The sequence below is a fragment of the Xenopus laevis genome, chromosome 5S (assembly GCF_017654675.1).
Source record: "Xenopus laevis strain J_2021 chromosome 5S, Xenopus_laevis_v10.1, whole genome shotgun sequence".
NCBI lineage: Eukaryota > Metazoa > Chordata > Amphibia > Anura > Pipidae > Xenopus > Xenopus laevis.
In genome coordinates this window covers 138,889,300-138,961,388 of record NC_054380.1, presented here as the reverse complement: position 1 = coordinate 138,961,388, position 72,089 = coordinate 138,889,300, and the positions used below count along the sequence as shown (strand labels likewise).

Below are 72,089 nucleotides of genomic sequence, written 5' to 3'. Positions count from 1 at the left end.
CTGCTGTACTGCAAGTTGAAGTGATATCATCCCCCTCCCTTTTCCCCCCCAGCAGCCAAACAAAAGAACAAAGGGAAGGTAACCAGATAGCAGCTCCCTAACACAAGATAACAGCTGCCTGGCAGATCTAAGAACAACACTCAATAGTAAAATCCAGGTCCCACTGAGACACATTCAGTTACATTGAGAAGGAAAAACAGCAGCCTGCCAGAAAGCATTTCTCTTCTAAAGTGCAGGCACAAGTCACATGACCAGGGGCAGCTGGGAAATTGACAAAATGTCTAACCCCATGTCAGATTTCAAAATTGAATATAAAAAAATCTGTTTGCTCTTTTGAGAAATGGATTTCAGTGCAGAATTCTGCTGGAGTAGCACTATTAACTGATGCATTTTGAAAAAACAATTTTTTCCCATGACAGTATCCCTTTAATCTGTTTTTCTGAATATTTCATCTTTTTTCCTATACGTAAACTAAGTTATAGATGACCAATACCATGGCATAATATGCTGCAATTACAGATGAATATATTCATTATAGTAGAGTCGGATGCATCTATGTCCCCCTCCCCTGGAACTTAACAAGGAGAGAGTCGGACTCCAGACACCACTTGACTGTCCAGAGAGACGACACAGAGAGACCCAGTGCCCAACAAACGCAGAGTGAACGGGTTCAGAGCTTTTAATATTTTATATCAGCGATCTGATGCCGCACTCACCCACTTCCATTTGGCTCTTTTCATTACAGAGAATCAAAATTATATTTATTAAAAATAACACTAATAACCCTGATAGGTCTCAACTGCTTCAGCAGTAAAAGTCCATTACCAGGAAATATATCGCTTACACAGTTATTTTAGCTTTCAGGAAAGTTCCTTATAAATCAGCAGTTGCCATACATAGGTCACTGGGTGTGGGGGACCCGTTATCCAGAATGCTCGGGACCTGGGGTTTTCTGGATAAGGAAACTTTCAGTAATTTGGATCTTCATACCTTAAGTCTACTAGAAAATCATGTAAGTATTAAATAAAGCCAATAGGCTGGTTTTGTTTCCAATAAGGATTAATTATATCTTAGTTGGGATCAAGTACAAGCGACTGTTTTATTATTACACAGAAAAATAATTTTTAATTATTTGGATAAAATGGAGTTCCCGCAATTCAGAGATTTCTGGAAAATGGGTTTCAGGATTAGCCATACCTGTAATACATTTTTGATCAACCTTTATCATTCTGAATCTAAAGGGTAAAGCTGCATCCCAGATGCAAGAACACTAAGGGGAGCAAAACGCGGGCACATTAAGGGTTAAACTGTCTTCCATGAGATGATTTATTGGATTGGGTTTCCCTGAGCCCAAACATGTTGTGTTTTATTAAATTCAGCCGCTGTCTAACGAGAAGGAGAACTGGGATTTGATTTCCCGTCTGCAGAGCTAACACTGTCCATTTCTCTGTGTTGTTGGTAATGTAAATATTATGTAACGAGCGGATTGCACAATGTATTTGTGTCTCATGCCTTGCTATGCACTGACCTTTGTCTCCATTGCTTTATACTTATCCTGAATACATTTCATTTATGTTACATGTAACTGATTCCAGTCATACTCTCCCTCATGGCCAAACATTACCACATAAAGCTCAGATATCTGCACTGGATAAATGCTTTATATAATCTTCTTCTTTGCTTTGTCTTCAACTAAACACTCCACCAGCTGCGAAAACAGGGGCGTAACTACAGAGGAAGCAGACCCTGCGGCTGCAGGGGGGCCCAGGAGGTACAGGGGGCCCCATGAGGCTCTCATTGATGACCAATTTGAACATATATTGGTAAAACAGGACAAAAACTGGATATGTTGGGGGCCCTAAAATGAATTTGCTGTGGGGCCCAGCAACATCTAGTTACGCCACTGTGCGAAAATACACGTAAACACGATCAAGCCCTTAAAGTACCCTTTTATTTCAATTTATATACAGGTATTGGACCTATAATCCAGAATGCTCGGAACCTGGGGTTTTCGAGATAAGGGATCTTTAAGTAATTTGGATCTCTATACCTTAAGGGGCAGATTTACATAGGGTCGAATATTGAGGGTTAATTAACCCTTGATATTCGACTGCCGAAGGTAAATCCTTCCACTTCGAATATCGAAGTCGAAGGATTTACCGCAATTAGGGGCACATTTACCTAGGGTCGAATATCGAGGGTTAATTAACTCTCGATATTCGACCGTCGAAGTAAAATCCTTCGACTTCGAATATCGAAGTCGAAGGATTTACCGCTATTCCTACGATCGAATGAATAATTGTTCGATCGAACGATTAAATCCTTCGAATCGAACAATTCAAAGGTTTTTAATCCTTCGATCAAAGGATATTCCTTCGATCAGAAAATTGTTAGGAAGCCTATGGGGACCTTCCAGAAACCACTTGACTTTCCAGAGAGACGACACAGAGAGACCCAGTGCCCAACAAACGCAGAGTGAACGGGTTCAGAACTTTTTATATTTTATATCAGCGATCTGATACCGCACTCACCCACTTCCATTTGGCTCTTTTCATTACAGAGAATCAAAATTCTATTTATAAAAATAACACTAATAACCCTGATAGGTCTCAACTGCTTCAGCAGTAAAAGTCCATTACCAGGAAATATATCGCTTACACAGTTATTTTAGCTTTCAGGAAAGTTCCTTATACCTTATACCGTCGAAGTAAAATCCTTCGACTTCGAATATCGAAGTCAAAGGATTTATCGCTATTCCTACGATCGAATGAATAATCGTTTGATCGAACGATTAAATCCTTCGAATCGAACAATTCAAAGGTTTTTAATCCTTCGATCGAAGGATATTCCTTCGATCAGAAAATTGTTAGGAAGCCTATGGGGACCTTTGCAACAGTAGTGTCCCCTTTACAGAACCTGTGGGAGGGTGTCAGGTGGGTGAAGAACAGGTGATAAACCTCACACCCTTCCAATATGGATCAATTAAAGAGCCGGTCTCATTGCTGTTGGCTGTTGCTCAGCTGAGAATTCCAAAGCCTTGGAATGTGGTTACATATGGAGGTTCTTATTTCTCAGATCTCAGCACGGATTCAGGAAATAAGTACAAGACAAACTTAGCAGAACAGTAGGGCTGGGAGTCCTGTTGATAAAACTTCAGGGCTTGATGGGATTATCAGATTGACTTAAATGCCAAAAAAATGTAAATTGCACCCACTCTTAATGTATATGAAGGCTCAGCCCCCGGCCATGGCTCTCACTCAATGTTCTTTTGTGCTCACTTGGAATTTCTGCCGTATATACTTATATTGATTGAACATGAGAATGAAAAGGTACCGGCATTCTCTCCGGGTTCAGCTCGCTCAGATTACATCTTGTGCCTCGGAGTTATTGGCTGAAGACTTCCAGTTATTCAACGTTGGTGGTAAGAAACTGGTTTGATGGGCCGGTGAGGACATTTGTGTTGAACTAACCAGAAGACTTGTCATGGAACCCACTCAGGGGTTGTTCTTCTAACCCAACACCCTCCACTCACCCTCGTCCCTGGATTCTGTCCTTGCCCCGTATACAAGAAACACATGTTCCTCACGCTCTTTCAGATCACATCGAACATTTGACATGTTGATTGGGATCCAGGAGTTGAGTCTCTGGCTGATTCATTGGAATTATGTTCTCATTTTGGGGGAAAGAGAAGGGAACTGCTTTTGTCACAGTAATAATGATGTGCAGCTTGACAAAAAGTCACCAGACTATCTCTTGCCCACTCCCAACCCAAACCCAACCCTAGGGCTATTTATCAACCCACATCCGACCTGCCCATCTCTGATGTTGTAAAAGTGGTCAGGAGCTCACTAGTGATGTGTGGATCGGGCTTTTCACGACCCACCCGCCCTCCCACCACCTGAGCCCGACTTCCGGGTCTCTTTTTTAGACCCACGCTGCCCCGCCGATGATGTCACAAGAGGGGCGGGCGAGAGGCGTGCGTCTATAAAAACTCAACCCGGGAGTTGGAAGCCGGAATTCGGAAGATCGTCTGGGTACACCTGGGTATCGGGCCGGCCCACACATCACTAGAGCTCACCTATAAGTAGAGGCTGCAGGGGGAGCAGAAAAAAGAGCCCAAACAGTTGGACAAGAGACGGTTCACGTCCAGCTGGGTAACTATAAGACGAGGACACCCCACATGTGTCATGTGACTCGAGGTGGGTGAGGGGGAACTGTTGGAGCATTGCATTTACATTAGGGATGCACTGAATCCAGGATTTGGTTTGGGATGTGGCCAGAATTTGACCTTTTTCAGCAGTATTCAGATATGGCCAAATCCTTCTGCCCGGCCGAACCGAATCTGAATCCAAATCCAGGGAGGAAAATTGCGTGACTTTTTGTCACAAGTAAGTAAAAAATGTTTTCCCCTTCCCATCCCTAATTTGCATATGGAAATTAGGTTTTTGGATTCGGTTCGGTATTCCGCTGAATCTTTCGTAAAGGATTCAGGGGTTCGGAACACAGTGTGGGCTCTATAAGCCAGCATCTTTGGTTGGGAATAATAAATCTTGGCAACAGGTGCCCTTTAAGACAGGTGGGGAGAAAGGGCTGGATCAGGGGGAGGGGATAGTGAGAGGTAAGTGGAAAGTGGGAAAAATTTGTATTCATTATTTAACAAATACTATCGCTGGCACTCGCACCAATTCCCTTTCATAAAATCCTTTGCTTTTGCCCAAAAGACTCAATATTTCTCAGGTTGGCTTTTTCTTTTGAACTCAGATTTTTTTGGGGAATCTAGTTGTAAACAAATACACTGAGAATGGGAGAGATGGGGGAGAGCAGTGAGAATTATTTGGAATCAAAGACAATTTTACAAACAGGATCAATCAGTCAATAAATCTATAAAACCGCACTTATGAGCAACAACAGGGAAGCCACAAAATCATAGGAGTCATTTATGATATGGGGTCAGTGTAGGAATGGGGTATCTGGCATCTCGGGCCCCCCATCCCAACTCCACAACCCTCCTTGCTGCTGCCAGTGGTGTAACTAGATATTACTGGGCCCACAGCAAACCTTTTTTTTGGCCCCCAAAATGTCCAGAGTTGTCTGTTTTATCAATATTTATTGAAATTTTATATGAATTAAGGCCTCACGGGGCCCCGCCCCCTATATCTCTTGGGTCCCCTGCAGCCATAGGGTCTGCTTCCTCTGTAGTTATGCCCCTTGCCACGGCATACCACGTACCTTACTCTGTATTCAACTTCTTGCAGACCCAATGTATGAAGGGCTGGGGAGTGCAGCAATAAGCGCCTGTAATTCACAGCCAAGGAAGACGTGGGCGTGGGTCGGCAGGAGGGCCGGGGAGCACTGGGTTTTCTCCTGGTGTCCCGTTGATCCAATCCAACCTATGGAAGGGTACAAAGTGGAAGAAAAAACAGGTGCAATCTAACATGTCATTACACTTTACCAGTGTTGGGCCAAGTTGGCCGGGCGCCCTAGGCAACCATGGGAACTACGTCGCCTCTCCTTGTGCTCACACGTAAACAAGCGCACACACACACACATGCACAGAAGAGCACGCTGGCGCATGGGCAGAAGAGAGCACATTCCATCTATACTGCAAGTCTAAGGGAAGGCAGCAGAAGAGGTATGTGCCTGGAGCCAGGCCCGGATTTGTGGAGAGGCCACCAAGGCCCGGTCCAAGGACATTGGTTCAGAAACACTGGGGATGCGCAGGAGATATGACAGTTTTTAACATTTCGTGTGCACCAATCCACATTTCTCTGGTCCCAATGAAAATTTGAGCAAATAAAAGGGAGGGGACGGGGGGCAGCGAGAGGCAGCTGGCCTAGGGGTGTCTGCTATGTAAATCTGGCCCTGCCTGGAGCTTCTCTATCTTTGCACCCTAGACATGTGCCTCTTCTGCCTACCCCAAGTTGTGACCCTGAACTTTACACCCTGCCTTCCTTCCTAGATGAATCAGTGCAAACTTCTGCCCTCTGTTATGGACCTGCAGCTGCCCCCATGAATCCAGTGCTGCATATATTTGATATCCTTGTATTAATTGTGGGGTGTCCCCCTTCTGCCCCCTACCCTTATTTGTGCATCATTCAAACACTGATGTTAGGGAGCAGCAGTGGCCACACGCTATAATTGGGAGATGTACCACCTGCCATATGCCTGACAGGTAAGTGGTGTCAAGTACCTCGCTCTGGATTTTTTATCAGGCACAAGGTTCAGGCTCTCTCCATGGAACTATAGGAAGCACTCTAGCACTCCTTTAGTTCTCTTACACTTCTTTATAAATGACCTCTAAGGGTTAATTTAGAAATGCAGTGTGTAAGTGTAAGTGCAATTCAGTCTGCAGTTTGCAATTTACCCAAAATGCAATGGGTTCCCCACAATACCAGGGTAATTGTGGCCTTGGGCAGATTTGTACTTGGTTCAATTACAGACATTGACTTGTGCTTGTGCCGTTTTTCACATTGAACCCAATTGCACACACAGTTGTTGGGGTGGGGATTGAATGATATATGTGCGTGTTATTTAGGGACCTATTCTGGGGCCCACAGTGGAATTAATCTCACTCAATTGCTTGTGATTCATCAGCACAGGCTGGAGGGACACAACTGGACATGGCACTAAACCTTGGAAGTGTGAAGAGCACGTTTAGTGAATGGAGTCAATACCTGCAACGACTGCACCTATATTTTTAAGCTCCCATAACGTTGGCTGCATTCCTAAACGATCCCTATAATATCTGAAAAAAAGCAAGCGTTGGGTAATAACAAGAATAAGAAAAGCAAAAGTAGAATGTTTAAGCCGAGCCAAATGCAGTGGGTTTCTAATCTAAGATAAATATTCCAATATGCCTGGGAGTAGAATATACATTACACTGTCGTTCCCCCAGGATCCATTAGCAAAATTATATCACATTTAAATCTTGGTTTCTCCATATTCCGCCGGCATCTTTTTATTACAAGGAGAAGGATATTGCTGGGGTCTGTTGCATGAAAGTGTTTCTGTTCCAAGGAAAGTGGATCTCCATGGTGTTTGGAGGTGGATAACTAGTTTTTAATTAAAGCAGCTCCCGTCAGGCTTGATTTATGGCGAGAGGTATTTTTGGATGAGTGTTGCGCAGTAATAACTGACGGAGAAGAGAAAAGGTGTTGATTGTCAGAAGGAGGAGAAGCAGATTTTTTTTGTCATTGTTGAAACATTTCTGCCAAACACAAGTTGCTTTATTGGATCTGTTGGGGGGTCCGAAGCTAATGCCTCTTTTTCCCTATCTAGAAAGTCTGGTTTATAGCACATAGAGGCCACTAAGAGAAAGTGACTGTGAGACATGTCCTGCTTGTTCCGCCATATTTTCCGCTGATTTTTAATCCCCCTGCCCCAGATGGTATGGATCAGTTTGATGGGTTTATGGAATTTTTTGGCTGCCGCACTTAAAACAAGTCGGGTCCAATTAGGGTCCCACGTGTGGATCTAACAGTAACGGCAGAGAATCGCCAGGTTTGTTACAGCCCTGGTGCTTTGCGGCTTGCTTATACATAGATCATGTTTCCGATGCAGAAATCAGTATTGGACCTTCCTGGAAAGTCTGTACCAGAGCCAACAACACAATTACAGAGATTACCTATGTGGAGAGAGATATATATTTTAGACCAGCATTCGCAGGTTTATAAACCATGCTAGGTAGTATCTAGTCAATAACAAGGGCCTTTTTTCTGGGGCAAACTCACTTTGCAGAGACAAGGTGAGAACCAACAAAAGGGCCTTACCTATAGAGGCACATGTTTCAGCTTCAGTTGGTGTGTGGGGGGCTCAATTGGAGAGGGAGGAACTGAGCTGTGGAAGATTTGGTTTGTGGATTGAGTTTGCCTTGGGCATCAATACTGCTTGGCTGAGCCTTATATAGCCATGAAGTCCCAGTCAGAGCACAGGGCCACATCAGGTTGACATCAGTTTCAGAAATTCCCCTGATCGTTTCACAAGAAAAAAAAAACACACGCCACAGCCCTGATCCATTTAGGCCGAGATACCTACCCAACCATGTCTGTCAAAAGCCTCCGCTTCTTTTTGTAAATACCCCTCAATTATTGTTTCTTTATGCTTCTTGCCTCTTCTAACTATGAATACGATGCACTGCTGGTTATTACTGTATAGCGGGTGGTGTCAGCAGTGGGATAGAGAATATCCCCAGCACAATAGAGCAGTTTCCACAATGTGTTTCCAACAATCTAGCAGTCCAACTACTAGAGTTCCTAGTATCGTTGGACCATGATTCTTGTATCCTTATCTTAGAGATGCAACTGAACCCAGACATTTTTTGGTACCTGTGGCAAGAATGGAAATTTAACTGTGCCCATAAGATGGATTTGCCCCTTAGAAAGTGATAGCCACATCCGGTTTAAATAATGACTTCTGCCAGCCAAGAGCTTTACGAATTGTGTCCATGCTTTCAGCTAAAGGAGAAGCTCACTCCTTGAAGAGCTTATTCCATTCCAAGTCAGTAAAATATATGTCTGTTCAGACCTAGTGGGGAGACTACCAGCTGTCTGGCCCCTTCTGCAAGGTTAGACAGTTCCATGGGTATTGGTTTTTACCTACAGTCTTTTGGGTACCCCAGGCAGCACTCAGATATCCTACACCCACTAGGGGACACTAGGCAACAAAGCAGAAGCAGCAGATAAAACCAAAGATCCCTGTCTCCTGTAATAGATGGCGTGCGAAACAAAGACCCCCCCCCAGTGTTAGTCAGAGGGAGAGGATAAAAGGGGGTGAACCATTGTCCCAAGTTTCTTTGCATGATGTTCATAGACAATCAATCAAGCAAAGGGCCTGAGTATACAAACATTCCAACCCATTCCAACATGATCTTTATAGTTAGACCAAGTTCTGTGGAACTCATCACAGGAATAGGCCAGCTAACCTAGTGGGTTGGGCTCCAATGAGTAAAAGAGGGATCAGCAGCCCAGTGAGCACCCTGAAAGGGCCAGGGTTAGCACATTTAAAGTTAATAAAGGTCCTTGTTGGCAGGACCCCATTGTCTGTGCCACCTTGGGCCAGGAGCCTATTAGACCAAGAGGTCCATTACATAAGCTGAATATGTGGGGGTGCTGCACCAATGAGCCGAGTTAAAAAACTCCTGATACCTTTACCACTTTTTAAACTGGAACTGTGACTTTATTAGTGCCAGAGAGCGCAATTGCGCAGTGAGTTCATTTTATTCCTGTTAATTCCATGGGATATTCGAAATGAATATGACAGTTTTTCAAATGAATGCGAATTTTGATCTGACTGATGTCAGTAGGTGGCACTATAATGTTACTTAAATCCTGTGCATTAGAGACACACACACCGCCACCAAAATTAAAGTTTGGATCTTGCTGTGATTAAGGACAAAACATTTTGGAACCTATGGGTGTACCCTAATATAACACAGGAATGCCCACACTTTACTAATGCAAGCTCTACTTTTAGTGATGTTTTCCCATTATGATCTACATCCATAAAAGCATTGTTAGCATTCTGTTCCATGGAAAATATTACTTAAATATTATATTGATTTTTGAGAATGTAAATTGCAATATTTAACAAACAGCTATTTCTTATGTAAACTTGCAGGTAAGGTTGCTGTACCGTGTTAGCCAATAAATGTATCACCTTTATATCACTTTTGTTATTTTTTATTTCAAAAGGGTTTCCCTATAACATTTTTACTGGCTAACTAATATAAGCAGATCTGCTTGAAAAAGGAACTAAAATGTTCTGAAACTTGCTATGATTATATTAGTTAGCCAATAAAGGGATCACCTTAATATCTCTTTTGTTATTTTTTATTTCAAAAGGGTTTCCCTATAACATTATGTAAACTTAGAATACATATTTGAATGAAACAGGAGGGTGATATGGACAAGCTGTTTGTTGACAGTGTTTTGAGATCTACTGATCACCAGCTAAAGGTCTACTGGTAGATCATGATCTTCATTTTGGACACCCCTGCTATAGTTTCATTTATAAATGCAGAGCAAGTGCAAAATGACAGTTGGACACAAAATGTAAAGTGCATTGCCGCAATTGACAGAGGTACTTGGGTCCATACCTTCTCCCTGGCTCAGACTGGTCATTGGGCTGTTCAGGCAAATGCCTAGTGGCCTGCTCCATTTATGGGTCAATGAAATGAAGTTGCCAAATGGGACCCAAATCCAAAAGGGAGCTGAATGTGGCCTAAAGCTGAATTGGAGTCAAAGCCAAATGGTACTGAAGCCGAATGGGAGGCGAAGCCGAAAGGGAGCCGAAGCTGAATGGTCCCCAAAGACTAATGGGAGCCAAAGCGAAGCTGCCAAATGTGAGCCGAAGCGAAAGCCACCAAAAAAAGCTGAAGGAGAGAAGAGTTGCCACCTATGGGAGCAGCTTAGTCCGGGCAGGGAGGTGAGATGATGCCATCATGGGGCGGGGCTATGACGTGGTGATTAGTGATTGGCCAATAGCCATGTCAATCTAGAAGAATCCTGTCCATTTCTCCTAATTTAGAAAACTGAGCAGTTACTTTTGACCCAGGCAGTCCTTCTAAAAACCAGACTGTCCGGGTCAAAACTGGGCAGGTGGCAACCGTAGCCGAAGGTAAGTTTCCACACCAATGTTTTTTTTTTTTTTACTTTAATGGGGGACCCTGGCCACCAATATTTTTTTTAACTTTTATGGGAAATAGCTCTGACCCACAATGTTTTTTTTTATAACTTTAGTGGAGGACCATGGGCACCAATTGTTTTTTATTTATGAGGGAGAGCTCTGACCACAAATGTTTTTCTTCAGTTTATTGGGGGGACCTATTTTTTAACTTATGTGTGACATATTACAGATGTAAAGTGGGTGCTGCTTGGCACTTGTATTGACACCCGTAAGAGGGCAAGTTGGGGATTAGGCTGAAATTCTAGAACATAACTCAGAGGTTGCGCTTGGGACTTTGCACTTGCTTGGTAAATGTTTCCCAGGTTTATGTACAAATTACAGCAGATTTACTGGAGCTACAGGTGATCATGGAGAATAAGTGGGGTACAGTGATTGGACAGATCGCTCTTATAAACGTTGATAGTATTATTGGTGCACTGTGAGATTATTTCCCTAACAGAATTACAATGGAGGGGCTTCACACACAAAAGCTGCAGCAAGACATTCTTTAGGTTTAACCATAAAACAAAAATTCTGTCTAACTTGAGAAGGGATTATGATTTCAGCAACACGGACCTTCAGGATATACAGGTGTGGGGGTCTATTTTCTGAAAACCTAATACCCAGAAAGCACCAAGATATTTCCCATAGAGGCCCAGACAAACAACTCACTCTTGACAGATTTGGCTTATACAGGGTTGGACTGGGAGGCCAGGGGCCCACCATGTCTGCTGTCTCAGGGGTCCCCTGCTGCAACTGCAGCCAACCAGGAAGGTCCAGGCAGGGAGTGGGTCTGGGCCGGCAGGGCCCATCCTTATCAGTGGGAAATCAATCCTATTGGGTTTATTTAATGTTTGATTGATTTTTAGCAGATAAATAATGGAGATCCAAAATAGGGAAAGACCCCTTTATATGGAAAGTCCCAGGTGCCAAGCATTCTGGTCCCATACCTGTACCATGTACTAGATGGTCATCCTATTGAGTTTTTTTAACAGAAAACTATACCCATCAAACAATGTAGGTCTCTATAAAAAGATATTGCATAAAACAGCTCATATGTAAAACCCTGCTTCATGTAAATAAACCATTTTCATAATAATATACTTTTCTAGTAGTATGTGCCATTGGGTAATCATAAATAGAAAATTGCCATTTTAAAAAAATAAGGGCCGCCCCCTGAGATCGTACGATTCACTGTGCACACAAACAAACCAACAAACCATACTTGTTAGGTCACATGAGCCAATTAACAGGCAGAGTTCTGTCTTTTTCTTCCTCACTTCTTCCTGTTACAGTTAGAGCTGTAGTATTTCTGGTCAGGTGATATCTTCCTGTTACAGTTAGAGCTGCAGTATTTCTGGTCAGGTGATCTCTTCCTGTTACAGTTAGAGCTGCAGTATTTCTGGTCAGGTGATCTCTTCCTGTTACAGTTAGAGCTGCAGTATTTCTGGTCAGGTGATCTCTTCCTGTTACAGTCAGAGCTGCAGTATTTCTGGTCAGGTGATCTCTTCTTGTTACAGTTAGAGCTGCAGTATTTCTGGTCAGGTGATCTCTTCCTGTTACAGTTAGAGCTGCAGTATTTCTGGTCAGGTGATCTCTTCCTGTTACAGTTAGAGCTGCAGTATTTCTGGTCAGATGATCTCTTCCTGTTACAGTTAGAGCTGCAGTATTTCTGGTCAGGTGATCTCTTCCTGTTACAGTTAGAGCTGCAGTATTTCTGGTCAGGTGATATCTTCCTGTTACAGTTAGAGCTGCAGTATTTCTGGTCAGGTGATCTCTTCCTGTTATAGTTAGAGCTGCAGTATTTCTGGTCAGGTGATCTCTTCCTGTTACAGTTAGAGCTGCAGTATTTCTGGTCAGGTGATCTCTTCCTGTTACAGTCAGAGCTGCAGTATTTCTGGTCAGGTGATCTCTTCTTGTTACAGTTAGAGCTGCAGTATTTCTGGTCAGGTGATCTCTTCCTGTTACAGTTAGAGCTGCAGTATTTCTGGTCAGGTGATCTCTTCCTGTTACAGTTAGAGCTGCAGTATTTCTGGTCAGATGATCTCTTCCTGTTACAGTTAGAGCTGCAGTATTTCTGGTCAGGTGATCTCTTCCTGTTACAGTTAGAGCTGCAGTATTTCTGGTCAGGTGATCTCTTCCTGTTACAGTTAGAGCTGCAGTATTTCTGGTCAGGTGATCTCTTCCTGTTACAGTTAGAGCTGCAGTATTTCTGGTCAGGTGATCTCTTCCTGTTACAGTCAGAGCTGCAGTATTTCTGGTCAGGTGATCTCTTCTTGTTACAGTTAGAGCTGCAGTATTTCTGGTCAGGTGATCTCTTCCTGTTACAGTTAGAGCTGCAGTATTTCTGGTCAGGTGATCTCTTCCTGTTACAGTTAGAGCTGCAGTATTTCTGGTCAGATGATCTCTTCCTGTTACAGTTAGAGCTGCAGTATTTCTGGTCAGGTGATCTCTTCCTGTTACAGTCAGAGCTGCAGTATTTCTGGTCAGGTGATCTCTTCCTGTTACAGTTAGAGCTGCAGTATTTCTGGTCAGGTGATCTCTTCCTGTTACAGTTAGAGCTGCAGTATTTCTGGTCAGGTGATCTCTTCCTGTTACAGTCAGAGCTGCAGTATTTCTGGTCAGGTGATCTCTTCTTGTTACAGTTAGAGCTGCAGTATTTCTGGTCAGGTGATCTCTTCCTGTTACAGTTAGAGCTGCAGTATTTCTGGTCAGGTGATCTCTTCCTGTTACAGTTAGAGCTGCAGTATTTCTGGTCAGATGATCTCTTCCTGTTACAGTCAGAGCTGCATATTTCTGGTCAGGTGATCTCTTCTTGTTACAGTTAGAGCTGCAGTATTTCTGGTCAGGTGACCTCTTCCTGTTACAGTTAGAGCTGCAGTTTTTCTGGTCAGGTGATCTCTTCCTGTTACAGTTAGAGCTGCAGTATTTCTGGTCAGGTGATCTCTTCTTGTTACAGTTAGAGCTGCAGTATTTCTGCTCAGGTGATCTCTTCCTGTTACAGTTAGAGCTGCAGTATTTCTGGGCAGGTGATCTCTTCTTGTTACAGTTAGAGCTGCAGTATTTCTGGTCAGGTGATCTCTTCCTGTTACAGTTAGAGCTGCAGTATTTCTGGTCAGATGATCTCTTCCTGTTACAGTTAGAGCTGCAGTATTTCTGGTCAGGTGATCTCTGAGGCAGCACACAGACCATCGCTAAATGGGGGTTCAAGGCAAGAGATGTAAAGGACAATATTTACTTAAATATATAGACCAGTTTGGTAAGATTCTTTAGCATGCCACTTAATTTGATATAAACTGTCTGTTGCTGTAGTATTCATTTTGGGGGTATAGTTTCCTTTAAGGTTTAAATGTTGACCTAAGGGTTTCCACATTACAGATGCCTTTTCTGGGAAAGTCCATGTCTTAGACATTCTGGATAGTAGATCCCACACACATTGCAAAAGGGCTAAATGTGGTTTCTATTCTTAAACACCTCAATCCCTTTCCCTAATTCTGCAGTGTTTCCAGCCTTGCAGACATTTGGGGCAAGCATGTTGGCAAGTCAAGGGCCACTATGTAAATGTTGGGCATGGGGTGGGGGGGGAATTGACATTATTGGTCCATGTAGCTTTACATGCACATAGGGAATGAGCTCCTGATACATGTATCATCCAGCTTCAGTTCCAGCAGCTCCGCTGCACCCTGTGAGTAGCTGAGAATAGTAAGCAGGTAAATTTGGGGTCACACATGCATGGAGCCAAGGAATGTCACCTTTCTGCATTACTCTCAGGACTTAATGTGTTAACCTTTTACCATCCTTTACGTGCATATTGTAATGAGAGATTGCCCGGCTGATTGGAAATATTTGGCCTTGTCACCCATTTGGCACAAGCCTTGCCCTGCAATGGCCAAACATGTCCCTCTCCCTTATATCCACCAACCTCAGGTGACGTGGGAAGCCTGGTGCCCCATCAATGTACATTCATTATTTATTTTCTTTTAATTCCAAGATATTAAGGGATACATGTACTGTTAATATGAATGAATTTTGTTCCAACAGCGCCACCTGCTGGTCATTTTCCCACCAGTCTGACCAGCAAGTAGTCAAGGAAGTTGTCAGGAGAAAGAAAGAGGCTGATGTTCTTCTGCTTAGGAAAGATGTGAGAAAAGTTATCTGAGGTTTTTGATTTTATTCCTAAGCAGAAGAACATCAGAGCAGCCTCTTTCTTTCTCCTGACAACTTCCTTGACTACTTGCTGGTCAGACTGGTGGGAAAATGACCAGCAGGTGGTGCTGTTGGAACAAAATTCATTCATATTAACAGTACATGTATCCCTTAATATCTTGGAATTAAAAGAAAATAAATAATGAATGTACATTGCAGAAGTTCTTAGAATAGCCCCCCTTATCAATTTTATATTCACTTATTTTTAAGGTTTACTTATCCTTTAAAAAGACTCACAAAAAAAGTGTTGTTTTTTTTTTTTAAAAAAACCCCCCCACAGAAAATGAAAATAATTCAAGTGTTAAAATAAGAAGCCATGGTGCGTTACACAGGAATGTATGAATTGTAGGCGACCCACCCAGCGGGCTTTGTTGTGCACTTCCACTGTTGTTTCTTTCACTACATGTTACAAATAGACCAAGAATAAAGTCCAATGAATTCACTGCGGTTTCCTAAGCCACAACTAAATTCCTCTTAAAAACAGTGCAGTGATTCTTTTAATTTAAAGGGGAAACAGTCTCACCATGTAACTAAACATTATAAAATGTAGAAAACCCACAAGGTCTAACTGGAGGAAGTAATTGTATCACAGATATTAAACATTCCCATTCCATAGGTGAAAGCGTCATCACAATTAAGCCACAGGGCTGCCACTGATTACACCAATTGTAGATCAAAGGTGGGGCCTCCTTCCCTGGGACCTGATTGTTTTAAGGCTAGTGCCAGTCATTGAGAGCCACTACGATCAGTGGCGGAACTACTGGGGGTGCAGGATTGTGACTGCACCAGGGTTCACAGCCCTTGGGGCCGACCAGTAGTTCACACACATGTGAATCCACCACAATGTCCACTTCTGGAGGGGGGGTTCCAGCTGCATGGTCTGCCGGGTAGTTACATTACTGCCAGTGGCGTAACTAGAGTGTGCCAGGCCCCCCTGCAAAAAAATCTTCATAGGGGCCCAGTCCTCCCACATACTTCCTGCCTCCACCCAGTTCCCACCCGGACTCCACCCAGTTCCCACCGGACTCCGCCCACTAACCACCCCGTGCCGACGAGCTCTGCTTCCCCGCTGCTGGTAAGAAAGCAGACTATAGAACATTCAGCAGACGCACACTCAAAATACTTACCGTGAGGTGCTAATTCCACAGGAGGCTACCCACACAAGTCTCTAATAAGTGAGTACTCAGAAATGAAAAAGTGTAAAGCACACTCTATGTAAAAAAAAAATCAAAGTTTTATTCAGCCAAAAAATTACATAACCAAAATGTTTTGCCCTACGCGTTTCGACCGTACACTGGTCTTCCTCAGGGGCACAATTTACAAAAAACACAATGAAAAAAGCCTTTTTCATTTTCTGCCCCTGAGAAAAACCGGTGTACGGTCGAAACGCGGAGGGCAACATATTTTGGTTATGTAATTTTTTAGCTCGATAAAACGTTGATTTTTTACTTAGAGCATGCTTTCCACTTTTTCAATTTTGAGTATGCAGGTAAGAGAGTGGCTGGGGAAGGGGGGGTTCTTGTTGGCTTTAGTTACACCACTGGTTACTGGCTCCACTCAGTGTTGGACTGGAGGGTTGGAGGCCCACACAGGCTCCTGCTACAGGCCCCCTGCCTCTGTCGTAATCCCTACAGGCCCCAGCCACAAACCGTCTCTGGGCCCCTGTGTATACCTGTACTGTAGTTGCGACCTCGATCTGGGCCAGAGGGGGATGAGAACAGGGATCAGCATGGGTCATAGGCTGGTGTGGGTCTGGGTTGTGGGGCCCACAGGGTTTTTACCCAGTCTCCCGCTGGCCCAGTCTGACCCTAGCTCCGGGGGTCGACACACCTGCACCCAAATACATTGCTTCAACTCATGTGCAGACACATGCAGTGGATTTCTGTGCCAAAATGAAAGATTTTACATTTTCTGTTGAAATTCAACACTCCTCTGTTGCTGCTACGCTGCTCAATGTACCTGCACCTGAATACATTGCCTCGGAGGTGTAGATACATGCGGTGGATTTCAGTGCCAAAATGAGAGATTTTGCATTTTGCACCAAAAACCACCACATCTGCCTGCACCTGTCTCTGTAGAAAAGCTGAGCATTGTATATCACTAGCCTTAGGTTATGGCCTGATTTTCTATTACTATGTATTTCATAAATACCTATATGGTTTTGTTTTTGTAAGCAAATATTTATAGCTTGTAAATACCTTTAAACTTGTAAAATCTGTGTTTTGTTGCATAACAAGTTTCCAGCTGATAATGGAGCCGTAGCTGTTAAATACAGGGGGTGTTTTGCCCAATGCCCTGGCAAAGACAACCAGACTTTCTGCCCTGGAGCCAGCCCTGTATATTTATTATACAATATTATTCTAAAGTAGATCATTCCACATTTGACATTGAAGGGAAAAGCAAATGTTTAAAGGCAGGTCTTTATCAGCTGGAATGAGGAAGAGAAAATCATGAACAAAGGTTACAGCATATGCGTGTGTGTATATGTGTGTGTGTGTGTGTTTGTGTGAGTGTGTGAATGTGAATGTGAATGTGACACAAGCACAGTGGGACCTGTAAGGACACAACTCACAATACACTTTCCCTATAGACAAGAAGGGGGTCCTGCAGGGGGAGGAGAGCAGCCCATGTGCAGTCGGTTTGAGTAAGTGGCTTTATATTACTTATTCTTGTTATTTATTCTCAAAGTTGCCTGTGCAGGTTTTGTTATTTTCCCTGCCCCCAAGCTGCGGTCACTGCAATTCTGGTTATTGTAGGAATCCAATGGGAAGAAATTATATTGCAAAGTGGACATAACCCCATAGCCCTTTCATTATCAGAGCAAAGACCTGCTACCTGTATGGCCATCATTTGTCTGCAGTCTGTCTGCATTTCTTGGCTTCCATAAAAATACAGGTGGGTCCATTTATTGCCTAAGTTGGACATGGACAGCCCTCCAGACTGGGTCATTAGCTCATTGGTCATTATATGGGATGTTCTCTAAATCTTGCCTGACCATTAAGTGGCCAAAAATCAGGCAGAAATCTAATGGGAAATATAAAAAATCATGTTGGAAAAGAAGTGTATCTGCAGCAAATTGATTATGATATGTCTCCATTATAATCCCATCAGCCCAGTATGGTCCAGGTGTGGGTGGCTAAATACAGCACAACGTTTGTGTATTCCCAGCTCAGCCCTTGTGTTTTTGCAATTAAAAATCAGATTTGATTGTAAGCTCTTGTGGGACAAGTAATTATTGTCAAATAATAAAGGTAATTTGCAGCTTGATAACTTGAGATGTCCATATACAGAAGGGCAATAGAAGGTAGGGCATTAGAAGGTAGGGAAATAGAAGGTAGGGAAATAGAAGGTAGGGCAATAGAAGGTAGGGCAATAGAAGGTAGGGAAATAGAAGGTAGGGAAATAGAAGGTAGGGCAATAGAAGGTAGGGAAATAGAAGGTAGGGAAATAGAAGGTAGGGAAATAGAAGGTAGGGAAATAGAAGGTAGGGAAATAGAAGGTAGGGAAATAGAAGGTAGGGCAATAGAAGGTAGGGCAATAGAAGGTAGGGAAATAGAAGGTAGGGCAATAGAAGGTAGGGAAATAGAAGGTAGGGCAATAGAAGGTAGGGCAATAGAAGGTAGGGAAATAGAAGGTAGGGAAATAGAAGGTAGGGAAATAGAAGGTAGGGAAATAGAAGGTAGGGCAATAGAAGGTAGGGAAATAGAAGGTAGGGCAATAGAAGGTAGGGAAATAGAAGGTAGGGAAATAGAAGGTAGGGAAATAGAAGGTAGGGAAATAGAAGGTAGGGAAATAGAAGGTAGGGAAATAGAAGGTAGGGAAATAGAAGGTAGGGCAATAGAAGGTAGGGCAATAGAAGGTAGGGAAATAGAAGGTAGGGAAATAGAAGGTAGGGAAATAGAAGGTAGGGAAATAGAAGGTAGGGCAATAGAAGGTAGGGAAATAGAAGGTAGGGCAATAGAAGGTAGGGAAATAGAAGGTAGGGAAATAGAAGGTAGGGCAATAGAAGGTAGGGCAATAGAAGGTAGGGAAATAGAAGGTAGGGAAATAGAAGGTAGGGAAATAGAAGGTAGGGAAATAGAAGGTAGGGAAATAGAAGGTAGGGCAATAGAAGGTAGGGCAATAGAAGGTAGGGAAATAGAAGGTAGGGAAATAGAAGGTAGGGAAATAGAAGGTAGGGCAATATAAGGTATTGCAATATAAGGTAGGGAAATAGAAGGTAAGGAAATAGAAGGTAGGGAAATACAAGGTAGGGCAATAGAAGGTAGGATATATGTTGCATGTGCTGATTTTCAGCAAGTCAGGAGCCCTCTGTTGTTTCCTACTAGTTGTTCATGGCATTTTATTTTTGCACTGAAAGGGATGTTTTCTTATACACTGGAGAGCTCTTCCAGATGATAAAGATGAAGACGACCAAGAGGCTTGGTCCAAAAGTTATTCCATTTCCAACAAACCTGAAGCACCAATCTTACTGGTGCTGTTCTACTACAGCCTCATGGGGAAATTGATTGGTTTCTAAATATTTAATGGGCAATAGAACCTCATTTGGGACTAAATTCAGGCCCAGTCTCTACTAAGCCTTTATAGCAGTGATCCCCAACCAGTAGCTCGTGAGCAACATGTTGCTCTCCAACCCCTTTGATGTTGCTCCGAGTGGCCTCAAAGCAGGTGCTTATTTTTAAATTCCAGGCTTGGAGGCAAGTTTTGGTTGTAAAAAAAACAGTGTACTGCCAAATAGAGCCTAAATGTAGGCTGACAATCCACATAGGGGCTGCCAAATGGCCAATCACAGCACTTATTTGGCACCACAAGAACATTTTTTATACTAGTGTTGCTCCCCAACTCCTTTTACTTATGAATGTTGCTCATGGGTTCAAAAGGTTGGGGATGCCTGGTTTATAGAGTCCAAGATCCTGGACATGAGGTGGGTGGGCAAATAAGACATAAAAAGCTATCGAAGTTCCGCTTCTAGGAAACCACACAGCGTCCCATAAGGTACTGAAATCAAGCAAGTGCTCCTATATGTCATAGTAAGCTTACCATCCATCCCCGTTTTCCGGGGACAGGCACCCTGTGCCCCATAGCAAACTGCCCTGTGAACTGTCCCCGTAATTTGCTATTAACTTTAAAAGTCCCCTTGTAATGCTACAAACATTGGTTACATTTTGGTGCCAAAGAGATTAGGGGCTGGGCCGGGAGATATATGAGTGAAGGAGGGACTGAGACGGATAAACCCCTGATGATCAGTTATCACAGCCCTGACAGTTGTCACTGATTGTTAAAGGGGTGATTCATCTTTAAGTTAACTTTTAATATGTTATAAAATGACCAATTCTAAGTAACTTTCAATTGGTCTTCATTATTAATTTATTTATTTTATAGTTTTTGAATTATTTGCCTTCTTCTTCAGACTCTTTCCAGCATTCAGATGGGGTCACTGACCCCATCTTCAAACAAATGCTCTGTAAGGCTACACATTTATTGTTATGGCTACTTTTTATTACTCATCTTTCTATTCAGGCCTCTCCTATTCATATTCCAGTCTCTTATTCAAATCAATGTATGGTTGCTAGCACCCTAGCAACCAGATGGCTGTAACTGCAAACCGGAGAGCTGCTGAATAAAAAGCTAAATAACTCAAAAAAGAAATAATAAAAAATGAAAACCAATTGCAAATTGTCTCAGAATATCCCTCTCTACATCATACTAACAGTTAACTCAAATGTGAACAACCCCTTTAAGATGCCTTGACCTCCCTGCTCCTGCCAGGCTTTCACGCCGCTTCCTATTTGCTGAGGAGACAGCCCCATGTGACTCCCAGTTCAGCTGCTTTTGATTGGCCAGGTTCCCTAATTCGCAGGTCAATTGAAAACAGCGGAGTTAGAAATGTGCTTGAGTAAAAGCAGTGAGACTTGTGCAGGTCCGGACTGAGAATTAAAATAGGCCCTGGCATTTCAGGTACACAGAGGCCCAAACAGCCCCCTCCAGCCCACTAAATACTGACTTTCTATGGCACCTTATAGCAGCCCCTCTGGCATTTGCCAGAACCCACAGATTGCCAGTCCAGGCCTGGACTTGTGTAGATGTACAGACGCCTCCTGTTCCAATCACTGGCCCTACTAGGGTTGGCTACTCAGCTGCCCCCAATTTACTGCTTAGCATAAAAGGCCCTGTTTGTGGTCGGGAAGGTGTGAGATGTGGTCGCAGCAGGTAGGTATTTGATTTGGAATGGGTCGGTGGGTCGGAGGGGTTTAATCGTTATCTTATGGTCACAGTTCTCAGTATCTCTAGATTAAGTGGTTGGGTGACTGGTAGGATAACTAGCATGTCTAGTTAGAAAGGTATGTGTTTATCTGTCGCTATTGTTTTGTTGAAAGCTGTAGTTCTGCAGCATCTCACATTGCAAAGGGAAAGTATAACCAGCTTGTGGCTGCACTTTTCCTGCCCTTACTCCAAGGTTGATGTGGATGTTGTGAGTTGTAGTCGACTTTACATATTAAACACTCACGAGTTCCTTTTATACTCGCTGGGGCTCTGGCCTCCCTGTTCTATTTGGGGGCACTTCAATTTTTCTTCCTCCGTAAACATATTTTTTACTATGGAAATGTACATCTCTGTGCCATTCTACTGTGAGTTCTGGAGTATTTTTTTTTACATGGAATTGCCGTTGTGCCATCTTGCTATGAATTCTGCTGGTATTTATATATGAAATAATCTCTGTGCCATCGTACTGTGAGTCCTGCAGTTTTATTCAGGGAATTGCCACTGAATTCATTTATATATTCACAGAGGGTGTATTTGCACAGTGGGCGTGGTCTAAAAGTGTTGCCCGCCATTTTCTACCCTGTCCCCGGAATTCACTCTGAAAATCTGGTCACGTTATGTTATTGTAACATAGTAATTTAGGTTGAAAAAAGACACACGTCCATCAAGTTCAACCTTTTAAGTCTATATATAACCTGCTTAACTGATCCAGAGGAAGGCGAAAAATCCCAACTGAAGCCTCTCCAATTTGCCTCAGAGGGGGGGAAAATTTCCTTCCTGACTCCAAGATGGCGATCGGACTAGTCCTTCGATCAACTTGTACTATGAGCTATCTCCCATATCCCTGTATTCCCTCACTTGCTAAACCCCATCCAACCCCTTCTTGTACCTATCTAATGTATCAGCCTGTACCCCTGATTCACTTCCCAGCTCTCCCTGTAACACCCCTTTCCCTCCTCTAATCTCATTGGCTCCCTCCTGTCTGCTGGGAGGAGCTACTGGTGAATAAAGCATCCGACCCTTCCTTGTACCTATCTAATGTATCAGCCTGTACCACTGATTCAGGGAGACAATTCCACATCTTCACAGCTCTCACTGTAACAAACCCCTTCCCAATATTTAGCTGGAACCTCTTTTCTTCTAATCGGAATGGGTGACCTTGTGTCAGCTGGAAAGACCTACTGGTAAATAAATCATTAGAGAGATTATTATATGATCCCCTTATATATTTATACATAGTTATCATATCACCCCTTAAGCGCCTCTTCTCCAGCATGAACATCCCCAATTTGGCCAGTCTTTCCTCATAGCTAAGAGTTTCCCTTTACCAGCTTAGTTGCCCTTCTCTGTCCCCTCTCTAATACAATAATGTCCTGTTTGAGTGATGGAGACCAAAACTGTACGGCATATTCTAGATGGGGCCTTACAAGTGCTCTATACAGTGGGACCCCCTCCTCCCGTGACTCTCTGCCCCATTTAATACAAGTCAAGACCTTATTTGCCCTTGATGCTGCTGACTGGCATTGCTTGCTACAGACAAGTTTATTATCTACAAGGACTCCAAGCTCCGTCTCCATTATGGATTTGCCTAGTGCAGTCCCATTAAGGGTATAAGTGGATATTGTTACATCCCAGGTGCAGGACTTTACATTTATCAACATTGAATCTCATTTGCCACTTAGCTGCCCAGATTGCCAGTTAGTCAAGATCCTGTTGCAAGTGCCACATCCTGGATGGAATTTATTGGGCTGATAGTTTTGTGTCACCTGCAAACACTGATACATTACTTACAATCAGTGCTTGAATTGGAGTGAAAAAAAGTGGAGGGATGCTCTGCGTGGTGAGCGTAGCGCAGGGTACTAAAACAATCCCCTCCCACAACCATAAGCCACACCCATTGTTATAAATAGGTTCTCATACCAATACTTTATGGTTTCACCAACTTTAAAGCAAAGCAGTTTTGCTATTTCCTTTTTGGTATTTTCTTCTAATGAGCAGTTTGATGCCCAGTATGTATAGATTTACCTATGTGACCTGTAGGGACCCCAAAATGAAAATTGTACCTATGACTTTTCTTGGCTGACAATTCAGCTACTGCAAACACAGCACATTTTGTGTGTATTGTGTGTCATAACATAACACAACCCCATTATATTCTATATTACCCAAGATTATTTCATTTATATCATTCTCTCACTATTCCTTAATCTGCTGCTGTTTAATACCTTCATTTTCTCTTCTCTTCTTCTCTCCTTTTCTCTATATCACTCTCTGATGCTCTACCTTCTTTATCTGTTTAACACTTCTCTATCTCTTCTACTTCTCTCCCAGCAATCTTCTCTCTCCTTTAATCCTCTACATATAAATTTAACTATATTATATTTTACTTCTGCATTTTATTTGCATGGAGAAGTGGAGAGGAGCAAAAGACAGTTCCGGGATTCAAAACTCTTGTTTCTCCACTGAGGGGATGTATTTCATAGAAATAAAAAAGTGAAGGGATGGCATCCCTGTGGATCCCTCCCCAATTCCAGCTCTGCTTACAGTATCCTCCCCTAAGTCATTAATGAACAAGTTAAATAAAAGTGGCCCCAATACTGAGCCCTGTGGGACCCCAATAAGAACCTTACTCCAAGTAGAGAATGTCCCATTAACAACCACCCTCTGTACCCGATCCTGTAGCCAGTTTCCTATCCATGTGCAAACGACTTCATTAAGCCCAACAGACCTTCGTTTAGAAAGCAGTCGTTTGTGGGACCAGTGGCGGAACTACCGGGGGAGCAGGGGGTGCGAGTGGGCCAGGGCCCGCACCCCCTCAGGGCCCCCCGGCAGTCCATTCGCCATTGGAAACTCGGCCAAATGCAGCCGTACGGAGGGGGGCGGGGCCCCGCTGTGCGTCACGCACCAGGGCCCGCCCCCCTCAAGGAACATTACTGTGTGGGACACGGTATCAAACGCTTTGGCAACATCCAAATAGATCACATCTACTGCCCCCCCACTGTCCAGCATCTTACATACCACATCATAAATCTAATTTGTCTGACATGACCGATCCTACCAGATGTTATATTTTGTTGCTAAGTGTAGTAGCCCTAGCAACATGATAGGAGTTTAAATGGCATCTTTTGGAAAACAAAAACACAAAGAAAAATAAACATCCCAATTATGAAGCTGATTCAGCATTGTGAAACCCAAAGGGTTGAACTGATCCCTGGGAGCGTGTGTTAACCTGAGTAGGTAAGACCAATTGCAAATGTGTGTCAGATATTTTACAAGGCACTAAATGTCAGCCGAGCAGCCTCATTAAACATATAATGCAGGAGTTCTCTTTGAAAGGAACCAATTGGACCATCTGCAGGGACTATAAGTACCGACTATATGACTTCATAGTGACGGGTAATTTCATAAAATGGGCAGTATTTGTCATTCTTGTGATTTATTTTTTTCTTATTTAGCAAGTTGTTCGGTAGCTCTGCAGTTTTGTACTTTAAACTGTTATTTTGATTCTATGTATTGATCAAAGTCAGGTACCACTGCGGAAGGCCATCATTTTAGGACAAAAAACACAGCAGAGGGATAATAACACAGCGGCACCTATAGTAGCAGAGGGATAATAACACAGCGGCACCTATAGTAGCAGAGGGATAATAACACAGCGGCACCTATAGTAGCAGAGGGATAATAACACAGCGGCACCTATAGTAGCAGAGGGATAATAACACAGCGGCACCTATAGTAGCAGAGGGATAATAACACAGCGGCACCTATAGTAGCAGAGGGATAATAACACAGCGGCACCTATAGTAGCAGAGGGATAATAACACAGCGGCACCTATAGTAGCAGAGGGATAATAACACAGCAGCACAGCAGCTGAGGAATGAAACCAGCCCAATGTATATGTGTTGTTTGCTCATGGAGTAGCTCACTCATAGTCACCTCTCCAACGCCTCCTTTTTAGACTCCCCAGCTACACACTCATGGCTTCTCAATGTGTCTCCTTTCACACTCATTGCCCAGAGCTATGCTGAGATATATGCAGCCTCTCCATCTAGCAGCAGGTTTCATTGGCTCTTATTGGGCTCTAAACATCCCAGCAACCAATCACAAAATCACTTTGAGTCCTGTAAGAACCTGGTACAAAGTGTCAGTTTCTGAGCTTCCCCCACAGTTGAGTCCAAGAGCAACTCCTTCTTAGAGGCTGCAAGTAGCATAATAGAGGACCAATAGCCCCACTGGGCAATTTTTGGAGCTTGTCCACCCTCTGGGTCTGAATTTATTATTATCCCTCCAGCAAGTTACTGTCAAGCTCACTGCACCCCAACATGTAACTGCCCCTGCAGCAGAGACTGTGGACAAATAAATTAATCGATTTAGAGGGGTCTAATGGGGAAGGTAAAATAAACGGACTCATTACAAGTGCTACTAAGGAGAGGGAAGATTTGTTGCTTCATTACAGAGTTGGCTAAAGGGAGGGACACTGCGCTGATCCATTTCTGCTGGAAGAGAAAAGTTGAAAAGTAAAAGTTTAGTTCATTGCAGAGTCTATTGAGAACCAGTCATCAATCAAAAGGTCTGTAGGAAAATAAAGCTGTTTGGATCCAGGACAAGAGAGAAGCTGTGCTGATCCATTACAGTGGCTGCAGAGTAGAGAACTGTGCTTCTTCATTATAGGGGTCTCCAGGGAAAATATGAACAGTGCCAGATTATTACAGGGGTTTCTGAAAGAAGAAGTAAACCTTAAAAATAAGTGAATGTAAAATTGATGAGGGGGCTATTCTAAACATTTCTGCAATGTAATTTAATTATTTATTTTCTTTTAATTGCAAGATATTAAGGGATACATGTACTGTTAATATGAATGAGTTTTGTTACAACAGCGCCACCTGCTGGTCATTTTCCCACCAGTCTGACCAGCAAGTAGTCAAGGAAGTTGTCAGGAGAAAGAAAGAGGCTGCTCTGATGCTGTGCTCATTTATTTCAGTGGCCAGGGGAGCTGTGCTGATCCATTGTGTGATTTACTGGGAGAATATCTGTGCTGTTCTATTACAGAGGCTGCTCAGCATCAGCCTGACCCATTAGAGAGGTTCCGGTACATTTCATGACAAAGAATATTGTGGGAGAAAAGCTGCTCAGATCTACTGATTAGAGCAACCGAACCAACTTATTCAGCTACAGAGACTTTCTTCAGACCAGTATTATTTAGAACTGACATGTTTTTTAGTAGCCCCTGGGAAGCGACTGTGGCTGAGGTTTGCAGTGATGATTGCTGACGGGTACCTAATAATAAATCAGCATTCTTCACGTGATTAAGCCATTCCTTGTCCTTTAAACTGTATCGCTGCTCCCTAGTTCAGCACAATTCTGTCAACTTCTCCTGATGGCTTTATTACAGCTGTATCTCATGCAAAGGAAAGAGAATTATTAATTATTAGCTCTTCCTCATTTGTTATCTGTTTGCTAAGGGTGAAGGCGAATCCCTCTCTGTGGCCGAGGCTTTTCTCAGCCTTTCCTAACGTTGTGCATTAAGATGAATATGTGCAGGACCCCCACTGAGCCATATCCCTCCCTTTAAAGATATAATTTCTCCATTATGGGGTAAATCCTCACACTGGATCCCTGACCACAATATTGGCAAGATATGTGTTGTTCTACTGCCACTCTTTAGTGATCCAGGTCCTTATCCTCTCCAGGACCAATGCCAATTAATCTTCATTGCCTCATCAATTGCAAACCATCCCTTCTCATCTGCATCTAAATGTCTCTCCTCTCCTTCATTACTAATGGCTCAGCATTTCTCTGCTCCTCTCGGACTGGGCCGACCCTGATGGGGAGATATAGAGAGGATGGGCCCAGAGAGAGGAGAGGAGGTACATGACTGAGCACTCGGTGGTGGGTGGAGTTCAAGAAGGGGATGAGGGTGGTGAGCACTTAATGTGAAGGCCCCAGTGGGCCCTGGACACCCAAACCAACACTGCTTCTTCCCGGCCCTTACGCCCAGATTGGGACAATATTGACCATTCATTTACAACAAGAGCTGCGTCCCAAATAAACCCATTCTCCCTGATTGGCCCATGCCTCTGGAATGCTCCACCATCTTGCCACAGATAAGCTGCCACCCAAAACCCTTAGGAACCTTGAGCAACATTCAGAAGTAAAAGGAGTTGGGGAGCAACACTAGCATGAAAAATTTAGTAGCCCCTATGAGGATTGTCAACCTACATTGAGTCTCTGTTTGGCAGTACACCTGTTTTTTATACAACCAAAACTTGCCTTCAAGCCTGGAATTCAAAAATAATCAGCTGCTTTGAGGCCACAGGGAGCAACATCCAAGGGGTTAATGAGGAACATGTTGCTCCCGAACTACTGTTTGGGGATCACTGGTCTAGAGGAAACACAAAACTAATCTTCCTCTGCATCAACCTGCTGATTATATTTGTCTCTTATCCCTCATAGATTGCAAGCTCTTTGGGGCAATATATTGAAATTCATATTACATGTTCCTTATCCATCTAATTTATAATAATTGTAACCCTGTTTGTGTATATGCCATGTGCAACTCGGTGTGCCCTTGTGCTGCTACACAATACACCGACAAACTTCTGCTGCTTTGTGCGACTCCGCTCTGTGCAGAGCCCGGGACAGACGCCAGGCTATATCCAAGGCTCTGCAATATATTAATAGTCATCGGATCCATTTTTATATGACTTCAAGTACATTTCCAATTGGCAGAATTGAAGTGAGTGCAATGTATTCAGAGCTGACAGATTAAAAAGGCAAATTGCAACAGAGATTGCACTAAAGAGACAGGCAGGAATACTCCCCTAATGGGAAACAGCTGGAACATTATACTCCCATTATACACATACGTCTAGATGTATTGCCCCGAGGTCCCTTGCATACCTGCCAGTATATACGGGAGAACCGTAGATCTAACTGCCACATCTAAAGATGTGATGCCAGGCTTGCAGGGCACAGATCCCTTGTATCCATAGACTGGTCTGAGCTACTGAGCAAACAGACAGAGGTTCCATGCAGTAGGCTGACTGACGTTACTATATAGATTTGGGTTATATTGTATAAAAATTATGAGTCTCTGCAACTCAAAAGCAGAAAAAGAGCCATAAAAGTACTTTGAATGCCACATGGGCCTCCAGGTCCAATTGGAGAACTATATGCCCCAAGGGTATCGTAACACAGGAGTATTCTTGTAGCCGGATGGTAACAGGGATTTATTTATAATGTAAAATATTGGGCTGTGTGCAAAGGGCAGGAGCTTTCAAGGAAGGTCCCAAAAATCACACAAAAATGGTTTCCTGAGAGGAGCAAAGTACAAACATATATTGCGTTACTTAGTGTCATTCTAATAATGATTGTTATTTTATCCTGAATTCCAGCACATGACAAGGTGTTATTTCTTTTCATAACACCCAGTTTTAGTGCAGAATCATCCTGCAGTACCAGGCCTGGATCACTAGGGGGCGCTTAGTTAGACAGACAAAACGGGAAGCAGCTAAGCCTCTAGTGATACTTTGTGAGTTGGTTGTAGAAGTTCTGGCAGGTAAATGTGTCAGTATGACTTTAAACATAATTTGTGCTGTTTCTTGTGGGAGGTGGCAGTTGGCTCGGCTGCCATTATATATCCTAATGCTTCAGCTACATGTGTAGTCCTGTGTCTATAGTTCAAACCTTCAATCTAGCTCAACTTACCTTTATGAAACATGACTATAACTAAAGGCACCTCTAAACTGTCAGCCACCAACCAGCCAACACATTGAGGCCAGCTCCAGGTGATTATTTTAATGGTGGCAGGGCTGGTGGCAAAATAGATTTTGTTAGGATCTGAAACATATAGAAAGTAGGATTGTCCTTTGGCCATTGCTAAGCTACAATTTCCAGTACCCCTGGCAGTCTTCAGAACATGCTGGGTGCTGGGAGTTAAACACCTGGGTAGTATAGCTTATATCTGTCTTTGTGCTCTCCTCCTGTTGATGTCTCCTTCCATCACCATATTACCTTAAAGTCTCCACATTGCCTACCGTCATCATCCTTCCTTTTTTTGTCTACAACTCAACTGTCTCCCCCTTACCCTACAGTCTCCATCTTGCCCAACCACCTCCATCTTTTCTTACTGTCTCCACCTTGTCCTATTGTCTCCATCTTGTCTTATGGTCTCCGTACTGCCTACCATCGTCATATTTCCTCTAAAGTCTCCATCTTGCCCTACTGTCTCCATCTTGCCCTACTGTCTCCATCTTGCCCTACTGTCTCCATCTTGCCCCACTGTCTCCATCTTGCCCCACTGTCTCCATCTTGCCCCACTGTCTCCATCTTGCCCCACTGTCTCCATCTTGCCCCACTGTCTCCATCTTGCCCTACGGTCTCCATCAGGGCCGGAACTAGGGGTAGGCAGGAGAGGCAGCTGCCTAGGGCGCAACGATTGGGGGGCGCTGGTCAGCTACCTCTTCTGCCTACCCCTAGACCAGACCTGGCACTATTCCCCGCCCGGAAATAGAAACCAGCACCGACTCCTGCCTGTCCGACTGTTGTGCATGTTGGTGCGCACCGCTATTTATCCCTTCAGATGCTGAAGTGCAGCCAGAGAATGCTGCTTCCGTGTGCGCAAAAGTTGTTCATGCGAGCGCTGATGACACACATGCAACTGCTGATGCTGCGCACGCGAGCGACACTGATGTGCGTGAGACCGAGAGGGGGGGCGCAAACTAGCCGGCTGGGCTGCCTAGGGCGCCCAGCCGGACAGGCCCGCCTCTGGTCTCCATCTTGGCCTACTGTCTCCATACTCCTACCATCATCTTTTTTTCCCTTAAAGTCTTCACCTTGCCCTACTGTCTCAATCTTGCTTTACTGTAGTAAATTCCCTAACTATTACCATTTTGCCCTACTGCTGCCACCTTGCCCTTCCAGTCCTTCCAGCCATACCTACTGTCCCACACTCTTACTTTCAGTAGGATAACTAGACATTTTTAGGGCCCTAAACCTAAGGGAAGACACATTGATTCACAGAAATATATTGCTATTGCCCACAAGTCAAATCACATTTCAGTCCTGAATTCATTGAAGGTGCTATAGTTTACTTGGAAGTCAATGTAGGTTACATGTGTTTAGTCTATGACTAGCCACATAAATCACAGTATGAAACATAAGCTTTAAGCAGACTGCAGCAGACTCATCAATGCTAATTACTAATTGGTTGCCATGGGCAACTGCACCATGTACATATAACACAAGCTTTTAAAAAGTTCCTAGGGGGTTCCTAGCCCCCATGTGGACTGGCAGCCTACAGGAGGTTCTGTTTGACAGTACATCTAGTATTGTTGCCTCCAAGCCAGAAATCCAAAAATAAGAACCTGTTTTGAGGGCACTGGGAGCAAAATTGTTGCTGGAGCCATTGGTAGGGGATCAGAGGGCCCCCTTGTTCAGGAAATAATACAATACAGGATAGTACAATATTCCATATAATTATAGGAACAGGCTTCAGAACCAGAAGGGGTGGTACTTACAGGGAAAACAGGATTATTGAAAGCAAGCTGGTGTCATGGCGAACTTCATGAAAGTACCCCAGTGATTTGATATAGTGGGGTTGCATATTGACCCCCAAGAAGTATAACCTTTTGCTTGTTCTTTAATTTCTATAATAACTCTTGAATTTTCTTTTCTTATTAATATCTGGGGCTACTGGCACTGGCAGTTGGACATCTCAGCCATGACTTGCTTGAGACAAGTCCAGTGGGTCTGTACTGCGCACAGAAAAGCACTTACAGATGATTTTATTGCAGTGTCTGTCTTCTTGGTTCTAGAATCTCCAATGTGATGCAATGGCTCCCCCTAGAGATGAAGTTGTTCAGTACATGTACGAAGAGTATGACAGTTTCAGCCTGTTGCTGCTGGGGACCTGCGCTGCTTTAATCCTCATTCTGCTGCTTCTCTTGTGCTCCCTCCGGTGAGTTTTATTTACAACTGTGCCAGGCAGTGAGGGACTGTGCCTAAACAATTAACTTCACCCCCTTAGAGTTGGGAACAAAACATTTTAAATAAAGATATTCTGAAGCTGTTTGTCAGAAGGGGCCCCTAAACCTGTTGGGCTCTCAACAGTCACAGGGTGAAAATGTCAGTGTTTTACTTTATATATATATATATATATATATATATATATATATATATATATATATATATATATATATATATATAAAATACACAAAAGCCATGAATATCCTGTAAATTATATCCTTATAAACGGTGAGTAGTGATGTCATTTCTGTCACATGACTCACTAAAATTTGTGTATTATAATAAATAAAGTACCCCCAGTTGTAAAATATGAGGATATTAGAAGTCACCTCGGAGTTCCATGACCTGTATAACTCGGCCTTCGGTCCTCGTACTTTTATATGGTCATGAAACTCCTCGATAACTTATAATATCCTTATATTTTACAAGAGGGGGTACTTTATTCACTATATATGATCTCCTGTAGGGGGCAGCACTTAGATCCTATCAAGGGGCAGAACGGGAATATTAACATTTCAGAGCATTGATCAGTTTTTATTGGTCAGTATAATCTGTGCCAAAACCATCATATTAATAGTGGGGATTAATAATATGGATGCGAGGAAGTATAAAGATGTAACTGTATCTTAAGCTTCTCCTTTCCCAGCAGCAATAACCCAATATCCCAATGGAATTGCACAGATGCGCCCCCGGGTGCTTCCATGTTGCTTGGCCTGCAGCCCTACTGTCAGTGGTTATTGCATTTAATGGGTCTCACTAGAAGGTGCATCACACGTTCCATAATTTCTGTTTCCCAGGAGCCCAACCATCTGCAATGAGAATGAATATAGGGAGGAGAGAATATACAGGAGCAGGTGGAATGATTGGGGAAAGATATCTGAAATACAATATATCACTGGCTCGTACATATAGAATAGCTAAAGATCCATCAGCCGTCTCTTCTGCTATTGTGATCCCATGTTCTTGGATCAGTAGATATGACTATCTGGTGGTGATCAGATCAATTGGGAACGAGATGGATCCATATGTGACTGCTTCCTAATCATCTAAACGTTTGGGAAGGAGTCACATACTTTATCTCTTGTACTATTTGGCCATTCAGATCCATTTCTGACCTATCTATGAGTTTGTATGTATAACATTTTTCGGTGGGACTACTTGGATCTACCTCCTCTTAGTCCAGCTTTGCCCACATCTTCCTCCCTGTGATACATGTGTGAAGCGTGTGTGCTGGGCTCAGTATTGTGATAAGGAACACTCATTGGAGCATCAACATTCAAGGCCAGGGAACCCCAACCTTTTTTACCCATGAACCACATTTACTTTTCTTTTTCAATTTGTTTTTATTGAAGACATTCAGAGATATCACAAAATAGCAATATTATTGACAAGAGAATTAATACAGAAATTCAAAACCAATGCTTGAGAGCAAAAAATAAAACAAAAAACAGTCTCCATATTTAGTTAATTAATTGGTTAATTAGTTAATAACGTATCTCTCTGCTTTGCATGAAAACATGCCAGAGTATATACATGTATGTGGAAAGTTGAATGGATAGCAATATAATCTTAAAAAATTGTTTTTTTTTCATAAATGTTTGAACTTATTTTTTATCTTCAATTTGTAGATTATTAAGATGTATAGACCAACTATCTTAAAAGCATTTTCTTTGCCTTCCTGGAGGCAAAGAGATCTGAGATATTTCTTTCAATACAGGAGGTTCCTCTGTAATCCAATGTAAAAATATGGACTTATGAGCTGCTGCTAAAACAAAAAATACAAATTCTTCAAGTTTTTTAATGAACCACATTTAAATGTAAAAAGTTGGGGAGCAACACAAGCTTGAAAAAAGTTCCTAGAGGATGCCCACTTATTGGTCATTTGGTAGCCTCTATGGGAGCTTGCAGACTACAGGAGACTCTGTTTGGCAGTACATATGGTCTTTATGAAACCAAAACTTGCCTCCAAGTCAGAAATTCAAAAATAAGCACCTGCTTTGAGGCCACTGGGAGCAACATCATCTGGCTTGGTGAGTAACATTTTGCTCACCAAGGTTGGAGATTTGTAGAGTCTTGGCTTTGGTAGAACCCCGTTGGGAAAGAATAAGTGAAATCAAATGTTTCCTATTGCCATGACTGAGCTTTATATATCTCTCTACTGACAAATTGGATCTCTCTTCTTTTCAAACCCCAGAGGATGCATTCCCCAATACAGTTTTCAGATCTTCACAAGAGTTCCTTGGGATTTAGAGCTGTCCTTGAACCAACCCTTGGTGCTTGGTAAAGTGTGCCTCCGGTCATTGTCCTGCTGGAATGTATATGATCTGTGATCGAGACCCAGCTTTCTAATACTGTTCTAAGGGTATCAAAGCAACCTTCTAAACATCTGTAAACCTCCTCCGGGACTGTAGAGATGGGACATTTTCTTAAAGGTTGCATATTTTCCATGGAAACCGAATGATGTACTTAAAGGACAAGGAAAGGCAAAAAAATAAAATCCCATTTTTACTTTCTTTAAGAAAAAGAAACCTATCTCCAATATACTTTAATTAAAAAATATGTTCCGTTTTTATAAGAAACCTGACTGTATGCAGTGAAATTGTCCCTTCATTTACTGCTGTGGATAGGAATTGTCAGATGGTCCCTAACTGCTCTGCAGGGAAACAATCATACTTATGAACAGCAGGGGGAGCCCCCGCCTTACTTACCAGCCATGTAGAATTCAAGCAGCTTTGTTTATGACGATCCCTAAGCAGCCCAGACCACACTGAGCATGTGCAGGGTCAGGGTCAGGCAAAGATGTATAACAAAGTTACAAAATGACAGCCCCCTATGGCCAACTTTGAAAGCATAAATCATTTGTTTGATTAGGCTTGTGGTGCAGTAAGTTCATGCTTATGTTTAGTATACAGAATTTCTAGCCTTATTCTATTTTAGACTTTCCTTGTCCTTTAATCTACAATCTGCCTATGTTCTGCCAGAAGGATTTGGGCTTGCTCAGGGATATTTTGGTGAACCCCAGTTGGGCTTTATATTTTCTTTCTCAGTAGTGAGTTCTGGGTCTCCAACCTTAAAGCACTTTCACTGAGTTATGTTAGCTTGAGTCTTTCTGGCAGTTGATGGATGTTCCTCCACCACACTTGAACAATCCTTCTCGCCAACCATTGATCAATATCTTGGGTCAAAATCCAAGGAGATTAGCTACAGTTTCATTGGCCTCAAACCTCTTGATAAAGTTATGTTTCATGGACATATGACCTTCAACATCTCTTGAGATGGACTTCTAGTTGGGATTGTCCATACTTTCTCACAGACAGTTCTCTGCTTTTCTTTCTTTTCTCCATATTTGGTGTGGAGCTCATACACAATTCAATCAGGTTTCAAGATGAGACTCTTATGTTACAGGCGACATAACATGTACGTGTTCTTACAATACCTTGGAAGAACTGGTGCATCACATGAAAAAAGTACAAAAGTGCCGATATGTTTGGCCATGACTGATTATCTCCAAGCTTCCCTGCACATAAACAATAAATGATCAGTTTTCACTTACCCTTTAACCAGCCGTGTAATCGGAACGACTGATTTACTGCTCCGTCTCAGCTGTTGCTCTGGTTCTTTCTTTCCCTGTTTTAGAGAATAACAAACTGTTTCCTCAGTTTATTCCTTCAATAAGAATCTGTTTCCACTTGGCTGCTCGGCTAAAGACAAATCATTATGAGACGGTGGGTGAACACAGGAGGGAAATGACCCATGATATTATAAATGAGGGAGGCCCCTATAATATATATATATATATATATATCTATATATACACACACACCCTTGGGCCAGAGTTCACACACAGGCAAAGCAGAAGTTGTGTTTCTCATGTGGGAAATAATAACATTGCTGGGATTACTAGATTACTAACATCTGCCAGGAACTTGCCTGTATCTGCCGCTTGCCAACTGCCATCCCTTCTGTGAGACGCAGTTAATGTACTTGCAGGAAACACTCACTTAAATGGAGACTCTGCCAGCCCCTTATGAAAGATCCTAGGCCACACTTATAGGGGCCCTTACAGAATCTTGTCTCATGGGGCCCGAAAAAAGGCACAGGGGGTGGCGTTCTATTTGATTGAGGGGTAGAGAGAATTAAGAGCCACACAAATGCACTGGAATTGTGCCTGACCCATTTATTATGGCCACAGAGTGTCAAAACAAGATACATTTTGGGTGGATAAACCTCCCTTCATCAGATAGCAGAAGTATAATGGGAGACAGGTACATAAAGAAGAACAGCTCCTCCCTTTTTGCCCATAAAGAGAATCACGTACCAGAGGCCTCCCCTTCAGACTAGAGGAAAAGAAGTTTCATTTAAAGGAACAGAGTAGGGGGTTCATCACAGTGAGGACAGTGAGGTTGGGGAATGCACTGCCGGGTGATGATTCAGTTAATGACTATAAGAGGGACTTGGATGATTTCTTGGACAGACATAATACAAAGGCTATTGTGATACTAAACTCTATAGTTAGTATAGATATGGGTATATATCATTTATGTGACAGTAGGGAGGGGTGTGTGTATGGGGCTGGGTTTTCATTTGGAGGGGTTGGACTTGATGGACTTTGTCTTTTTTCAACCCAATTTAACTATGTAACTATTACCCAATTGGGGGTGGGAAAACCATAATCTCTGCAGGGCATAAGTGACAAACATTTTACAGTTTCTCCAAAGTTTAATAAAAGTCCATGGAAGCCCATGGTGAATGTAAAATAGATGAGGGTGTAATACTAAGCACTTCTGTAATTTACATTCATTATTTATTTTAATTCCAAGATATTAAGGGATACATGTGCTGTTAATATGAATGAATTTTGTTACAACAGCGCCACCTGCTGGTCAGTTTCCCACCAGTCTGACCAGCAAGTAGTCAAGGAAGTTGTCAGGAGAAAGAAAGAGGCTGATGTTCTTCTGCTTAGGAATAAAATTGTTTTGTTTCCTGTGAGACCAGATTTGTCAGGAACACTTCCTGCTCTGCTACTGCAGAGGGAACTAATGTGCACAGCTGAGGAAGGAACGTCTACATGATGCACCAGTTCCCATGTGCAGGACTAAGAAAATGTTCCTGTTGTCTTTCCATAATCCATAGCCTAATGTTATACAAACTGATTGAAAATTGTTTATATTCCACTGCAATGTAATTTTATACTGTCTCCAGCACACACAGCCTGCAGTGAACTAAAGCAGATAGACAGTTACACCTGCAGAATCAGTGCATATGTTGCACAGTAGTTCAGGGTCGGACTGGGGGCCCAGGGCCCACCGGGACTAATGTCCAGGGCCCCCCCCTGCCCCCTACTATAACGCGCCGAGCGTGCATGGATAAAGGTGGCACGGTGATCCTAAATAAATAGGTGCTGCACAGATGGCGTTGCACGGCGCCTGAAAATTCCACCCCCCCCCGAATTTGATCGGGAGAGGGGACTGGCCCATTAAAGGCCGGGGCCCACCGGGTTTTTTCCCAGTGTCCCGCCGGGCCAGTCCGACACTGCAGTAGTTTATGCTGATTACAGATCCTTTATGTTGCCTGATATAAACTGTACTGTTTATAAAAGCCACATTAGTATATTTCTAGGATTGTTATTTGTATTTTCAGAACAGTATTATGTTATATTACCTGTATACTAATTTACTTGTATAGAAGTCTATTTGTTTATTTAGTTTAGAAACTTTTACACGATGCACCAGTTCCCATGTGCAGGATTAAGAGAATGTTGTCTTTCAGCTCCCTGCAATAAATGGAATTACTTCTCTCTTACCCTACCCTCACACTCTGAATTCATTTTCATATGTGCAACACGTGTATCCCTTAATATCTTAGAATTAAAAATAAATAAATAATGAATGCATATTACAGAAGTGCTTAGAATAGCTCCCCTCATCAATTTTACATTCACTTATTTTAAAGGTTTACTTTTCCTTTAAGCAGCTGTTGATAAACTTCCCCGGGCAGTAGGCAGAGTAATGGAGTGCAAGCGCCGCCTGGTGAAACAGAATGGGCACTGCAGGTAATAGAAGCAAAAGCAAATTCAGTCATTAACTTTAGTGCAAGGGGTAAAGTTCCAGGGGAGAGATGGGGCTGCTGTGCTCTGAGTCTGCTACATTATTGTTTTTTATTTCATTTTTTAAATTGAGAGGTTTCCTGGGTTGGAGTGAAAGGTTAGTGACTATAGCCACCACGGGTACCCTTTGTTGGACAGCATAGCTATTCCCCCTGTACTAAGCACAATTCAGCAGGAACAGTCCCCTAAGTTTGCTCATAGTCTGTACAGAGAGATCCCATAAAACTATGGCAGCATAGGTATTCCCTGTACTAAGCACAATTCAGCAGGAACAGTCCCTAAGTTTGTTCATAGTCTGTACAGAGAGATCCCATAAAACTATGGCAGCATAGCTATTCCCCCTGTACTAAGCACAATTCAGCAGAAACAGTCCCTAAGTTTGCTCATAGTCTGTACAGAGAGATCCCATAAAACTATGGCAGCATAGGTATTCCCTGTACTAAGCATAATTCAGCAGGAACAGTCCCCTAAGTTTGCTCATAGTCTGTACAGAGAGATCCCATAAAACTATGACCGCATAGCTATTCCCCCTGTACTAAGCACAATTCAGCAGGAACAGTCCCTAAGTTTGTTCATAGTCTGTACAGAGAGATCCCATAAAACTATGGCAGCATAATTATTCCCCATGTACTAAGCACAATTCAGCAGGAACAGTCCCCTAAATTTGCTCATAGTCTGTACAGAGAGATCCCATAAAACTATGGCAGCATAGGTATTCCCCATGTACTAAGCACAATTCAGCAGGAACAGTCCCCTAAGTTTGCTCATAGTCTGTACAGAGAGATCCCATAAAACTATGGCAGCATAGGTATTCCCCATGTACTAAGCACAATTCAGCAGGAACAGTCCCCTAAATTTGCTCATAGTCTGTACAGAGAGATCCCATAAAACTATGGCAGCATAGGTATTCCCCATGTTCTAAGCACAATTCAGCAGGAACAGTCCCCTAAGTTTGCTCATAGTCTGTACAGAGAGATCCCATAAAACTATGGCAGCATAGGTATTCCCCATGTACTAAGCACAATTCAGCAGGAACAGTCCCCTAAGTTTGCTCATAGTCTGTACAGAGAGATCCCATAAAACTATGGCAGCATAGGTATTCCCCTGTACTAAGCACAATTCAGCAGGAACAGTCCCCTAAGTTTGCTCATAGTCTGTACAGAGAGATCCCATAAAACTATGGCACATAGGTATTCCCTGTACTAAGCACAATTCAGCAGGAACAGTCCCCTAAGTTTGCTCATAGTCTGTACAGAGACATCCCATAAAACTATGGCAGCATAGGTATTCCCTGTACTAAGAACAATTCAGCAGGAACAGTCCCCTAAGTTTGCTCATAGTCTGTACAGAGAGATCCCATAAAACTATGGCAGCATAGGTATTCCTCTGTACTAAGCACAATTCAGCAGGAACAGTCCCTAAGTTTGCTCATAGTCTGTACAGAGAGATCCCATAAAACTATGGCAGCATAGGTATCCCCTGTACTAAGCACAATTCAGCAGGAACAGTCCCTAAGTTTGCTCATAGTCTGTACAGAGAGATCCCATAAAACTATGGCAGCATAGGTATTCCCTGTACTAAGCACAATTCAGCAGGAACAGTCCCTAAGTTTGCTCATAGTCTGTACAGAGAGATCCCATAAAACTATGGCAACATAGGTATTCCCTGTACTAAGCACAATTCAGCAGGAACAGTCCCCTAAGTTTGCTCATAGTCTGTACAGAGAGATCCCATAAAACTATGGCAGCATAGGTATTCCCTGTACTAAGCACAATTCAGCAGGAACAGTCCCCTAAGTTTGCTCATAGTATGTACACAGAGATCCCATAAAACTATGGCAGCATAGGTATTCCCCTGTACTAAGCACAATTCAGCAGGAACAGCCCCCTAAATTTGCTTATAGTCTGTACAGAGAGATCCCATAAAACTATGGCAGCATAGGTATCCCCTGTACTAAGCACAATTCAGCAGGAACAGTCCCCTAAGTTTGCTCATAGTCTGTACAGAGAGATCTCATAAAACTATGGCACATAGGTATTCCCTGTACTAAGCACAACCATTAAGTGATGTGATTCACTTACATTCACTGTGATTTCAGAATTCATTACTGATCTTTGCACATAGGGGAACATTATAATGTACAGTCTGGGGGGGATGCACTTTACACATATGAGCCCAATCCTAGTGGACATTAACCAGTTATAGACCCAATGACTGTTTTGTGAAGCATTAACATCACTTCTCTGATTTTCTATCATAAACATATGTCCAGCAGAGGGCACTCTTGTATTAATGGAATTCCTGCTCTCAGCTCCCACTGACATACAAATGGAAAGGGCATTCGGCATAAAATACAGGTATAGGATCCATTCTTTGGAAATCCAGAAAGCTCCAAGTTATGGGAAACCTGTCTCCCATGGACTCCATTTTAATCAAATAATTCAAATGTTAAAAAATGATTTCGGAGGCAAAACCAGCCTATTGGGTTTATTTAATCTTTACATTGTTTTCTTTTAGACTTAAGGTATGAAGATCCAAATTACAGAAAGATCACCTATCGGGAAAACCCATGTCCTGAGTATTCTGTATAAGAGGTCCCATACCTGTACATATAGGTCTCCTTGGCTAGGCCTGACTGCTCTGTATGGGCAGCACTGACTATAATAAACTGACTGACTCTGCTTTCTCTGCAGCTCAACAAGACGCTCCGTTGATTTACACCAACATGAAAAGTCGGTCCAAGACTTGCAGCTGAAAAACGTGGTGAGTGCTGCGATTTACCTTTATAATATTCCATAGTCATCAATACACTGTCAGTCTAGAATCCCTGCCATAAAGCGAGACAGGGCTGCTGTTTTCTCCCCAGTCTGGCCAGTTATAAATGGAGCATTCAGCACACACCTTGGGCCCAAGAGCTGAAGCTCAGGATACAACAAAAGTGAAACACAGTAGTGACCCCTAGTGGTTCATTTGTAGAAAACCCATTTTATCTTTGCACCCTTTGCTGCTAGACCGATCAGTTCAATGGGTTTTTGAGTTATTTAGCTTTTTATTCAGCAGCTCTCCAGTTTGCAGTTTCAGCCATCTGGTTGCTAGGGTTCAAATGACCCTAGCAACCATGCATTGATTTGAATAAGAGACTGGAATATGAATAGGAGAGGCCTGAATAGAAAGATGAGTAATAATGCGTATAATACACGAGTGATACTCAGAGTTCCTTGTATAACTCAGCCTGCAGCCTTGTGCCTTTATATGGTCACAGAACAACCCCTCAGTGACTTCTAATATCCTTATCATTTACAGTAGGGGGTACATTATCCCTTATAATACATGAGTGATACTCAGAGTTCCCTGTATAACTCAGCCTGCAGCCTTGTGCCTTTATATGGTCACAGAACAACCCCTCAGTGACTTCTAATATCCTTATCATTTACAGTAGGGGGTACATTATCCCTTATAATACATGAGTGATACTCCGAGTTCCCTGTATAACTCAACCTGCAGCCTTGTGTCTTTATATGGTCACAGAACAACCCCTCAGTGACTTCTAATATCCTTATCATTTACAGTAGGGGGTACATTATCCCTTATAATACATGAGTGATACTCAGAGTTCCCTGTATAACTCAGCCTGCAGCCTTGTGCCTTTATATGGTCACAGAACAACCCCTCAGTGACTTCTAATATCCTTATCATTTACAGTAGGGGTACATTATCCCTTATAATACATGAGTGATACTCAGAGTTCCCTGTATAACTCAGCCTGCAGCCTTGTGCCTTTATATGGTCACAGAACAACCCCTCAGTGACTTCTAATATCCTTATCATTTACAGTAGGGGGTACATTATCCCTTATAATACATGAGTGATACTCAGAGTTCCCTGTATAACTCAGCCTGCAGCCTTGTGCCTTTATATGGTCACAGAACAACCCCTCAGTGACTTCTAATATCCTTATCATTTACAGTAGGGGGTACATTATCCCTTATAATACATGAGTGATACTCCGAGTTCCCTGTATAACTCAACCTGCAGCCTTGTGTCTTTATATGGTCACAGAACAACCCCTCAGTGACTTCTAATATCCTTATCATTTACAGTAGGGGGTACATTATCCCTTATAATACATGAGTGATACTCAGAGTTCCCTGTATAACTCAGCCTGCAGCCTTGTGCCTTTATATGGTCACAGAACAACCCCTCAGTGACTTCTAATATCCTTATCATTTACAGTAGGGGTACATTATCCCTTATAATACATGAGTGATACTCAGAGTTCCCTGTATAACTCAGCCTGCAGCCTTGTGCCTTTATATGGTCACAGAACAACCCCTCAGTGACTTCTAATATCCTTATCATTTACAGTAGGGGGTACATTATCCCTTATAATACATGAGTGATACTCAGAGTTCCCTGTATAACTCAGCCTGCAGCCTTGTGCCTTTATATGGTCACAGAACAACCCCTCAGTGACTTCTAATATCCTTATCATTTACAGTAGGGGGTACATTATCCCTTATAATACATGAGTGATACTCAGAGTTCCCTGTATAACTCAGCCTGCAGCCTTGTGCCTTTATATGGTCACAGAACAACCCCTCAGTGACTTCTAATATCCTTATATGATGTAATGCTGCTCTTCAGTGAAACCAATGTAAAGTCATACACTGCACCACCGGTTCCCCCTCCTGAGGGGTTTCCAAGCCGCCATAACAAGCTGCTATTAGATTAAAGGGAAAGCGCAGAGGGCCATGGAATAATGTATTATATTTCATCTCCCAGTTTATCCATATGGAGCACATTGGTTACCCAGGGCAGAGTGGCTCTAATCTGAGTTTATGAATTATCGCATCTAAAGTGACTTTAAAAGCCCCCTGCGGGCAGATCCATTTATTTTGTCTCCCACTGTAGACGTATCTGCTCGGGAGGTCGGCCCATAATGGCTCCTGCAAAAACAAATTTCATAAACTGTTCTGCGTCTAATCAATGTCAGTTGCAGGATGTGCTGTTTGGGGAGAAGAGGGCTGAGTTTAAAGTGGAAAAGGTCTCAGTGAAAATCTCAGCACTTTGTGTTGTGCTTCTTCCTTAAAGGATAAGTAAACCTTTAAAGTAAGTGAATGTAAAACTAATAAGGGGGCTGGTCAGACTGGTGGGGGAAATGACCAGCAGGTGGCGCTGTTGTAACACAATTCATTCATATTAACAGTACATGTATCCCTTAATATCTTGGGATTAAAAGAAAATAAATAATGAATGTACATTGCAGAAGTGCTTAGAATAGCCCCTCATCAATTTTATATTCACTTATTTCAAAGGGTTATTTATCCTTTAAGAAAGAAAATGTAATTTATTTCTGCTTTTGGATTCATAAAAATCAATCTGTCGTCAGCTTGTTATCGGGACCCATGGCGAATTCTGTTACTGGGACCACAGCAAATTTAATTTAAAGGCCTCGAGACAACGGTTAGTTGACTGTTTCTCCTACAGGTATGGCATCCGTTATCCGGAAACCCATTATCCAGAAAGCACCAAATTACAGAAAGTCCGTCTCCCATAGACTCCGTTTTATCCAAATAATCCAAATTTTAAAAATGATTCCCTTTTTCTGTGTAATAATAAAACAGTCGCTTGTACTTGATCCCAACTAAGATATAATTAATCCTTATTGAAATCAAAGACCGTCTATTGGGTTTATTTAATGTTTATATGATTTTCTTCTAGACTTAAGGTATGAAGATCCAAATTACAGAAAGATCTGATATCCGGAAAACCCCAGGTCCCGAGCATTCTGGATAACAGGTCCCATACCTGTACTATATATTGAAATTGAGCATTAGTTAGGGCCTTTTTGGGCCCTCTGTTTCCTCTGTAGTTGCACCTCTGTGTGTCTTGTTCATATATTTGCTCTTCACAAACCTTCAGTCTTTCTCTACACTCCTTATTTTAATAAAGTTGCATTTGTTCATGACATTGTCAGCAGTGAAATCTGATTCGATTCTGTTTGCAGGTCAAGCGAGGCACCGCCAAAATCCCTGAACCACCAGAATCACAAAACAGAGCTGTTCCTACAGGTAACACTTGTATTTTTGTTATTATTGTTCCCATTAGTGGATCATCCGTCTCATTATTAATATTAATCACTGAAATAATAAGTAAGAGATTTATAATCCGGGCAGGGGGAAATAGCAAATTATATGTTTCTTACTTGATCTAGCATATTTATGTTTATTAAAACAAATAATCAATTATTGCAATTATTATATTTATATATCCAAATAACAAATAGAAAGTAGGAATATATTCAACAGAGGTAAAGCTTAAAGGGGTTGTTCACCTTTAAATTTACTTCTACTATGATTTTGGTTGCCGGGGTCAGTGACCTCCAGCAACTGGGTAGCATTTTCACTTGCAGCCGTCTAAGAAGCATAATAGGAAGGGTAATAAAACGATAACCAATTGGAATTTGCTTAAAATAGCATCTATAACATATTAAAAGTTGGGGGCAGATTTACTAAGCTCGAGGGAATAATTCAAATGGAAAAAAATTTGAATTTTGAAGTATTTTTTTTTTGGGTACTTCGACCATCGAATGGGTCAAATTCAATCAAATTCGATCGAACCGAATGATTTGAACAATTCGAAGCCCATAGGCTGTGTTTTTTGATCCAATAAAAGTCCTTCGATCGATTTTCGGTTTTATTGTTCAATTTTTTTTGTTCGATCGAAGTATTTGTGGTAAATCCTTCGAATTCGATATTCGAAGGATTTTTACTTCAAGGGTTTTTTACCCCTCGAATTTCGGCCCTTGATAAATCTGCCCCTAACTGTTTCTGAACTTCCCCTTTAATTCATTTATGTACAGTCAGGGAAAGGGTCACATGGACATAATTCAAGGAAAAACTCTTAAGGGTTGAATTGAGCTCTCAAATTTAACGAGTTATCCAAATTCGATTTGAGATTTTCTAAAAAATTAGATTTTTGAAATTTATCGAAGAATTCAAATTCGACTATTCGCCACCTAAAACCTGCCAAATTGCTGTTTAAAGTGGTTCATCTTTGAGATAACTGTAAATATGGTGCAAAGAGAGATATTCTGAGACAATTTGCAATTGATTTTTATTTTTTATTATTTGTGGCTTTTGAGTTATTTAGCTTTTTATTCAGTAGCTCTTCAATTTGCATCTTAAGCAATCTGGTAACTAGGGTCCAAATTCCCCTAGCAACACTGCATTGATTTCAATAAGAGACTGGAATATGAATAGGAGAGGCCTGAATAGAAAGATGAGTAATAGTAACAAGAACAATACATTTTTAGAAGAGGTCAGCGACCCCCATTTGAAAGCTGCAAAGAGTCAGAAGAAAAAGGCAAATAACTATAAAACTATATAAAAAATAAATAATGAAAAACATTTGAAAAGTTGCTTAGAACTGTCCATTCTATAAAATAATAAGTTACCGTAAAGTTGAACCACCCCTTTAAGTGGGAGAGGTCCGGAGATCAATTTTGTAACCGTTCTGACATTCAATTTTTTTTTTCAGAGAAAAAACTCGAATTTAGTTTTCGGGTCGTTTCAATTCGTCTGACTTGAAAAATTTTGATTTTATTAATAAATTTCCATTATGGGAGTTTAAAAAAAACTCACGTGAATTCTAAATTCGACCCATGATAAATGAGCCTCTAGGAGTTATATATTGTGTGGCTGGTAATGAATGGGTTACGCACCCTTCACCTTCTAACCATGTGCTCCTCCCATTTTTCAAAATGGGTGGCACATTGCCGGGTGCATAGGGAGCACAGCTCCACCACAACCACCTTCTAAATCTGTGAGCTGGAACCATATCTAGGCGCAAATGTAATTGGCCGTTCCCCAGTAGGGTGGTTTTTTCTCTGTGGATTTTAAGCTATTTTTGTGAATAGGCCAAAATTCGATTCGAATTTGAAAAACATTTGACTATATCGAAATTTATCATGTAAAAAAAACTCCCATCACCTCAAAATTCGAACCCTTGATAAATCTGCCCCTTAGTGTCAGTTATATTTATCCAATCGTGTTTAATATAATAACGTAGCAGTTCAGGATGAAAAAGGAGACATCAAGGTTGTCCCATGAGCCTTTTTTGCCCAAGTGAAATCTCTCTGTTATTTGATCAAATTAATTTATCTGCCTGTAGTTCAACAGCTTCAGGGAAGGAATTGTGTCTATTGTATACACTAAAAAAATGACTGATTAACCACATTTGGTTTTTCAAGCAAATATTTCCACTTTTTCTTTTTTTTTTTTTTTTTACACTAGAGGGCACATTTACTTAGCTTCAGTGAAGGATTAGAATAAAAAATACTTCGAATTTCGAAGTATTTTTTTGGCTACTTCGACCTTCGAGTTCGAATGGAACGATTCGAACTAAAAATCGTTGATAATTCGACCATTCGAAAGTCGAAGTACTGTCTCTTTAAAAAAAACTTCGACCACCTACTTCGCCACCTAAAACCTACCGAGCACCAATGTTAGCCTATGGGGAAGGTCCCCATAGGCTTTCCTAGCTTTTTTTGATTGAAGGAAAATCGTTCGATTGACGGATTAAAATCCTTTCGAATCGTTCGATTTTTCCTTCAAAGTAAATGCGGTAAATACTTTGACTTCGATATTCAAAGTCGAAGGATTTTATATCGAGGGTTATTTAACCCTCGATATTCGACCAATAGTAAATGTGCCCCTTAAATTACATTTGGGGATTAGTCTTTGTAATTGAAGCAATGAGTTCCTTATTTTCCACTTTTCATTGCTCTTCATTTCTGCTTTACAGCACTTATGTATTCATATGTCTTATGCAATGAAATTCTTAAGTCAGCGGTGACTGGAAATTAGGCATTAGGGCCACATCATCCCCAGCCGTGAATAAAACTGTCAGTTTTATGAGTCAAATGCCATCTTATTTGCAGACTAATGTTAGTTGTTTGGCTGTGGATCCTCAGCAGCTGTCGGACTGTAATTCATTCACCCTGTGACTCTTTGCTTTATTGTGGGTGTGATGAGAAATGACAGGGTTCTGGCAATACAAAGGGTCTGTTTCTTGGCTCCTCGCTCAAATATACGAGTGCAAACAGGATCCTCGGCTTGTACGTGTCCATTAACAGCAACTCGCTTTTATTCGCTGCTACGTCTGCAGCTAATCATTCCGGTTTCTTATAAATCTGCTGATGCAGAAACGATAGAAACAAATTGCTGCGTTAATTGGCATGAAATTAGGAATGTGTGGCACAGTACTGGGCAAATGTCCGACAGTCCTGTATCAAATCAATAATATCAGCATTGCATTTAAAATTTAGTTTTTTTTAATTTGTGAGCAACAGAATGTGATTGTACTTTTCAGACCAACTGCAATGCCGTGACGTGTCCAAAACTGCCCCCCGAGGAACCCAAAGATGCATTTCATGGTTTCAGAGATGTCAATCTTCCCTTTGTTGGGGTGGAGGCTCCTGCATAGATAAAACTGGCTTGGGCGGAGGTGGGGGCGTGGCTAGGGCACAATGGGGTGTGGTTAGGGCATAATGGGGAGTGGTTAAGGCATAATGGGGGAGTGGTAGGGCGTTGCTGAAGCATGGTCAAAAATCTTCCCTAAACCTACAGGAACTTGGGGCAGTAATGTCAATATTGGCCAATATCTAGCACAGGAGTCCTGATGAGAACAATTATGATTTGGGGCACTTTTAACATTTTTTGGCATTTATATTTTAACCCTCTAACTGCCAGCTTCTTAGCGTGTTGCATTCCTGGCCAAAGTTAATGAAGATTCTACATTTCCCCATTTAAATAAACGTGCTGGGGAGCCAGAGAGGGTGAGAGATTTAAAAGTGTTCCGTCTCCTAATAAAAGAAGAAAAAAATCGTTTATTTCATGTACTTCCCTTAACGCTCAATTTAACAGAATTATGAAGCAAGGAATCTCAATATTCCCATTGCGGTGCCAAATTTGCTGGCAGCGTTTTAAATAAGCTGAATAATGTGTAATTCATGCCTCGTGCCTCCAGTTTCATGAGCCTGAAACACTCTGCAGTGGAACTGGGGAATCATTTTACCAAAATGTAACAAATATAGGCGTTCAATGTTAAAGAGATACTACTGTACACTGGCCATACGAGTGGCATCAGTCTCAGTCCCTGATCAATAGCTGATGGGAGGGATATAAGGAGTTAACCACCATTACTGTCAGGGAAGGGATTTGTCTCCCATAGGCTTACGGTAGTGATTGTGGTGTAGCTCCTATTTCCTAGGGACTGATAAATGTATTCACCATTTATAGTGTTTGGCTATTTAAAGGGATGCTGTCATGGGAAAAGTGTGTTTTTAATAGTTAATAGTGCTGCTCCAGCAGATTGCTGCACTGACATCCATTTTTCAAAAGAGCAAACTGATTTTTTTTTATATTTCATTTTGAAATCTGACATGGAGCTCAACATATTTTCAATTTACCAGGTGCCCCCCTTCACGTGACTTGTGCTCTGATAAGCTTTAGTCACTGCTGCACTGGAGTGACATCATCCCTCTCCCTTCCCCCCAGCAGACCATCAACAGAACAATGGGAAGGTAACCAGATAACAGCTGCCTGGTAGATATAAGAATAGCACTCCATAATAAAAATCCAGGTCCCACTGAGACACATTCAGTTACATTGAGTAGGAGAAACAACAGCCTGCCAGAAAGCAGCTCCATCCTCTTTCTAAAAGCACATGACCAGGCAAAATGACCTGAGAAGCACCTACACACCAATATTACAACTAAATACACTTGCTGGTTCAGGAATGACATTTTATATTGTACATTGAATTATTTGCAGTGTAAACAGTGTCATTTAGAAATAAAAGCTACACCATAAAAATCATGACAGAATCCCTTTAAGAGACTCCATTTCCTGGGCCAAAGCATGACCCCTAATTATCCCAGGTTTAGCCAATAGGTGACAGTGTGTTATAATATATAAGCTGGGCACACGTCCCCTTACCTGAGCAGGCAGGAGGGTTGCACTTGGAACCTAGACAGGTCAGGTCTAGCTAGTGATTGGCTACTCACTTTAATAGGTCACTCTAGTAGTGATAGTCAAGGCTATTTATCTGAGCATCTGATGCTCCACCGAGGAGTGTTGAGTGGAATAAGGACCCCAGAATAAGGGACTAAATAAAAAAAATATCCTTCTTGATATCCATTCACTATACATTTCCATTGGTTTTATCTGTAATCTAATAGATATTGAAACCAGAGCTGGGAGTGCAGTGAATATAAAGAGCCAGACAGCTGCTGCTTTTAATAGCAACTACATTAAAGGGTCCTGTGTGGAAAATGCAAAAACAAGTTCACTGCCCCCATTTGTTGCACTTTGCCCATTACAGAGCGTTATATTTTTTTTATACAACAGACAAGACTTTCAGCAGTGCAGGGAAGCGATATGGATCTAAGGAGAGATAGGGGAGCAGGGGACTAACTGACTCAAACTGCCTGCCTAGAACAATTGGACATACTGTTTTATTATCTATTTTAATACTGGCAATACTTTTGGCTTTGGAGAAGGCAGAACAAAGCAAGAAGCATGGGGACATTAAAAAAAGGCATGTGAAATTCTGATTATTTGGTGTGGGTAAGGGAATGCTTTTGCTCTTCAGTAATCTCATGTGTTATTATGTGTGGGGTTAAAGTGTTTGTTCATTTTATGCATTGCCCTTACTGGAAATTGTAATGTTAATGTGCCCATAATCCATTTTTTCCAGTAATCTGCCTGGTAGATCTGGGGTTAATATGCTCATAATCCATTTTTGCAATGATCTGACTGGCATATCTGGGGTTAATTTGATCAATCTATTTCTGCACTGATCTTATTGACATGTCTGGAGTGAATGTGTTCTAATCTACTTTCTGCAGTGATGTTACTGGTATATCTGGGGTTTATATGCTCATTATCAACTTGTGCATGCCTGGGGCTTATATCTATTAGCTGCAGTGATTTTTCTGGGGTTAATAATCAAAATGTCCATTTCTCACTGGGTTCTGTGCTTACCACTGGTCCTCAGGCAGGTGCTAATAACGGGACTGACCTTCACCCCCTGCCGACACTGCATGTCCTGCTTGTTGCTTGAATGAGCACTTTGGGGTACAACGCTTGCAACTGATAATGTGCAATTAATGTATATTGAAAAGTTGCTTAGAGTTATATTTTCCTTCATTTGGCAAAAACATGGTTTTGAACGGAGTTCCACTTTAAACAGCTCTGGTTTGAGCAATTGTTGGATCAACATAGACACTTTCCAAGAAGAGCAAAGAAATAGATTCAGTGTCCTCAGGTCTCTTGTCTGAAAAAGGTCAAAGGTTGATGGGCTCTATAAGAATATCTATTATGTGCCGTTTCTTTATTCATCAATGGGTTCTGTATTATGCAGGTCAGAATTCAAGCTGAATAGATTCCTTGGTTTATCAGAGCACAAGTCAGATGACTGTGGGCACCTGGGAAAATGACAATATGTCTAGTCCCATGTCAGATTTCACAATTAAATATAAAAAAATCTGTTTGCTCTTTTGAAAAACAGATTTCAGTGCAAAAGTCTGCTGGAGCAGCACTATTAAGTGAATTTAACACTCTATGCTCTGACTGTTGGCAACATTCTCATTTGACTTGGAAACGCCTTCCAGAAGAGCAGAGTAGAAAAGATATACGCAATACAAGGGGCTGCTGTATGAGGCTGGAGGAACAGGGGTTGAGAATTGTCTCACAAAGCTCCATATCCTCTTGTGGATGATCCAAATCTTACATTTAATGGGATGTTTGGGGTGCAGGGCACCCTATCAGTTGCTAGAAATGTTCCTGCTTTCAGCATTTCTAGAGGAAGCCTTCTATTACTAATTACGATATCAGGAGATCTTGGCGTGCCCTGGCTTGTCCAGAAAGATCCACAACTTTAGGAAAAAACAGGTTTTGGCACTTGAGCAAACGCTTTGATGTAGGAAAATGGAAACCGCAAGGACATTCAATAAGTGGCTTTCCCATTGGTGCCAAGAATGTGTCGGGCAGCCTGCCTTCCCAGATCCCTGTATTTATAACATTATGCTGATTAATGGCTCAGCGTTTATAGTGTTCACTGTTTAAATAAGCGGGTAAGGGATAGGATATGCTGGGAGTAAGTACGTCCCTTTTATAAAGGTTCAGTGCTATGGCAATGAAAGGTCTAGTCCCAGCTGGGTGCTTATTTGCCATTGTCTGCCCAGAGAACCCAAATTAACTTGTTCCACCCCATTGTGCCTTGCTAAAGAGGCAGTATACCTTCTTGTTCAACAGGAGTGCAATAAATAAGCATGTACTTTTTGCCCTATCATTTGTAAGCCAAAACAGTCACAACAAAAGGGTGAAGAGAGGGAGTTGTTTATATCAACATCAAGTGGAAGGGGACAGGTACAGTGCAGGTCAGACAGTCAAGAGGGAATCCTTGCCTCCGGTGCCAATAACGTTGATCCAGTTCTGCCCAACTGTCCCTATTTAATGAAAGACCATCCTGATTAATAACCTCAAAAAAAGGAGCAGGAGCCACTATAAAGTGTGTTGGTTTCATATCAGATCAGGGGCATGGCTGGGAGTGAAGTATGGCTAGTGGGTGTGGCCTAAACTGTCTTGCTTATCCAATCAGGAATGCTGAGGGGTATACGATTGAATAGATCAGGAATTAAAAAAAAAAAAAAGTACATTAATTATTTATTTTCTTTTAATTCCAAGATATTAAGGGATACATGTACTGTTAATATGAATGAATTTTGTTACAACAGCTCCACCTGCTGGTCATTTTCCCACCAGTCTGACCAGCAAGTAGTCAAGGAAGTTGTCAGGAGAAAGAAAGAGGCTGATGTTCTTCTGCTTAGGAAAGATGTGAGAAAAGTTTCTAATTTTATTCCTAAGCAGAAGAACATCAGCCTCTTTCTTTCTCCTGACAACTTCCTTGACTACTTGCTGGTCAGACTGGTGGGAAAATGACCAGCAGGTGGCGCTGTTGTAACAAAATTCATTCATATTAACAGTACATGTATCCCTTAATATCTTGGAATTAAAAGAAAATAAATAATGAATGTACATTGCAGAAGTGCTTAGAATAACATCCTCATCAATTTTACATTCACTTATTTTTAAGGTTTACTTATCCTTTAAAGGGGTTGTTTACCTTTAAATTAACTGTTAGTAGGATGTAGAGAGGGATATTCTGAGACAATTTGCAATTGGTTTTCATTTTTTATTATTTAAGGTTTTTGAGTTATTTTGCTTTTTATTCAACCGCTCTCCAGTCTCCAAATTCTAATGAGGGTCACTGACCCCATCTAAAAAAAAACGCTCTGTAAGGCTACACATGTATTGTTATTGCTACTTTCTATTACTAATCTTTCTATTCAGGCCTCTCCTATTCATATTCCAGTCTCTTATTCATATCTGTGCATGGTTGCTAGGGGAATTTGGAGACTGGAGAGCTGCTGAATAAAAAGCTAAATAACTCAAAAACCTTAAATAATAAAAAATGAAAACCAATTGCAAATTGTCTCAGCATATCACTCTCTACATCATACTAAAAATTAATTTAAAGGTAAACAACCCCTTTAAAGGTGAACCCATTAGTGATGAGCAAATTGTTTCGCCAGGTTTCTCCGTGAAAAAGACGCCCATAGACAATGGGAAAAAAAATTGTGTCAAATTTATCACTGGGACGTTTGGGCATTTAATTGCAAAAGTTTCTAGAATTTAAACTGGCGAAAATAAACAGCAAAACCATCATCTCAATCCAAAAGTGATCAAACGTAATAAAAATAAATCTGTTGCCGGGAATAAACGTGGAAGCCATTTACCAGAGCCAATGAAGCAAAGAAATAGGCTTTTATTTGAGAGAAGACGTTTCAGGTGTCTGTTTGGGGTAAGATACGTGTATTTCCGCATGTAGCGGCAGCCAACTGGCTTGGATCTTGGCCAAATCGCTAAATATACGATGTAAAGGATTATAAGAAGTTGCACTTTATCGCCCTATCGTTTCTACTGCCAAGGTTAAAAAAAAAAGAGTAATAAGATTTATTAGTCACATGTGAGGTATCTTAGTATTTGTGTGGTGCCAAAAATGTAGTCAGCTCTGTGCAACGCAGACATGGATGAGGGGGGGCAGCCAGACGAGCGTTTGGAAGGGACACTGTAGCCCTAAATGGCATCATATGGCAGTTGTCCCTCGGCTTTGGGTGACTTGCCAGCACCCGGTTTCTATGCCAAGGAGTGAGTTTTAGTAGTGAGAGTGGCCAGCAGATTCCGTGCTCAGATTTCTGCTCATACTTTTGAGGCCTTAGATGGTCCCCAGCTGTTATTAAAGAGATACTGACACCAGAAATTAAACCTTTTTTTTTTTCGTTTTAACATCTGTCATAGCTTTGCATGTGTTACAGCTCAGTAGTGTAACTGCCAGGACCTAGCCCTTAGGTGTAGTGAGAGAGCCCTACTTCACCAACGCCCTTTTGGGGCCCTGGGTTTCTGCTGTGGATCTTTTAAATTTGAATTTGACCGCCGACATCTTAACGCAGCGTCATCATCCCATATGCATGTCTACGGGCTTTTGCGGCTAGAGGCACCTGGGGACCGGTACGTCTGGAGGTAAGAATCACGCCGGTCTCACGGGGCGCCTTACAGAATGCTATTTATAATTTTGCCATAAAAGGATTTGCCGGATGCTTTTACAGTACCTCTCAGATCCCCCATGTTCCTTTTATAAAGAGGCTGCCATGTTTTTCCAGCAGCAGTAGGCAGTTAGCATTAGGAACTCTGGCAGGTTCAGGCTGGCAAAACTGTCAGGTTTAGGAACTACAATTTTCAAATAATAAATAAACTCACCAAGTAGAATCAGTGGGTCAGGTGCACCAGCCCTAAACCATCAGCTTGGGGAGCGTAAAAAAAAAAACTATAGCTATACAAACAAACAAAAGGGTCACCTGGCACTTTAAGAGATCCACTGTGCCACGGGTATAAAAGTAAAAATATTTTTTATTGGATTAATATTCAAATACAGGTATGGGACCTGTTATCCAGAATGCTTGGGACCTGGGACTTTCCAGATAACAAATCTTTCCGTAATTTGGACCTTCATACCCAAAGCCTACTAGAAAATCATGTAAACATGAAATAAATCCAATGGGCTAGTTTTGTCTCCAATAAGGATTAGGGATGCACCGAATCCAGGATTTGGTTCGGTACCGAATCCTTAAAATCAATTGACTTTTGGTGACAAAACAAGGAAGTAAAAAAAAAATGTTGCGGCGTACTTCAAACGCGGCTCTATTTTTCCCTCCCCCTCACTGACTTCATATGCAAATTAGGGTTTGTATTCGGTTTGGTATTCGGCCGAATCTTTCACGAAGGATTCAGGGGTTTGGCGAATCCAAAAAACTGGATTTGATGCATCCCTAATGAGGTTTAATTATATCTTAGTTGGGATCGAGTACAAGCGACTGTTTTATTATTACACAAAAAAGGAAATCATTTTTAAAAATGTGAATGATTTAATAATGAGTCTATGGGGGATGGCCTTCCCATAATTTGGAGCTTTCTGGATAACAGGTTTCCGGCAACAGATCCCTTACCTGTAAGCATCTCCATAGGCCCAACGCGTTTCATGCCTAGTAGGCACTTAGTCATAAATCTGAGGAATTTCAAGTAAAAATGATTTACAAAAGCAGACCTATCAGTGAAAGACGATTAACATGACTTATAGGCACACTTTTAGGGGCCGATTCACTAACTTCGAGTGAAGGATTGGAAGTAAAAAAGAGTGTTTTTTTGGGCTACTTCGACCATCGAATGGGCTACTTCGACCTTCGACTACGACTTCGAATCGAAGGATTCGAACTAAAAATCGTTCGACTATTCGACCATTCGATAGTCGAAGTACTGCCTCTTTAAAAAAAACTTCGACCCCCTAGTTCGCCATCTAAAAGCTACCGAAGTCAATGTTAGCCTATGGGGAAGGTCCCCATAGGCTTTCCTAAGTTTTTTTGATCGAAGGATAATCCTTCGATCGTTGGATTAAAATCGTTCGAATCGAAGGATTTAATCATTCGATCGAAGGAATAATCCTTCGATCGTTTGATTGAACTATTTGCTCTAAAATCCTTCGACTTTGATATTCGAAGTCGAAGGATTTTAATTCCCAGTCGAATATCGAGGGTTAATTAACCCTCGATATTTGACCCTTGGTGAATCGGCCCCTTAATGTGCATCAATATTTCAAACATTAGTTGTTTTGTGTCAGTATCACTTTAAGTACAAATCCTTGTGACCCTTTAACTCGGTGGTCCCCAACCAGTGGCTCATATGCAACATATGTAACCCCTTGGATGTTGCTCCCAGTAGTCTCAAAGCAGCTGCTTATTTTTCAATTCCGGGCTTGGAGGCAAGTTTTGGTGCATAAAAACCAGGTGCACTGCCAAACAGTCTCCTGTAGCTGCCAGTCCACATAGGGGCTACCAAATAGCCAATCACAGCCCTTATTTGGCACCCCAGGAACTATTTTCATACTTGTGCTGCTCCCCAACTTTTTACATTTGACTATGGCTCAAGGATAAAAACGTTTGGGGATGCTACAAGTTCTCTTACTGAATTCTGACATAGTTTTATTCTATTGGAACTTATGGAAACCCACCAAGATCCCCACTATCTAGATCTCTACAGTAGGAATTCAAATATATCTCCAGTGGCTTAATCGGAGGCAAATAATAGTTTCCCATGTTTGGGAAGGATTCCTACAACACAGGAAAATGACATTCAGTAGACTATAATGATTATTGCATTTGACTTGTTGACTTGCTGCTTGTTGTGGAGTCACAAGAAGTGGATTTCTGTTGAGCGCACATACAGAGTTTTCATTGGTTAAGGTTCCGTCCATACATAATCAAATTTGCTGCAAAGTTAAAGGGAGGGCGTTGAGTATTCAAATCTACCAGGTAAAAAATATGCTGGTTTTAAGCAGAAACGATCACAGGGTTTTAAATGCAACCCAACAAAGCTAATCTTGGATCAGGGCTTTAATGTTGTTTATTGGAAAATAGTCAATAATCTGGTTAGGGAGATGTTTTTGTGCCATTGTGGCTGCTGGTAATTAAATGATAACTTCAGTTCATACCCATTTCCTACAGTGAGAACTGGTAATAGAGTTAATGGGAGGCCATCAGAAGGCTGCACATATTGACGTCATAAATCTGCATTACTGCAGAACCTGCACTGGAATATCTGCTCATTTGGTACATTTGAGTGCTAATATTAATAATAATGATCAATTTACCCTGTGATGACTATACTATACTATAGACTAAATCTGAAGTCAGAACATTATAACATTCATAGGGCTAGACCAACCTGTAGCCCAATGCTATGTGCATATACATTATGTATGTATATTTTTATTTATACTGTATAGTGCTACTTATGTATGCAGCACTGTACACTAGAACAATAAATTAATAGAATAAACATAATAAATAAAAATAAATACAAAGTACAGTTGCGTTAAAATTATGAGCTAAGTATTAAAGATGCAAGAAAAATGAGGTCCTTGCGCCGTAGAGCTTACAATCTAACTAGAACACTGACAGAGCTTGACCAACCTGTAGTTGATCCAAGTTTTATAACGTTAAAGGAGAACTAAAGCCTAACTAAAGAAGTAGCTAAAATGTTGTACATGATGTTTTGTGCTTCTGTACCAGCCCAAGGCAACCACAGCCCTTTAGCAGTAAAGATCTGTGTCTCCAAAGATGCCCCAGTAGCTCCCCATCTTCTTTTCTGCTGATTCACTGCACATGCTCTGTGCTGCTGTCACTTACTGAGCTTAGGGACCCACTCACAATATACAGTACACATAGAATAGAAATGTCACAATATAAGGCTGATTAGTAATTAATACACATAATTACTACATGGCAGCACAGAAACCAGTGCAATTAGCATCAGAATTGAATAATCAGCAAACCTGTAGCATCAGCTTATATTACAGCCAGGGAAGGTCATTTTCTGCTGGATAATTAGTGACGAACCCTAAGCTTAGCTTCTCAACAGCCAATCAGAGCCCACTGAGCATGTGAGTGTCACAGACACTTTCCAAGATGGTGACCCCCTGTGACAAGTTTGAAGTCCTGGATCATTGCTGTTATTGAAATGTTGAAACTTTACGCTGGTGCAATAATTTCAGTATATAAAATATGACAATTTTAGCCGCATTCATTTTTAGGGTTTAGTTCTCCTTTAACAGGCTATACCAACCTGTTGCCAATCCAAGTATTAGATCATTAACAGGGGGCCAGACAACCCTTAAGCCAATCCCAGTAACATTCACAGAACTAAACCAACCTGAAGCCCATCCCAGTATAAGAACATTCACAGGGCTAGACCAACTTGTAACCAACCCAAGAATTAGAACATTCAAAGGTGGGCTAGACCGACATGTAGCCAATTCAAGTACAAGAACATTCACAGGGCTAGATTAATCTGTAGCCAATCTCAGTATAAGAACATTCACAGAGCTAGACAAACTTGAAGCCCATCCCAGTATAAGAACATTCACAGGGCTAGACAAACTTAAAGCCCATCCCAGTATAAGAACATTCACAGGGCTAGACAAACTTGAAGCCCATCCCAGTATAAGAACATTCACAGGGCTAGACAAACTTGAAGCCCATCCTAGTATAAGAACATTCACAGGGCTTGACCAACTTGAAGCCCGTCCTAGTATAAGTACATTCACAGGGCTAGACCAACATGTAGCCAATTCAAGTATAAGAACATTCACAGGGCTAGATTGGTCTGCAGCCAATCTCAGTATAAGAACATTCACATAGCTAGACCAACTTGAAGCCCATCCCAGTATAAGAACATTTACAGGACTAGACCAACTTGAAGCCTATTACAGAATAAGAACATTCACAGGGTTAGACCAACTTGTAACCAACCCAAGAATTAGAACATTCAAAGGTGGGCTAGACCAACATGTAGCCAATTCAGGTATAAGAACATTCACAGGGCTAGATCAGTCTGTAGCCAATTTCAGTATAAGAGAATTCCCAGAGCTAGACCAACCTGAAGCCCATCTAATCATTAGAACACTGACAGAGCAAATAGCCAGTCAGAGCATTAGAAGAGGACTAGACCTGAACATTAGCAACCTGTAGCCATTTAGGCCAGTGAAATCTTCCCCATACAAGGATTCACAAGCAACAGTTGGAGGTTGCTCTTAGTTACCTCCAGGGTTACTCACACACTAATAGAGAGATGCGTGGCAGTGATTATTTTATTATATGCCAGCCAGAGGTGTATTGAGTAATTACAATAACTAGGGAACAACTATGATTTCCTATGAGTTGACTCAAGTCTGACTATATAAACACATAAGGCATTTTCCATATACTGTAGGACTTCTCCATGCTGCCAAGTATGATAGCTTTAGGCAGTGAAAGCCTTAAACAGAGCTGAGTTTATGCATGGAGAATTGCAGCACTCCTACTTTATTTAGATCATAAAAGCCTTTTTTTCCATTTGCCACCCCTGGTAAATGACCTCCCTGAAGTAAAGTCCACTTGTCTAGGTTTTCACCCAGGCAGCCCAGTGTTTGGAAGGCCTGTCCAGGTGAAAACTGCCTCATTTGGAAATCTGGACAGGGCATTGAACTTAATGGCTTGAAGATCAACCAATCCCTGATTGCCACATCATAACCCACAACTGACATCATCGGACCCACCCCTGACAACACCTGCCCTGCCTCCGACATCATGAGCCTCCTCATCCCTTGATCTACTGAAAAGCTGACAACCCTTCACTTGCCCCATGGCAAAAATGGTTGGTTTGCCCTTTGGGTTATATCATTGCACAGTTAATGAAATGTTCGGAGGTAAATAAATAAAAAAAAAAGTGGCACCATTCCAACCCAATAAGTGTTATAGAATCCAAAAGACAAAGTGGTGCACAGTCAAGAAATAATGTACAGTAAGTTCCATGGGAACCACCAAAATAACCAATTTTGCAGTTGTCACTGTTTAAACTAAGAACATAAGTAACACCAAATTAAAGAAATATAAAGAGAATGGATATTGTAAAAACACAGAACCAGATAAGTGAAATTCAGAAATAATGGAGAACATACGGTATATATAGTGTCTGGGATGAAAACACATGAAACGATATAGTGAATCCTCCAGGTTCTGAAGCTTCAGTAGTGGAATCTAATTCTGAATGAAAGAAAATCAGTTTTATAGGGGAATAGAAGAAAGAGAATTCAGAGAGGGACAGAGGATTATTTGGATAATCTGGGCAGTATATTTGGGAAACAACACAACTACTGTGGATATTGAACGTAAAGGAGAAGCCTCAAACATTATTGCAGGAGAGGGTGACTATTATATACCTATATTTATTCTTAACTTGCTATAAATAGTTACTTAATATGTTTTTTGTGAATAATATAATAATACAATGCCAGTTAATCCCTTCCCAGTACTTCCAGTCCAAGACAATCCATATAATTTGGTGCCTCTAATGCACAACCAGGGCCAGAACTAGGGGGAGGCAGAAGAGGCACTTGCCTAGGGCACAATGATAGGGGGGTGCTGGGCAGGTACCTGTTAAATTGTTTTCTGGCTACCAATAGTCCATGTTCACTGCCCTCTTCACTCTCCCCTTACCTCTGCTATCTTTTTTTTAATCCCCTGGCCACCAATGTATTATTTTAATATTCTATAGGCCCCTGCCACCAATCTTTTTTTTAAACATTTTTTTGGGGCCCCAATTTTTTTTTAACTTGTAAGGGGGCCCTTGCCACCAATTTTTATTTTTTTTTAAAAAAATTTTGGGGCGGCCCCTGCCACCAATGTTTTTTTTTTTACATTTTTTCTGTTGGGGCCCCATTTTTTTTTACCTTGTAAGGGGGCCCCTGCCACCAATGGTTTTTCTAAAAAAAAAAATTTTGGGGCCCCAATTTTTTATAAGGGGGCCCTGACCATCAATAGCTTTTTATAACTTGTGTTAGGGGGGTTACTTTTTTAGCGCTGATGTCTGTGTGGTCTTTTAACTGCAATGTGGAGCGGGCGGGATATGGGGTGGAGCTTGGGTGTCAGTGTGAGGTCTATGGGCGGCATTTTTGTCGCGGTTAAACTTTTTGTAGAAATAAGTTCATGGGCAAAGTACCGCACAATATTTTTTGTCTCATGTGTAACTTTTTTTGACGCATGCGAAACTTAGCATGTGACGAATTTTTGCCACCATTCCGCAAAATTCATAGATTTGCTGCAAAACTATACATGGAGAAAAAAAAATCACTAATCACTATTTATGTATATAAAATCATGATAGATCAGAATAATCCTAATATTACCCTGAAATACCCCGGTCTTATCTCTTATACTTTAGGGTGGAGAGAGAGGATAATTGGGTCTCCTCTGAACATGTTCTCTGAAGGTCACACGTACTTGCCTGGTGTAAACATCTGGTTTTTCTATGGACTTGGAGGTCCAAACTGTGGGTCAACTTGCTGAATGAGACTCTGCATATTATATCTTATTTTTCTTTTTCTTCTCCTTGAACAGACCCAGAACCAGCCCATCAGAATAAAGCTCAAAATAATCAAAAGAACAAACATGAAGCATCTGTCAAAACCAAGACAAATCTATTAAATCAAAATTCTAAAGCAGAAGAAAAGAGCCCAACTCTGAGAGGACGAAATCTCCCATCAATACCCCGGGACAGTGGAACTACAGAAAATGCACTAGAAAAGTCAAAACGTGAAGAACCCCTCTATGATACTGTGAATGAAAAAGAACCATCAACTAATATCATCAGCAGTAACGGCCAGTCAAATGGAAGTGTGAATAATGGAGAGGCCACTGGGAAAACAGCGACTGTCCCTCTTTACTCCAAGGTGCCTACGAGCAAGGGATCCCTCAAGAAGCATCAAAACCAAGAAAATTTATATGAAGAATTGAAACACGAGGCTGAGCCCAGAGCTAGTAAGTCCAACTTGATCCCAGACCTCACATTACAAGTGCCTGATCTAACGCAGTAACTAGAGGGGAACATAGATATACAGCAATAGAGATGTGTGCTAATGATTATTCCTTCTATGTCAGTCATTAAATACTACATATTGGATGAACTAACTAGAGAGCTGTCTGAAGGTTTAATCAGCAGGTAGCATTTGAAAAATAGCCTGCTTTCTGACAGGCTTTTGTTTCTCCTACTCAATGTAACAAAGGAGTCGCAGTGGGACATGGATTTTACTATTGAGTGATATTCTTATATCTACCAGGAAACTGCTATCTGTTTTGCTGATGGGGGGAGAGAGAGAGAGCAATTGTATAGTTACAAATTACCAGGTGAGGCTAATTGCCAAGATAATCAAGGAAACAAAGAAACAATTTTAAATGTTTTTCTTTACAGACACAATTAAAAGCTCTGCTTTCAGGGCCAGTCAGCTTGGGTGAATGAGTTTTTTTCAGCCCCAATGAACAATTTAAATAGGCTTGTCCCTAACATTAGAGATAGCCACGGGTGAATTTATTTGTCAGGCGCAAATTCGCAGCCAATTGCCGCGATTCGCCACTGGCAAATAAATTTGCAAAACTGACACGAAAATTTGCTGGCGTCCAAAAAAATGGACGGCAGCACATTTTTGTCTGTGAATGTGCGCAGGCATCCATAAACGGACACCGGCGGCAAAAACGAGACGCCGGCGTCGTTTGGCGAATTTTTTTAGAGAAGTGAAACGGGAAAAATTCACAAAATCACTAATTCTGCACAGGCCTAGTGGGCTTTAAGCTTCATAAGGTGCTGAAAGGAAATACTCTAGTGTTAATCAGCACATGCTGTGGTTTCTAGTAATGGGCGAATTTATTTGGCAGATGCAAATTCTCGGCGATTTCCCGCGATTCGCCACCGTCATATAAATTCGCTAAACCGGAGCAAAAATTAGCCTGTGTCCAGTTTTTGTACGCTGGTGCATTTTCGCCGGCAAATGTATGGCAAAGAACGGACGCCAGCATCAAAAATGAGTCGCCGGCGTCGTTTCGTGAATTTTTTGCCGTTTCGCGAATTTCGCAGGAAATTCGCTAATTATTGGCTAATTATTGGCGAAACTCCACAGTTTCGCCAATCACTAGTGGTTCCTTAAATGGACAGTATATGCTCTTTCTTAACATTGGTTCAATGAACTGGGCTTTTTGCCTATTGTGTAATTCAGAAATATATTTCTTTTTATTTAATCCTCTAAAAAGGGCAAAATTTGAAAATGAAACTAAAGTCCCATTCTACTTCCTAATTCAAAAGGGCAAAGTCAAACAAATCATCAGTCCCTCTTTACTAATAAACCCCTTCCTTCCCCAATGATGGCCTGTTATCTTTTATATAATAAGCAGCACATTATACAGAGGTTTTTAGGTGGACTGCTGGTTTGTTTGACTATACTCGTTGGGTTCAGGAAGTAGAATATATATATATATGGAAGTAGAATATATTTATATGGAAGTAGAATATATATATATATATGGTATATATATATATATATATAGCAACAAATAACAAAAACCATAAATATTAGGTAATTGAAAGAATAGCAAAAACTATGTTTGGCAGAAGCCCTATTCATTGAACCAATGTTAGAAAAGTATTCTTTGTCTTTAATGCTAAAATTAGCGAAGAGTTGGAGAGAGGAGAGTTGGCTACTTCTTTATACCAGTCCTATGTCTTACTGGGTTAAAATCAATGAAAATTAAATAAATGTAGTGCTTGTTCATGAGTGGGAGTCGGTATGAAACAACATATTGGTTTATTTGACGCTACGTGCCTTGTTTCTTCTCTCTCTGTAGACTCAGAAGCAGCACATGCGAATAGAGGACCAAGTCCAGTCTCCCAAAGGAGTAACTCCCCTGAAACATCATTCCAAACCCAGGAAAATACAGAAAGTACAGACCAGATTCCAAATTTAACAGATAGACATCTTCCCTTAATCCCCCAAGATGATGTAACTATTCAAAGTGGACTAGACAAGATAAACGTTGCTTACCCGTTGTACGATACTGTTAATGAAATTCACGATGGAGCTATTGTTCCGGAATCAAGAATCGAACCTCCGCTCTTAGGGTTGCAAGTGCCCATTATTGAAGTAGAACCAGCTGGTAATATTGTAGGACATAATGGTGATAACAAGTCAGATGGAAGTTTGGACAATGGAGAGACCAACGAGAGAAAGAAAATAGGCATTGATCCTCTTTACTCTGTTGTTCATAAGAACAGGATATCCCAAAAGAAACAACCACACCAAGAAAGTTTAGATGATGAAATGATGCAGGAGCCTGATACAGATATTTCTGCTAGTAGGACTGACCTGAACAGCTCACAAACCTCACTAGATATGGTGTCAATGGCTTATATGCGTGCCAAGAAGAGGGGAAAGGATGATACGTCGATCAACTCTGAACGGGAGGAACCTCCACCTCTTCCAGAAAAGCAATTCAACGCAGAAGATGAAAATCAATAGAACATAACAGAGGTACAGTCAATACTCATGGACCCATCAGTTTGTTTTGCATTACCATATATCGAGCCTCCTTATATATGGGCTATAATGTAGGCAAAGAGCATAGCTCCAGACAACCTTTTGAGGATGTCTCTTGGGAATTCAATAGATAACCTATCAAATAACTGAAGAAACCATTACTTTTTCATCTGTGTGTTTCTTAGGCCTTGGTGCTTACTGGTAGGGATCCATCCATTCTCATTTCAAATTCCAAAACATGCGCAGATCAACACAAGCAAATTATAATTTATATTATCTATTCTACAGTATCTATAGGCAGTACCTAACACATGTTACTTTTCAACTTGTCTTGTTCTACCCTTAGCATTAGCAATTACAGCCACACATTTGTCCATAAGATTCAAGAATGTACCTTCATAATCTTACAAAAGCATATGTACGGGATCGGGAAGAAAAATGTTGATGCTGATGCAAGTGATGAATTGTAAGGGAGAAATGTGTGAAGAACAGTTTGCAAATACTGTGTGACTCCCCAGTGTACAACTATTTCATGATTATAATCCATTGTGCAACACAACACCAATCGCTCACTGCAACTTCCTTCATAGTTAGTACACACACCCCTCCATACACTCACATAAATTATATAAACCCATATCTTTAACCAGTTTAGTTGCACTTAGTCTCTGCACTCTCTCCAGCTCATTTACAGTATATCCCTCCTAAAGGGATACTGTCATGGGAAAAACTTTTTTTTCCAAAACACATCAGTTAATAGTGCTGCTCCAGCAGAATTCTGCACTGAAATCCATTTCTCAAAAGAGCAAACAGATTTTTTTATATTCAATTTTGAAATCTGACATGCTGGGAAATTGACAAAATGTCTGTCACGACCGGCACCCGATACCAGAACAAGTGCCAAGTACCCTGGTCTCGGCTCGGCTTCACCAGTAGTGTGACCACCGTTGGGCTTCGGGAGGAGCCCTCAGCTTACTTGGGTGCCACCTGGACTTAACGAGAGGTACAAGGCGAGGTGTTCTGGCTGGCAAAGGGGCACGGCTGTTAGCAAAGTCTTTTGGGCCGAAGGTCACGGTACAAATGGAGCAGGCAAGAGAATCGTCAGACACGCTGGGTCGAGGCAGGCAGATATCAGAATCGTCAGGCAGGCAAGGGTCAAACTGGGTTGTCAATCAAGGGGTTAAGCAGGAAGAGTTGTCGTAGGCAGGCGAGGGTCAGGATACAGATTTCAGAATAGTCAGGATACAGGCAAGGTCAAACACGGATAATCAGACAGACGAGATTCAGATCAGATGCACAAGGCTCAGGAAACCACTAGAAACAAGTTCTATCACGGGCACTGGCTGGGGATCAGAATGGGCCTTAAATACAGTCAAATCACGCCAGCGCGCCTGTACCTTTAAGAGGCGCGCAGGCATCAAGATGACACCGGCGCCGGAGAGGAAAAACCACGCGGCGAAGAACCATGCGGCAGGCGTCCCCGCCGCACAGGTAACTTTCTTACAATGTCTAGCCCCATGTCAGATTTCAAAATTGAATATAAAAAAATCTGTTTGCTCTTTTGAGAAATGGATTTCAGTGCAGAATTCTGCTGGAGCAGCACTATTAACTGATTCATTTTGAAAAATTTTTTTTTCCTCATGACAGTATCCCTTTAAGGACTGGAGTCCAAAACTGCCCCCATACTCCAGATGAGGCCTCACCAGGGACCTATAAAGAGACACAATTATGTTTTCATCCCTTTAGTTAATGCCCTTTTTTATACAAGAACTTTATTTGCTTTAGTAGTCACAGAATGACACTGCCCAGAATTAGACAACTTGTTATCTACAAAGACCCCAAGATCCTTCTCATTTAAGGAAACTCCCAACACACTGCCATTTAGTGTATAACTTGCATTTATATTATTTTTGCCAAAGTGCATAACCTGCATTTATCAACATTGAACCTCATTTTCCAGTTTGCTGCCCAGTTTTCCAGTTTAGACAAATCACTGTGCAAAGTGGCAGCATCCTGCATGGAACCTATAGTTCTGCACAATTTAGTCTCATCTGCAAAAATATAAACAGTACTTTCAATGGCCACCTCCAGGTCATTAATAAACAAGTTGAAAAGCAAGGGACCTAGTACAGAGCCCTGCGGTACTCCACTAACAACACTGGTCCAATTAGAAAATGTTCCATTTACCACCACTCTTTGTAGTCTATCTTTTAGCCAGTTCTCTATCCAGGTACAAATACTATGTTCCAGGCCAACATTCCTTAATTTAACCAGTAACCTTCTGTGTGGCACTGTATCAAATGCTTTAGCAAAGTCTAAGTAAATCACATCCACTGCCATCCCAGAATCAAGGTCCCTGCTCACCTTCTCATAAAAAGAAATTAAGTTAGTCTGGCAAGATCTATTACGCATAAAACCATGCTGGCACACACTCATAATATTATGATTTGCTATGAAGTCCATTATCTTATCCTTTATTAACCCTTCAAAAAGCTTTCCTACCACTGACTTCAGACTAACTGGCCTATAGTTTTGAGGCTGAGAACCTCAGACATTTCTATTTCTTATTAATATCTGGTAGAACTCATTAATATGCATCTGAAGTAACTCAGGCTGGAGGTCATAAGAGGGACAAGAGGTAGAGGCTATACAATACCTTTACTGAGTGTGATAATAATGATGAATAGTTATGTCCTTACAGGGAGATAGGGAGATTAAAGTCCTAAAAACATTTACGATCAAAACAAGCAAATCACTTGGGAAGTTTTCAGATCTGTGAATAGGTTATCCAAAACCTCAGAGGAGATGTCACCTTCAGAGGCAGAAAGGTGCAACTGTACATTTAAGGCTCTTGGACGCTATTTATTGACCCCTATGTTACATTCCTATGGAATCCAAGTGTACAACAATAAAAAGAATGAATAACCTGAGCAATTCTTATACTGAACATTATTTTAATAACTCTTCACTTTAATCTAAAGTTTGTGTAAATGAAATCCCACGTCTCCTGATCTCCTATCTATATGTCTTTTGAATCTCCACGGAGGCTGAGCTAGAACAGACTCACATCCAATAAGGCGGCTAATGGAACATCGAATCATATGACATACAGTCCATACTTTTAAATGGCTTTGAATTAGCCAATTAATTACATAAAAGTCTCAAAATGAGGAAAGAAAATGAGAATATTGACATACCAAAGCATGCTGCAGGTCTTCTAGAGGCAAGCATTCTCATTTCATCTAGGAGCATCTTTAATAGTGGTAGGGCCAAGGGGAAAAGCAGACCTTGAGAAGTCCCATTATTTATTTAAAGTTGGACCTTCCAGACACATTTTTGGATGTACAGGGGCAAGAATTGTCCTGCATTCATCAAATGAAGAGACATGAAGGGCCACAGATGAGCAACCCTGTTACTGTTGCCTGTAATCTTGACCTTCTGTTGACCACTTGTCTCACTGTTAAAGTTTATCCCCCCTTTCTTCCTACAATGACTCTGAAGGGCAACTATAAAGACATTTCTTTCACTAGTCAAGACAATTCAGATATAGAGAGTGGGGCTAAAGCTGGACTTCCAGACTGGATATTATACGTTTGGCTACAGATTGCAGAAGTTCAACATGTTTTTTATCTTTCGATGCTTTGCAACATGAACTTCATGTAGGAACATATAGTGGAAACTGACACTATCTGGTTTCTTTGTTGATTGAATGACTCAGTTCCTATCAGGGGCGGTGGTGGGTCATATTGTAGCGTGATCACTCCTCCATGTGATTCAGGGTGACAAGGGCTTGCATCATAACACAATGTGTATCTTCACATGTAGGAGAATTGTGTTTACTCCTCCAGAGTCTGCTCATATTATTTAAAGTCTACTGTAATGATTAATATAGATTTACGTATGTTTCTCACCTCAAGTTTCTCCCAAATGCTGCATTCCATTGCCATTTATAATATGTCTCACCTCCCTATTGTCCAGTATCTCACCCAAACCTCCTAAATGTCTTCTCTCCTATCTTCAGCAACAGGGAAACATATGTAAATTAATGCTATGGGTTATAGCTCCAGGCCTCTGCATATATATAAAAACATGATTAGGAATGATGAAACAATCTTTTCCAAAAGACAAAACCTTTCTGACATTGGAAACCAACGACAAGTGTCCTCTCTTCCATGCCCAACATCTGGCCTTCCTTGCTTACTCAATCTCTGAGGTTCAATAACAGTTTCCCAAACTGTAGGGCATTGGCCCACAGCAAAATAATGTTATTTTTGGCTATGAAATGCCAAGTAGGTAAGGGAATTTAAAGCTGCACAGTCCTGAAACAGAATATTTAAGGATTTTTAGAAAAATATGTTCGTCGGATGAGTAATAAAAAATATCTCACCCTGTAACAAAAATGACCTGGGTGTAATAACCCCAGGTCTATCACTTAAACGTGGAGTACAACGTAAAGCCACTATTGGAAAAGGGAATAGCACTCACCCGACGTCTCAAGGGGTCCGGGTGCATCGCCCCGAACCCGTAGCCAAGGGTGTGTGTACTCAGAAATGTATTTTTAATTTTTAATGTATTTGAAATAAAGTTGAATTTTACCTACCACAAGAGGCTTCCGGAGTGCTCGCCGACTTTCTTCATACTTCTATGAAATGCCAAGGCCATGTCTTAATATGCCATAGACCTACCCCTTTATTGGTAGGCTGCATCTAAGGCTGCTGAGTGAGAGTCCCAATCTCATTTTGATTGAAGAGATGCCATTTGTGTATGCAATGAATTCAGGATAAGAGTTTTCATGATTTTTTTTTTTTTTTGTGCAGGATGTAAAGAAATTTGTCTCCAGTCAACTAACACGTCGTTGGTAAGGAGAGACTCATCACCACCAAAACCATCTCTGACAATTCCTGGCTGGAAATATTTCTGTGACATCATTGTTGTTCTTTAATCTGACCATGATGAACTCTACTATTGGGACATAGTTTGAACCCCATAACTGTGACATTGTCCCAGCAATGACATTTACCTGAATCTGATGGTGATCCCAATTATTGTGCCAATCGGTTTTCAGAATACGACAGGCACATTTATTGTGACATCACTGTATTTTCACACATCTTAACAAAGAACACTATTATGGTGACACTGTCAGCCATGTAACTATTCCACCAAGTTCTGGAATGAATTCTTTAACCCTGCAGTAACCATCAATACTGCTCAGTATAAAATACTGCTGTTGAATAAATTGGCCTCCGGAGTGCAAAGAATGATATAATGTACAATCAGGATTTTGGAAGCAGATTTAATTTGAACGAACACTGATCAGCAATGAAAGTAGCGTAGCAGTAACTCATTCACATCTTCCCACAACAATTTTTCATCATGTTATTTTGTTTGGATTTTCCATGCTGTTAATTATGATTCCCATCAGGGTGTAATAGAGTTACACGTAAACCTATTCGCAAGTAACCCTATGAAATGAGGCCTCCGTAGACTAATACACCTTTTTTCCCCAAGTTATGCTCTGCAATCGCAGTCTTGGCCTCCACTTTGTCAGTCCAGGTAGGACAAGTCAAGGGGATTTGATTGTTGATCCATGAGCTAACAATCAGATCATAATAGAGGTCTACACAGATCTGTTGGGTCGAATCATGCCAAGAGATATCTGGTTAAACACTGGTCAGGCAGATTGCCATTTAGGACCAATAAGCTGCCCATTTAGTCTACGGTGACCCATGTATTGGCAGGTTATGTATTGTATATTTTATTTCAATCTGTGTTTTAAAATAAAGTTCTATAGGTTCTACAGTTTGGGTTTCGTTTTTAAGCTCAATTTTATGTGGGCAGGAAACAAGCCTTCGTAAAAGGGTATAGGTAAAGGGGTAAAGGGGTGTCCTTCTTAAAGAACTTTTAGTATAGATGAATCTATTCTAAGCAACTTTTCAGTTGCTCTTAGAAGAGATGGACAGATAAAATCTAGTGGAGGCAACCAGGGGAGTGGCAACCCTACCCCAGGGGTTTTAGTCTTTTATATCACCCAGACTGGCAAATCTGTTTTATAAAAAAACAGGGGTACAGTTGGAGGAGCACTATGTTGCCATCTTGTTCTGGTGTACCTGACATCTCTGCTCCACACTAGGAGAGTGTATGCACAGTAATTAACTTACCCATTCTATTGATGTCTGAAGCAGTGGAACTGGGTGTGACCATTGCAGAAAAGAGGTGGAGCATGGGTACGTCCAAGATGGACGTGGATCCTGTCTGATCAAGGTTGGAATCTTTGGCTTCAATAGATGCAGTGGATACCAGAACAAGATGGTAGCACCAGCCTGGGGAAGCAGGTAAGTAACCAGAATCAATGGGGGTGCCTAGCAATGTGGCATCCACTAGTGATTTCAGGAGTGATTTAATGAAGAATTTAATGAAGGCTTGGGAAGGCTAAGTCTCTTCAAACCAACACCAATTATTAGGCATGGATTTGCAGGCAGCCCACAAGCCCCAGGCCTAGAGCACCAAATAACTAGGGGCGTCATGCTGCCCGCTGGCATCATCTACACTGGGGACAGGGCGTGAGATTGTGACAGCTGATTGAATCTCCAACCCGCCCAGACCATAGTGGAGCCAATCAGTGCAGTGGTTCTTGGATAAGATTGCAGGCGAATGGGCAAGAGGTGGTGGGGCAAGTGGAGAGGAAAGGTGTGAGCAAAATGAAAAATGGGAGGCTAACAGGTTTTCCAGCCTAGGGGTGCACCAAGATTAAATCCCTGGTTTAAAGCCCTGTCAATTGGCACTGCCATTTAATATGAGATACATTGAAAGAGTCTGATCTGATGCCTTTAATTAGTCAGACCAATCAAAATGATCCCTTTTCCCAATATTGATGCACCCCTGTATATTATTGAGTTTTACTGTATAAGGAAAACAACAAGGCACCTCTCTCCCATCAATACAAATATATGGAGATTGAATGTTCTGGGCAAGTTTGGGCATGCGGTGATTGCAATGCTTTTATTTATGGATCGCTAGCAAAAGAAACTAAACTTTACTACAGGAGTATCTGTAAATAAATAAATCAGGAATTATAGTCACGATGTTTAGATAAACGGGATGCAGACAATGATATTGAGACAAATTTAGGAAATTGTACTCATCTCTTACATAGTTCTGTGGTTTTGTACTTTTGGTTTTGTACTGCAAATGCTCATGTTGCTCATAAGGGAAGACTGGGGGAGCAAAAGGAATGGCCTTAATATAAAAATGTATTTCCTTCAAATCTTAAGCCTTAAAGGAGAAGGAAAGCTACAGAGGCAGTTTATTGCCAATAGATTAGCCACAATAGTACAAGCTATAGCACTATATTTATTCTGCAGAATGCTTTACTATACCTGAGTAAACAGCTCTAGAATCTCTGTTTGTTTAGGATAGCAGCTGTGATATTAGTTGGTGTGACATCACTTCCTGCCCGAGTCTCTCCCTGCTCACTCATAGCTCTGGGCTCAGATTACAACAGGAAGGGGAGAGGAGCAAACTGAGCATGCTCAAGCCCAAGCCCTGGAGGTTTAAGCTGAAAACAAGAAGTCTGATACAGAAGCCCATGAGTACACAATAGAAGGAAAGAAATGTGCTGTTTCTTTTGACAGAGGACTCAGAGCAGCATTACTTTGAGGGTTTACTGGTGTATTTATATAGTCCTTTCTGATAAAGCTTACTTACTTTTAAGCTTTCTCTCTCTTCATCCTATTGGGCCCCTGGCACTCAGTGCACACCCACATTTGGGCACCTTTCCATTGGCTGACATTGCACCCTGTTTTCCATAGGCCCAATAGTAAGACATCTCTCCTAGAGACCAACTGCAACAATATAATGCTATGTGCCACTGGCTAATAGGGCTTGATTGTGTAAAATAATCTGAGCTGAGCTGATTTTTCCTTAAAAAAAATATATATACTATATATTTTTCATTGTTGGTTAGTCTGTTTCCACAGAGGGGTGAACTGGGACGGCACCATATTGCTCATTTGAGGTTTTTATAAGTTGAATGCAACCTTCTCAGCCCATAACACTCCAAAGGGCCCGAGGCCCTAACGAGCCACCAAATAAAGGGTAACAAGGTGACCATTGTGTAAGTGTTGAACTGTACACTTGTCATTCACTAGTATAATGAATGGTGAAAGGCCAAGTGACATTTTGTTCTCAATCTGGGGGCAATGGCAGTGATAGAGATCTAAGAAGTCTATGGACTTCTGCTCCAAGTCATCTAGAAGGAGATTGATAACAGGACTGGTTTTACTGATATCTGGAGCCTTTTACAGCAATGCAATATTTCATGGACACAGGGTCTGACAGGGGGGCCCAGGGCCCACCGGGGCTGCTATCTCAGGGCCCCCCAAACCCTAACCCTGCTGCAAATACCCCTCTGACTGCAGCAGCAGGCGCAGCCACCTTTGGCATGACCTCCCCTATGCATGCATGCACATGTGTGAACCTTTTTTGACGTGACCGGGGTCCAGAGACAGAGGTCAGGGAAGCAAGAGGAGGGAGTGGGTCTGGGCCGGTGGGGCCTCATGAGAGCCAAGGCCCACAGGGTTTTTTCCCGGCACCCCGGCGGCCCAGTCCGCCCAGTGGCAGCAACTGGTTTATAAACCTGCACATACCATTTGTTACTCATGTGAGTAGCTCCATCTTTATTTTGGCTTCTGTTTTGTGACATAAAATACATAAGGATGACAGGGAGGGTGAGAAGATGGTGCTAACTCTTCACTAATGACCTCCCACACACATTATTCTTGGTCATAGGTCAACAAATGTCATCAAACTGCACGGCACAATGGCCACCATGCGTGGACCGGTGGATTCTGTCAAATGCCAGAGGAACTGTTGTAAGATGCCATAGACAGTTCACTCTGCACAGGGAATGCCAGGGCCAATTTTAAATCCCAGTCTAGGTCTGATGGCCATCCAGAATAACTAACCTAAACATCAACATGGAGATGTAGCTGGAAGACTATAAAACAGTGACCACCTTGCCCAGTGTTGTTGATTTTAAAACTTTTTTGTTTTCAAGTCACTCCTTTCATTCGTGGTTATGGCTTCCTTTATCTTGTAACAAGGTTACTGGTTGGTCTGTTATGGGTAGCACTAACGTTTATAAGAGAAATTAATTGTTTAACCCCCAGATCTTATCTAAACTAACCTTCAGTTGGCCATTGGCCCCACCTTCGTGCCCACTCACCACAGATTTGGAAGACATGAAGC

At 41.6% G+C, this 72,089-nt stretch overlaps 1 protein-coding gene across 4 annotated transcripts; it reads left to right on the top strand.

The window, feature by feature from the left end:
* Nucleotides 1-17,309: 17,309 nt before the first annotated feature.
* LOC108718301 lies at nucleotides 17,310-68,642 on the top strand. 4 transcript variants are annotated; one of them, XM_041565110.1, is made up of 8 exons: nucleotides 17,310-17,328; nucleotides 17,459-17,512; nucleotides 30,949-31,091; nucleotides 39,959-40,028; nucleotides 43,273-43,336; nucleotides 59,878-60,297; nucleotides 62,152-62,834; nucleotides 67,658-68,642. In XM_041565110.1, exons 3-7 carry the CDS (start codon nucleotides 30,967-30,969, stop codon nucleotides 62,820-62,822), a joined length of 1,350 nt encoding a protein of 449 aa, XP_041421044.1. In that variant the 5' UTR covers nucleotides 17,310-17,328; nucleotides 17,459-17,512; nucleotides 30,949-30,966; the 3' UTR covers nucleotides 62,823-62,834; nucleotides 67,658-68,642. The 4 variants fall into 4 exon arrangements, with proteins under 4 accessions (XP_041421044.1, XP_041421043.1, XP_041421042.1 ...); XM_041565109.1 differs by lacking the exon at nucleotides 17,310-17,328 and having other exon boundaries at nucleotides 17,386-17,512; XM_041565108.1 differs by lacking the exons at nucleotides 17,310-17,328; nucleotides 17,459-17,512 and adding an exon at nucleotides 20,871-21,078 and having other exon boundaries at nucleotides 39,959-40,025.
* Nucleotides 68,643-72,089: the final 3,447 nt, after the last annotated feature.

Bases quoted from the DNA above. Each gene is read 5' to 3' on its own strand.
- LOC108718301 (XM_018266031.2), top strand. The intron at 31,092-39,958 runs GTGAGTTTTATT...CTTTCTCTGCAG, and splicing joins CTTCTCTTGTGCTCCCTCCG to CTCAACAAGACGCTCCGTTG. The intron at 40,029-43,272 runs GTGAGTGCTGCG...TTCTGTTTGCAG, and splicing joins ACTTGCAGCTGAAAAACGTG to GTCAAGCGAGGCACCGCCAA.